We start from the raw sequence: 72,089 nt of genomic DNA on the forward strand, positions 1-72,089 counted from the left end.
TACAAGTCATCGTACTTGATTATCGGTGAAAATATTTAAATATCATTGAGCGAATTCCCTACTCGAAAGAATTGCTTAAAAAAATATCATACCTCACCAATTTTCTAATTTTGAACACGACTTTATCGATAGCCCGAATAGCGTTATACCAGTATAGTTACAATACAAATGTTGAAAATTTTCGGGAAATACATCCCCTGATCAATTAACTATAATAAAAAAAAACCTACTGAGAAATAAGAAAATACATACCCCGTGACGGAATCAAAATCTGCTACGAAACTTAGTCTTCGAAACACTGAAACGTTCACACATTTCAATCTGCTTATGATATATTATTCCCAGTTTGAAAATGTTCACTGACGAATACCATTTCTGAAATAACACGCATCTTATGCAGTAAAATGTTCTACAATATTCTAATGACCTATGCGTTACAGTCTACAGATATTATATAAACCTACCAATAAATACCTAATATAATTTTTATTACACAGAGTTTGTATTTTTAAATGTTGTATTCAAGGATTTATTAGTTTTATTTGTATACCTAACAACAATTACATTTATTCACAAGTCAGTTATCAACTAGAACTCGACTACGAGTAAGACAGCGTTTGGATTGTTCGGACTGGCGTATAATTTATTATTATTATACATTGCGCCTTTGGTAGGCAGTAGTAAACGCATATGCTTCTACATTACTTAGTTAACAGATTTTCGTTTGAGGTGTTCTCTTAAAACCCAAATATTTAATGCCCGTATCCCGTATGCATAGAAGATGTATGTTTCACATTTAACGAAAACTAAAACTATCGTGACGGAACTGAATTACGAAGAACGTATAAAACAAAAATAATCGTCACCAAGTGATAGGGTATAATCTGCTATGTACTTACAAATCATATTAAATAACATTAATCATTATGTATTTTCTTATTTTGTTAGGTAGGTATAAAAACCTACCTTCCTACTTATAAAAGCATTACCTAATCATTGATTTAAAATTTTAAAAATTATTCTACTATAAAAATAAATTAACAGTTGTAGGCAAAGTATTATAATTTAAGGTATTTTTCATAATATCCTAATTTTTGTACACCTATAACAACTACTCTACGTCTAGCGGGTATATAAGTTTGTCTGACAATAAATATTTACATTAGGTTTACCGCGTCCACAGAGTAGTAGGACAAAACTTACGTAATTATTTATTCTTCCGGCGAAACGCGGTCCCTTTGAGTGTATAATATTGTCTAGTGTCAGAGCTGTGCGTCTCCGTCAAGGAAAATGCAGCGCACGTCTTCATATATCCGATCCAAAAGTTCAGTCTGGAAGTATTGAGATTAATGACATTTATAAAAATAAGCACCTAGCTTAATATGCTTAATAGCACCTAACGAAATATGTGAGTACGTATTGGAATCGCTGTTCGTCTCAGACGATTGTCATTTTCCATAGATTAATTATAATTATAACCTAACCGTCCCAATCATAGAAAATATATATATGGTCCTAACCGATGGATGATGAATATTTTTACATTATCTTCAAAAAAACATTTATTTGTTTCTACTAGACGCAAATGCGGTAAATTGAATTCAAATTTATAATATAGATAACGGTTTTTTTACTTGGTAACAATTTATTTATTACTTGGTTTATAAACAAATTCTAATTGATATAAAATAGTAATTATATAAAAATAGTTTTATTGATCCCAATATTTAAAAATAGTGTTTCAAATAAAATAATAAAAAAAATGTAAGAAATACCTATTAATTAATATGTATTACCTAAATAACAAAATAACTAAATAAATTCGTGTTTTTTTTTAAACATTTTCACGTCCCCCCCCTCCCCCTTACGAAATTGTGTCACTCCTCCTTAGAGTGGTGCGCCCCTTAGGTCAAGAGCCCTTGAAATAGTGCATGTTAAAAAATCAGCTATATCCTCCCCCCACCCTTTGACAGAATCATTTGACTCATTTAGCTACTTTATGAATTAAGAACGATACATTGAACGTACAAAACTGTACCTACCTACATAATAGTTATCAACCTATTAACCCATCAATAATATTATATTTTTATTGTGATGTACACTAATCGATTGGTATATACAAAATAACGTTAAGTTATAAATAGGACGTGGATTTAAATGCATTAAAAATAAGAAAAATGCCTTAAAAATACGATTTAATGCACTTATATTACAAAGCTTAATAAAATGGCCAGAAAAATTAAAAGTCCAATTTAAACGAATATAAAATAGAATTTAGATAAGTGTATAGGTAGTGTATTCGTTATATTTTGAGTTTCATTATAGCACATCAGTCGATCAGATGCTATTTAATATTTTAAAATAAAAAAATTCGACAGTAATTCCATATTGGCAAGTGTTGTTTTCTATAACTGAAGACTGAAGTTATAGTATCGAACATAATGGGTACGTAAAAAAATAGAAATATAAGAAAAAAAATTACCTTTATTTAATTGTATTTAATTTTTTTCTAATAAGTTTTTATAAAATTGACTTTATCCCATATAAATGTTCTAATTTCATTTTTCAATTCGTTGACAATATATAAAACGAATTCTTTGCTTGGAAAGCAATGTTTTAGAAAATTCAGAAAATGCAGTTTATATTTAAATATTATAAATAATAATTTCTGATGCATTAATGCGGAAGAGTGAGGGGGTTGTCCACCCCCTATGAAAATAAAAAAATATTTATAATTCATGTTTATACAGATTTTCTATCGAAAAAATAAATTACTTTAATCTCAATATTATTTATTAGTCAACGATATCTTTGATCAGAATCGTTTTTCGTTTGTTCGTTTTGTATTTTAATAATTTATACGTGGATAGGTATATTATTATTACTAATAATTATAGTAGTTGTGTTTGTTTTATTTCATTAATTTATTTAGTACTATACCAATAAATTATATATTAATTAATAATTTTTAAAACATTGTGTTCAAAAAAATAAAAAAAAAATGTGATTGTAATTAGAGTCTTGTAATGTACCTACCTATATTTAAAAAATAAATAAATATAATAATAACCATTGAACTTTTAGGGACATAATAGGTAACCCATTCGTGTATGTAGTATTACACTATTTATATAGGTATATTTATATACCTATACGAGTATATGAGTATATTATTATTAGTATATTATTCATAAGTGCGCACACGTCAGGATAGGCAGTTGACCATTAAACCAAAATATTTATATATTTATATTAAGTACCCTGTATAGAGGTATTCACCTATTAATTATAATTATTCTACAAACAGGGACTGGAAAAACGACGACGGCGTTTATATCTCGCGTATTTTATACATTTCTAGTCCGGAACTAAAATATGCGCCTACAACACTTGGATAGCACATTTTTCGTGACATTAAATATTTGTTTTAAGTCTTAAAAGTAAATTTAAGCCCCAAAAGAATATAAAAACAAACTTACTTTAATTATCGACTCTTTCGGCGGAATCCGTGACGTGTGTGAACTGCGACGCCCATGAGGAAACGCTCCAGAATACAGCCAGAACTTAGAATATTGTGATTTATGAAAAATAAAATTATACGAAACGCAGTAAGTTTTTTGCTCATATCTTCTTTGCTTATTGAAATTTTAGAATTTTTAATCGACTGTGTCTATTGCAACGACTTTAAAATTTGCCATAGATTAAATAAATATTATACTAGGTACGTCAATATGATGAATCCACGGATATAATATAATGCAACTTTTTATATCAAAGAGTTCCGTGTTAAGGACCAATTTGTTTATTGAAATTTGATATGACAATAAACCAAAATAGTTTATAATTTTGAATTTGAATTATAATAATATGATATAGGTATTATTTAAATTATTATTTTCGTTTATCAATTTAATTATTGATTAAGGTGGTGAATAGATATCCGAAGCACAAGAATATTTTTATAAGAGCATATTGTATTTTATGAATTATTAAATAAAAATGTTTATTGTTTGTATTGATACCTACACCATAATAGGGAACTAAAATTTTGTAAATGATGTACAAATGTATTTTTGGTGTTTTAAGGCTGCAGTAAGATCAATTTATGAGAATCCTTGCATTAAATTGTTAGGATTATTTGATATGAATAATTATTTTATTACATATAGGTTTATTACATATTGGTAAGTCGATCAGAAACTATATTTTCACTGAATGTTAATAGTAAAAAGCTATTAAAAAATCTATTATTTGTATTTATTTGTTAATAATTAAGACTTAAATATTAGCAGTAGCAGTAATCTTGTTCCTTTCACAAAATGTTTTTTAATTATTTTTAATTTAATTTACATTTATCCCAAAGTGATCTCTGAATAATCATTCAATGATGAATTTAATAGTTACATTCTCGGTTATATTAATTGGATTATAAATTAAAATAAACTACAGTTTCCAGCTTCTACTACAACATTATTTTATATTTTATTTTATGTTTTTAATTTTTTAAACGCAGTCTGCACCTCGTGTTGGTGATTTTACACGTAATATAATAAAATTGATACTAGTGATGAGTAGGTAAGTACCGTATTGTTTAATCAAATTATTTACACGATTATTAACTAAAAAAATATCTATGAAGTATAAACATCCGCATTTCCATTAACTATAAATTCATAATTGTATGAGCTATACATGTTACATATATTTTTCGAAAAAACTATTTAAAAAAACAAGAATAATTCCTATTTTATGTCACACGGGTTGAACTAGCAACTGACTGCTACGACAACTGTGCAATTTTTTTTAAGCATAATACGTTTTGAAAACGTCCAGAAAAGAGTTTGTTTTAAGACTGTCTGTCTTGATAACAACTAATTTAATTTAGAGTGTATTGTTATATTATATTATAATGAACTTAATAATTATAGTAAAATATATAATTGCAAGACATTTAATACCTATATCTATAGCCATCTAGGGTATAAACTACACTAAAAAAGGTGTAAGTATGCTAATAAAATATATGAGGTGTATAATGTATTTATGTATATAAAAATATAAAATATAAAGATTAATAACATTATATTGTTTTAAATACTTCGCGCAAACCTAAGTTGATACCCGGCGTAGAGTATAACATGCAAAAAGGTGCGTATTAAACTTGGCGTGGTGAAACGAAGACGGTCTCGCGTATTTTATACATTGCGCTATTGGGATTAAACTTATAAATGCTTCTACGTCACCTAGTTAACAGATTGTCCGTGGCAATGAATATTTAATTTAAGTCTAAAAAGTAATTAATGTAAAATAGTAGGTAATAATATGAAAACAAACTTACTCGTAAACATCTACTCTTCCGGTGAAATGTAGCTAGAGTGCCGCCATCGCCGAAGAAACAGCTATCTTCATCCATCTTCATCTAATCACCTCACTCCGATGAACTGAAACTTGAAAATATCGAAATATTTTATGAAAATAACCTGATCAAACGAAATTTGCGAGTTTGTGTTACAACTTATCCGGTTTAACGAACTGTCCGTTTATATTTGTAGCCTATTATTTTTTTGTTCACTGAAATCAAAATATACAATATATTATATTTATAATACAATAGTATTTCTGAAACTATTAGAATTGTTAACCGTCGCCAACGAATTTCGACAATTGACGACTGCCATAGATATTATAAAATATATTATGCCATAGATATTATAAAATATATTATTTATTATGATAAATCCAAAGAACTTATATATTATTATATAAGTACTCAGTATACCTATACGGTATATTTATAAATCGTATGTTCTTTTACAGAAATCTTTGTGATCTGCAGTGCACCTATTCAGGTTTTCTAATTCAATTATAGTTCGCATGCCAAATTTAACTATACAAACTGGTCCGCAAGTTTATAGACATTCTAATACATTCAGTGCCAATAGACAAAGTGTTTGAGAAGTTATATTTTTTTGGTACCTAATTAATTTACAATATGAATTATTATAAGTTACCTATGTAGGTACTTGTCCAAAACTCGACTACCTGCAAATCATTGGTTTTTATGGTATAGCCTTACGAAGTTCACGATTTTCGGTGTTTTACGCACACGTACAACGCTTAAAGTTTACCGAGCTTAAGTATTACAAATTAATTTTTTTTTTAATCTAGGTAAATCAACGTTTTAAAATTGATGATGCAAAAATAATTCTGACACCCACCCATGGTGGTTTTACACAACAAGTCGAGGGATGTTTTGGATTTTAATTGTTCGAGCATGCGCAGTGTGGTACACCGGGTACATATGAAAATACCAAAAATTTCAATAAGTTATAATACATATAACTTAAAAATAAGACTGACCGCCAAGTTCAGACTTCCCTGTCGTTTTCAGTTAAAAACTAATGATTCCCGGCAATTATTTTTTGCAATATCGTTCTTAATTCGTTGTTACTTGTAATATATACATATGCCTATTTTAAAAATATTATTCGTGGGTAATTGAAACGTCTAAAATATATTATCATATACAAATACGATAATAAACAAATAATAATAATTCAACTTAAACGGCTACGGTATTAATGATATTTAATAATATCAATATAAATATAGTATACAATATCCTAGGCTGACAAATCGTCTCCACTTAAAATCGTTTTTCGTATTCTATGATATTATATCATTGAATTCAAATTTAACACTATCCATAACAGTCACCCACTTGTAACCTACTGTTCAGCAGAGTCACTTCCAATTTTTTTTTTGTAGATTCTGAGGTAATCGATGAATGTATTGATTTTACAATGATGTGTGTTTTTTTTTATTTTTTTTGTGTCTGTCATCACCTTTTAGGACAGTAAAAGTGCTTGAATTTTCTTTAACAGTAACTTTTCAGATAGGAAAGTGAATCTAGTTGGTACTATGGGGGGTCAAAAGTAAAATTTTCCCAGTAGTTTTCAAAAGCGACGTGAAAAACAAAGGAAAAACGGGAATTTTTTACGCCAAGTCCGTTTTCGAGAAAATCGTTTTTGGTTTTTGGTGCAACTCTAAAACAAATGACTGAATGCTTATATTAGCATTTTCTATACATCATAACATTTTCCAAATATTTTGACTTATTTTGAGCTGTTTACGGACATTTTCAGTTTCCATTTTATTTTAGTTTTTTTTTCTATAAATATCAATAAAATGTTATTTGTTGGTTAAAAAAGCTTGAAAATTTAATAGAAGGTTCCTAGGTTATTGTTTCAAAGGCAGAAGAAAAAAATTAAAAATCCTTAGTCACGGTTTTTATTTATAAGCATTTAAAGTTCAAATATTGACAAAATACGGAAAAATCACGAAAATTATCAAATTATTTTGAGTTGAGAATTCATAAAAATTTTTCTTTTTCAATCTAAGATTCAAAATTGTAATACAAGATCATCCATAAGTTTACCTACCTATATCAAAAAAAAAATGTCTACAAGAAAGTCAAATTAAATTTTTATGAACGTTTGAAATTCATATTTTTACAACATATGATATTCACTCGATTTCTCATGTAACGATTTTCTTATTTTGTTGTAATTAAAAAACGTATGACTGTAGATACTTAAAAATTTCACTGAATGTTTATATTAGCATTTTCTATACATGATAAAATTTTGAAAATAATTTGATTCTTTTTGAGCTGTTTACGGACATAGTCAGTTTTCAATTATTTTAGTTTTTTTTTCTATAAATATCAATAAAATTTTATTTGTTGGGTAAAAAAAGCGTGAAAATTTAATATAAGGCTGCTGATATATCGTTCTAATAGAAGTTGAAAAATATTAAAAATACATAAACACAATTTTTTTTTATAAGCATTTAAAGTTCAAATGTTGACAACATTTATCAATTTTATAATTTATTAATTATTTTGTAGTTAAAAATGTATAAAATGTTTAACTTTTATGGCTAAGGATTAAAAATTCAAAACAAGGTTCCACGTAAATAGGTTATATATAAATTACTTTATTCACTATAATATCATCAAATATACTTGGTAATATCATAGGCTGACGGACCGTTTTCGCTCAGAATCGTTTTTCTTATACAATGGTATTATATCATTGAATTCAAAATTAACACCATCCATTACAGTGACCCACTTGTAACCTACTGTACAGCAGAGCGACATCCACTTACCCACCTTTTTTCAATTGACCTCCCTTTTTATTTAATTCCTGATAAACGAGGTTTGGATAAGTACCTACCTACATAATAGGTACCTGTCCCACCTATATTAATTAAAAACTATTTTTAACACGACTTATTTACTTATTATTTTTGTCTTTTAGTTTATCTAATTTTGTATGATTAAAATATGTTTCCTTTATACCCAAATGATTTTTAAGTACCTACAAATAATATAGAACTCAATTTTATTTTAACAATAAATACTTTTATTAATACAGTGTTGACTTTGTAGATGGGTAGTAATAAATTAACTGTACATTCAGGACTACATGCATTCAGGTGAATAATTATAAGATTGCAATGATCGATGTAAGATGTAAGATGTTAGATGTAAGATGTAAGATGTATGGTTGATTCATCAATACGATGCTGGGTGGACTTGAGGACTTCCCATGTTCAGCGACCGGCGTCGACCCGCCTTGTGGCACAGCGGAAACTTCGTACAGCTGACTGTTCGACAAAGACACTGTAATATTATTTGAAAAATATTATTTCTACTTAATCGTAATAACTGAGTATAATGAGTTTAATATTATATTATATTACAATAAATATTAAGTACCTATATTATTAGCTTCTAATAATTGGGACCAGTGCCGCAATACTTGGTACATATTGGTGGGTGTGCGACCAAATATATAGGGCCCATGTATAGAGGCAAAACTACAGGGGAGGGGAGAGGGGGGCTATAGCCCCCACCCCCCAACTACGATTCAGACCCCTCCAAAAAATATTCCTTATTTATTTAGATATAAGGCGTTTATAGGTTATTTTAAATTAATAGTTTTGTTAGGTGTGCTGTAGCCCCCCAGAATTTTTAAGAATAGTTGCGACTATGGTCATGTACCAATAGGTCATTAAATACATATTGCTTGTTGTTTTTAGCTATTTATACGTTATATTATGTAGTTAATATAATATACAGTGCTTACAGGTAGGTGAAGAGCATTGAACACATTGCACATTGTATTGATTGTACACAGATAGGTGAGGACTGAGGAGCAAAGTAGTATGCGGCCCTTAAAACCATTTATTTTTTTTCTTGTCCCAATTTAAATGTAATAAATCATCAGCCGTCACAACATAGAAAAATTAGGAAATTCGAGAATATGACATTGGAGGTATAATTCAGCCCCCGGCCATTCGAAATTATTATTTTTATTATTTTGTTATAGTTATAGTTAGGACTTTGTTTTATATTATAATAAATATTAAATAATAATAATTATGATTCTAATGTATTCATTTTTTTTTTAATTTTCATATACATATGAAATACTGGGCCCCACTGAGAAAACTCGTGTGGGGGCCCAAATTCATTAGTTTATATTTTTTGATAAAATAATAAGATAGTAAGATACCACTTTGTAAAACACATTAAAATAATAAAAAGTTCCAAATAGTTCGGCCACTGGCCCTGGGGTCCATTGTTATGATTTAACGGGGGCCCGGGGGTTCTTTGCACCCCTAGCACCCCCAATTGTTGCGGCACTGTATACCTACATTTAAAGTACGTTTTCACGAGAAAAACAATATTAGCAGTAATTACTAATTAGTAGGCATGCTATAATCACGTATAGTGTGGTAGGTAGATAGGTATAGGTACCTCCTACTCTAATAAGTTATCTATAACTTTGGTGCACTATTACCAAATTTTTAATATGCCACCATTCAAAGATACGGTTGGTTTTGCAAAACAGAGTTGAACTAAAACATGATATTTTAGTGTACTTACTAATATAGTAATAGGATTGGCATTTAGCATCATATATTATATATATTAGGTACGCTATCTGTCTTTGCTAAATTATTATTGTACTGGCATTAATTGTGTGTGTTAAATTACATTATATTACATTATATTATTTGCTCATTATTCATTAATAATAATTGGTTAGTATATAGCTCTGAATGCCACCGAAACGTCTCGTTTGCACAAATCGCACTATTTTTCAGGTATTGTAGTTTTTGGACGATAATCGCTGTATTTTTACCATCTAAACTTTCGCCTCCACAAACTATCTAAAAAATGAACCGATTTCACGTATGATGAGTAATGCCAATGTTGACCCTTCGTGTCTACTTACTTTATAGCTGTTTTCTTTAATTATATAATTCTTATCTGTGTAATTGTGTTAAAGGGTTTTATCCCGTATATTTAATAATAAATAATAAATAAATAATTATTCTCGCTATTACAAAACGCCGAGTTTAATTATATTATTGCATGAGCGGCGAGCACCAATCGTCAGATTTATAATAATTATTTCATTGTGCACTAGTCGCAGGGTTACTGTTATTAGCTATTACTTACTATCGACCTTACTATTGTATGAAATATATTAGTGGCGATTTTCATATTTTGTTGTAATTCAAAAACAAACAATTATAGACATTTTAAATTTATATCATATGTTTATTTTATCAATTCCTATACCTACTTGATGACATTTTCAAAATGTATTGACTCGTTTCGATTTGTATACGGACATTTTCGACTTTCAATTGTTTTAGTTTTTTTTTTGTAGGTAAATGTCAATAAAATGTAATTTTTTGGGTCCTAAAGAGTGAAAATGTAATACAATGCTTCTTATATATTGTTATAATAGCAGTTAAAAATACATTTACACTAATTTGTTCACAACAAATGTTCAGGTAATAATATTGAGCAAACATTGAGGTTTGAGTAAAAAACATTAACAATTACAGGAAACTCATTACTTACATATAATATCTATGTAGATTGTAGGTACATAAATACATTTGATTTATTCTATTATTAGGATTCTATTATTATTATACAGAATACGGTATTCAGTAGTATCTGAGAGCGCTAGGTAGTGTCATAATAATATGCTTCAATGTTTTTGGTATATCGGGGGATACTAGCCCTAGATCTGGTTTAGTTTCGAAGGTTTTTAAAATTTTCGTTTTGAATGACGTGTAGATTGTTGTATACTTGTGTGTGCTTCGATGTTTGCAACACCCAGTTTGTTAGGGAGAAAAATAATTTATTTTATTGAGAAACCATCTCAGCCCTCAACCGAGTATCAATGTTTTTTTCGAGTATTTTGAACATTATATTTAGTAAAGGTATTGGCAGCCTTCTGTGATTAATTTTTCTTTTTCGGGTTTTGAGATAGGTATAACAATATCGGGTTTCCAAGTTATTGGAATTTGTTTAGAAATAGATTAACTTCTAGACTAATTATTTGAAATAAGTTGAAAATATAAACAAAAATAAGACAATAGATACGAAAAGTATACAAAAAATAAAAAATTGTTATAAGTATACAAAAAAGATTGACATTAGATTGTGAAAAAGTTAAATAAAACATGAATAATAATAAGTAGAAAAATAATTACTTATACATTTTAAAATATAATCTGCTAATAACTAATACTATATGCTAGCAGCTAAAAATAAAAAATTGCAAACAAGTTGAAAATATAAAAAACTAAGATATAATAAGTAGAAAATATAAATATAAAGATTAAGAAAAAGTTAAATAAAACATGAATAATAGTAGGTAGAAAAATATTTACCTTAAGATACGTTTTAAAATATAATAATGATTAACGTAATAACTAATAATATGCTAACTAAAATTTCAAAATTTCAAAAAAAGATGAAAAGCTCATATGAAATAACTAAAAATATAAACTTCTATGAAGTCGTATCAAATATATTATGATATAACTCTAGGGTGGGCCCCTACAATAAGCCTCGGGGCCCGTGTGCGCTGCACGTGTTTAAGGAAAATCACTGTATACTATTATTAGATATTCCCTCTCAAGCATTAAGTAAAATGTTTATACTTGCATACTTTATTACTTATCTTTGCCTCTGATGTATATTTTTGAGTGCCTAGTACTGCCCATTACGGGCGTGTCGTCTTCTGTCGTGAAACTAGACAATTTCTTGACCAGGAGCAGAGGCTTGGCATGACCACCTTTTCTCCTGGGACCTAGCTGATCGATCACGATTCCTGGGGAGAGCCTCTCCAGCCCTCGTCTCCTGCACTCCTTAAGAGGTAACTCTGTTTAATTTGTGTATTTCATTGTTGTCTTCAGGTAGACTTGGCCTCTACCGACGACGCCAGCCTTGCGTCGAATGTCTGTCTTCCGGTGTGATCTACCGGGACACCGGGGGTCGATCATTTCCCCGGTGGTGAGCTTGTCCGCGACCGCTTATTCGTCCGTCCCGAAGGTATGGCTTATTTCGCGGCTACCCTGTATATCTACAGGACGTTCCCCTATCCGCAATCTGGGGACGCGCCCGATGACTTGCTCCAGCTCACGGGTTAGCATCCGTTTATATTAAACGAATTTTGTTTTTGTCGTTGCATTTTTTAAATTGGGTGTAGAGAGATTTCGCAATGCTAGAAAATCACAAATACCATAAAAAATAATTATAATCACGAATTATTTCACACAATTTAAATAGCTGTTATATCTACTTAACTAACTCAAGACAGTGCCGACGTACCGTAAAATTGTTTGAACAATTGTCTTAAAAAACTAATCTAAATATATTGAATATATGTTTGTAGCGTATGGTATTAATGGTTTAAGGAACCCCCGGTGCCAGTTTTTCAAATTGTCCACATTTCCATATAATTTGAAAATTAAATTTTATATTTTAGTTGCCAGACTTTTCCACTAATCTACTACCCAATTTAGGGGGGTTGATAGGGTGTATTATATCGAAAAAAAAATGACTTTACGGGAATAACTCTCAAGCTTTGTAGAATTGTTGGATGTTGATGACTATATTTTTATCTGAAAGAAAAAGACTTTCTACAGCCCGCATCGATTTCTGATTTTGTATTTTATTTCAAATAATTGTATTAAAAAATTTGTAACAAAATGCTTTTTATCTTGTATTTTTTTTAGACATATTATAAAGTTTGATAATAAAATATTGAAAAACAGAGATCGGTGCGTACTAGAATATTTCCCTATAGCAATTTAAAAAAAAAATTATAAAATTTGGTTGATTCTACAAAGCGGTATCGTTATTCCTGCTGAGTGTATTTTTGAGGACAAAATAGCATCGGCACCGGGCGCCTTAAATCAAAAACGACTAGTTTTCAGAAAGATTAAACAAAATATTGCAAAATCATTCAAAATCGTTGACAATAATGTCTGGACTGATAATTCATTTAATTTAATATTCAATGAACCAACATTTATGTTAATTATTAAGTAGAACTGTAAAATAAATTCTTCATTATTTTTATGTGACTTAAGATAGTTGGATTTTTATTTTATATATAATGACTTACGTTATCAAGGCATTCATTTAAAATTATTGCTAAACTTGACTTAAGATATTAAGACCATTTTAAAATTATTTCTGTCAGATTCTCAATTCTTAACTAAACATACGTGTTTTTTACCCAACATAATGTGACATAAAATGTTTAGACCATAACAAATTTCACTTAAAGTGAATTATAGTTTTGACTTACGTGACCTGTACCAACAAAATATTAATATTTTTGATTTCAATAACACTATAAGTCAAAAATGCCAATTTTTGACTAAGTAATATTTTATACCATATGCCAAAGATATGTCATTGGGTTTATACACAAAAATAAATAAATAAACAAATATTAATAATAATAATCTATACTATAAAAGTGAAATATAAATCTTTGTGACGGGTTAGCTCAGAAAGGGCTTGACTCCTACAATGTGTTGCTCTATCTATACCAGTGCTTCTCAACCTGGGGGGCCTTGAAATATTTTTTTCATTTAAATATTTTCGATTATTTTGTTATTATAACTGACCATATGATTAATCATTATTTATTGCATTGGAAAAGTTTTGGTTAAGATGACAGCAAGAGTATCCTGTAATTTTGAAAGCGGCTTTACTTATATTAATACCTTTTGCGTCGACAAATCTTTGTAAAACTGCATTTTAACAACTTGAAATAATAAAAAACAAACATTGATCATGCATTTCACAACAGTCTTTAGAAGCAAACTTGCGTATTTCAGTTTCAAACATCACACCTGACATAAATATGCTATGCGAAAATATGCAAGCCCAACCGTCACATTAATAATTATCACATTTTATTAGAATTATTATTATTATTAACCTAGTTTGAAACCATATCAAAATTATTACTGAATATTTTTGTATTGCTTAATAGTTATTATACCAATTCTTTTTTGTTTAAATGCGGTCGCACGATGATAGTAAAACAAGAGAGTGTCATCGTGCGAACAGACGATAGTGACTATCAAACTATCACGAAAGCTACTTTGGCACTATCTATTTCACAATAGTAATTATCATCGTGCGGACACTCGACTACCGTACTATCATACTATTGTAGTGTTTGTACATCTTTTTTTTTTATTTATATATCAATTTTCCTCCTACTATCATATTCACTATCACCTTCTTATACTGCAGCTCGTGTGAACACATTTGATAGTGTGATAGTACCTAACTATCGTGTTTTACTATCATCGTGCGACCGCGGCTAAAATAATGTATAAAACTTAGAAAAAAATATATAAAATAATATACGCATTGATACAAAGTTACAAGTCTCAACATATAATATATTTTTTAATACTGACCTACCTACCATATATTGATTTTTTTTTTAACTTAAAAAGCTTATACTTAGGTAGGTACCTAACTAAAAATGTATTATGCCTATTTTTGTGTTATGACTTATGAGCAACTCATAAAAAGTAAGAACCTTGTATTGTATTGAATCATCAAACTTTTTTAGTCACAAATAAAATATTATTATATATACCTTAATAAAAAAAAAACTAAAATAAGTCAAGATTTCTAAATACGTATTTATATTTTATGTATAGCTCAAGAGTTATGTTAAAAATTATATTTTTACGCCCTATATACATTTTTGGTGAAAATAAAGTCTACAGTTATTTATTTTTATTTTTTATTGATATAAAAAGTAAAAATATACTTAAAAAACAATCATTGTAAAGTAAAACTAATACGTACATTCGTCGCTCCGGCTAGAATCTAATTTATTGCTTTTAATTTTTTCAATAATGTGGGTAGGTAGGTATATATGAAATGAGGGATTACCGTAAGTCTTCTGCAGAAAGTATATTCATGATATTCTTCATATTCGTCATTCCACATTTAATACTAATATTTATCGTAGGTACTTATATAGTAGTTATTTCCAAACTAAAAATTAATTCTAACTATTTTTAAATCACGTATTAGAAAAAAATATACATACAAATTAATAATTATTCAACTTTTATTGTAATAAAGTGGCACGAAAAAAATTTATTTAATTTTGTACGAAAAAAATGATTGCTAAGAAATACCCTATAACGGAAACAGTTGTTGGTCCCAAGCGATTCCGTTATACAGAGGTTTTATTGTATTAGATTTCAATAGTTTTGCTCAATTTCTAAAATGTTTACACTTTTTAATTTGAACAATACCACTGATCGTTCTTAATACGTATTTTTTGGTAAACGTGAATTTTATTTATTTTTAGATTATTTTTTTCAATGCCAAGCGCTAAATATCTTTCATAAAAAAAATTATGTAGGTTAGTTCAAATTAATCCTCCTGGGACACCCTTGGTACGAACTGCTTCTGATTGTATAAATATAAAACAACATAACTTGAATAGCAAAATAATAATATTTCTATTATTTTTATTATGATAAACAAAAAACTTAATTTTGATAAAACGTTTTATATTCTTTCATTATATATTTCAAAGAAAATTTTAAATTCACACAACAATACAACATTGAGAGCTAATACAGTAATACCATAGAATAATTAATATAATTATCTACCTGCTGTACCTATACATCATAAAATATAATATTGTTTATTTTTTTATTGATTTTGTGGCTACAGGTACTGATTACAAACATTGGTAGGTACCGAAGTTTATTTATTTAAACTGTTCCTGTATAATATTATAATTTATTGTCTTAATACCCTCCACGAAAACGTTTCTATTATTATGTTACCTAGGTATATATATATAATAATATTATTAAAAACTTAATGTTTGTAATCATTTAATTAATTTTATTTTTAAATCATAAACTTTCATATTGTATAAATTATTAATTTTGTCAAATACTTATATTATGTATTTTTATTTATTTAATATTTTATTAACATTTGTATTTTTCGAATTTTAATTTTATTTTTACATTGGTCTCCTTGATGATTATAAATATTTTTTTTATCTGACATTGGCTATATTCATGTATGTCAATACAGCTAAAATATAAAATACTTTACTTTAATTTACTTTTAGTTTTAAAATGTTCTGATATGCTTATAATATATTATATTATAAATTAAATGTTTTGATTTAACTTGAAGAATTCAAAGTGGCACAACAAAGATTAATTTACAATAGTGGTGGGGAGTGTACGAAAAAAATATACTACCTTGATATTACAATAAAAAATATGCAACCTTACGACTACACACTACGAGTAGAATTCGTTAACAATATTACACTGTTAGACTTTTTGTATAACAGATAATATACTTATATACGTAAACAATGACAAAATGTCTCAACGAATAGTATTTGACTGACTTTCTAAAATCGTTATTTTTTCTTTCAATATCTAATTTAACTATGTACGGAAACATTTGAAGTTAAAAGCTTGAAAAAAAATAGTTAGGTACCAGTATGTATTTTCGATATTGTTTATCTGTTATATGAACAGAATAAAGACCTTATAATATTATTAGGATCTTATATTGAATTTTCAAGCTATTTAATCACAAATAAAATGTTACTAAAAAAAGTAAACAATTTCAAATATTTATAAATATACATAGGTCAAATAAGACCCACAGTATTTTTAAAATTGTAAATAATTTTTTTTCGAAAAATACATGTCTACAATGTTTCATTTTTTTGATATAAAAAAGTATAAAATAAATTTAAACAAAATCACAAATCATTGTAAAACCAATACATTCATCGTTCCTGTATGACAGTCTAATTTATTGGTTTTAACGATGATACTATGTGAATAAATTGCGAGAAATTACCGCAGATGATGGCGCATTCATGATATCCGTAGTTGTAGTTGGTCGTCGTTGTACATCAATATTCAATAGTACTGTGGTTTGTCGTTCAAATCATTTTTGTTTAAATTATAAAAAAAAAAAAATGTATAAACAAATTGAGTTGTTATTTATAATACTGTTGTAAAGTGCCACTAAAATAACTTTTTTTGTACTAGAAAATGATTCGTACGAAAATAAAACAATACTGAAGACGAAAATTCGCAATCGGAAGAACGTATAAACATATTACATACCTATAGAATTTCTCCTGGACAACGAAAACAACGCATTTTAGGTTTGTATAGCCAATTCGTTTTTTTTTTTTTTTTTTTATTGGTCTTGAAATCTATACAATTTCTGCTTCGACAACTTGGTCATTAGCATGCTACTATAAATAATAGATACATAATATTTATAGTGGGTAACAGATCAAAGAATTAAAAAAAAAAAGATACAATAGAAACAGTTTTAGATTAGTTCGTTTGGTAATTTGTACATTGAAAAGGGGTTGACTAGAGTAGCTTGAGTAATTTGGTTGTCTTGAAGAATTCGATGGTGTTGATCTCATTATCAAGATTTGGGCCTAGACTTGCTCCAATTTGGTAGCTTATATTGAGCTCCTCTCTTTGTTGTATGTAAATTCTACATTCTTCGAATGTATGTCCAATTCGTTTTATTTCCTAAAAGAATACAATAATATGCATAAGTTTTTTTTATTATTTATTTATTTATACGCCTCAACTGCTAGGTCATTGAAGTTTATAAAATATACATTACAATTATAGTTTTATACAAAATATTTTAAATATGATAAATGAATGATTTAAATTATTATAATTACATATGTGATATAATCAATGTTAATATGCCATATTTTCTGGATCGTCTCTTTGAGGAGTTGAAGAAGAAATGATTTCATCTCTGGGTTGGGTGCCAATATTTCACATAGATTGTAGCCTGTAGGGGAATAGTGGGGATCATAAGTCTATCCTTTGAATCATTCCGGAGGCATTGGGTTAGTAAGTGTTAGTACTTAGCATACGTCTTCATAGAAAATCTGTTCGATTTCTTAATTTTTTTTTTAATTTTAACTATATGATAACCTATAGTACCTTTATATCTAGTTGTGGGTAAACATTTAAGAGTTCAATTTTAGATTCTGAGCGAAGCGATGAATGTATTGATTTTATAATGATGTGTGTTTTTTTTTATTTTTGTGTCTGTCATAACCTTTTAGGACAGTAAAAATGCTTGGATTTTCTTCAACAGTAACTTTTCTGATAGGAAAGTGATTCTAGATGGTACTTTGGGAGGTCAAAAGTAAACATTTCCCAGTAGTTTTCAAAAGTGACGTGAAAAACAAAAGAAAAATTAAGGAAAAACGAATGAAAAAAAAGAATGACTGTAGATACTTGAAAATTTCACTGAATGTGTATATTAGCATTTTCTATACACGATAACATTTTGAAATTAATTTGACTCTTTTTGAGCTGTTTACGGACATTGTCAGATTTAAATTTGTTTATTTAAATTGCATTAGGAATATCAGGACCCAACATAGTTTTATTATTTTATTCTTCGTGAGTGGTGTTCTCGTGCAAACTTGATCGTCAATTTTTTAATTTCATAGTTTAATGGTTATACACAATATACAATATATTATACTTCATAATATTATATGCATTTAATACGATCAAATAATTTAAAATTTATTTTACAAATATGTTCTACGAATATTGAATCAATAATGTCATATATTGTATAGGTACATAATATCTAGGTACTAATGTAGTGTACACAACTACACCACATATTGTTGCTGTGCACCTGTGTCCATCGATTTTTCCACGTGTAATACAAAAAGGACAAAACTAAGTTTTGGTTCAAAGAATCACGTAAATTATACTTATACTATGCTGGTGCATTTATAAAACGTGACAGAAGTAGATAACTTATAATGAATTGTGGTCATATTATAAACATATTTCAACGTGATAAATTCTAGAGAGACATTACGATGATACGCGTTTTTGCATTGGTTTACCTGCATGCAGTTTGTCGGGTAGGTAATGAACAGATGGCTAAGCTCATTTTCCATTATCGTGTACCTACCTGCAGAGGTTTGAATATAATTTTTTTCGTTCTACACACTTTATATTAAACTTGGAGTTACCGTGGGGGGCTTTGCCCCCCTCCAAGTATATTAATCCATACACATAAACATAGAGTAGTCAATTTATATTTCTATCTTTATCTACAGAGTATACAGACGACATCACAATAAAACAATTTATGTCGGTATATCGATACGATTAATTAATTATCGGATTTTAAAGCAAATGCTTCTTTTTATAATTATGCGATTTTATTTTGGCTTTTCTTGTGTAAATGCTTTTTTATTGTTTTTTCAGTTATTCTAGCTGTGGAATTTGAAATGAGAGTTTTCACTTTAAAAAAATGTTATTTAATTAATAAGAAATGTGAAAACCCGGAATATGGACTAAATGGTTGTATTGGATTATTATAGTTTTTGTTATCGGCTTAATTGTATATCTATGTATAATATAAATATAGATTTTATTGTAGATTATCGATCTACAGATAGTCTACAGGTCGATAGCTTATCGGCTATTGCATAATAATATAGCCTGTAGAACCTACTCTCAGTACTCATATAACATCGTTATCGACCAGTTCAAAATTTAAGTTTTATAGTGTGGTTATTTATAAAAAGGTGGGTAAGTGGATGTCGCTCTGCTGTACATTAGGTTACAAGTAGGTCACTGTAATGGATGGTGTTAAATTTGAATTCAATGATATAATATCATTGTATAAGAAAAACGATTCTGAGTGAAAACGTCCTATGATAGTACCAAGTATATCTGATGATATTATTGTGAATAAAGTAATTTATATATAACCTATTTACGTGGAGCCTTGTTTTCAATTTTCAATCCTAAGCTATAAAAGTTGAACATTTTATAAATTTTTAACTACAAAAAAATTATTAAACTTTGAATTTTGTCAAAATTTGAACTTTAAATGCTTATAAAAAAAATTGTGCCAATGTATTTTTTATATTTTTCAACTGCTATTAGAACGATATATCAGGAGCCTTATATTAAATTTTCACGCTTTTTTACCCAACAAATTAAATTTTATTGATATTTATAGAAAAAAAAAATGGAAATTGACAATGTCCGTAAACAGCTCAAAATAAGTCAAAATATTTGGAAAATTTTATGGTGTACAGGAAATGCAATTATAAACATTCAGTCAACATTTCATGTCCCTACGGTCATTTGTTTTAGAGCTACACCAGAAACCAAAATCGATTTTCTCGAAAACAGATTTTGCGTAAAAATTCCTGTTTTTCCTTAATTTTTCTTTTGTTTTTCACGTCACTTTTCGAAATTTTTACTTTTGACCCTCCAAAGTACCAACTAGATACATTTTCCTATCAGAAAAGTTACTTTTGAAGAAAATCCAAGCACTTTTACTGTCCTCAAAGGTGATGACAGACACAAAAATAAAAATAAAATAAAATAAAAAACACACATCATTGTAAAATCAATACATTCATCGTTCCACTCAGAATCTAAAATGCAAAAAGTTATTTTTTTAAAAAAATTAGTCCTAGAATTTGGTGAAGAATTTTTTCAAACAGATGAATCGATTTTATATTCTAAACTTTGTGAAATAAAAGTGTTATTATTCAGTTTTATAACTAATTCGTGTTAATTTTTGGTCATGCTTTTTAAAAAATAAATATGCTTCATTTTTGCTTTTTAAAAACAATTTTGTGCTTTTTTTGTTATTTATTATGGTTTAAAATCCGAGCCGTAATTATTATACATAATTTTACAGTAAACGTACTGAACTATAATATACATACAGTACATACATAAAATCTCCGAAAAAAATCCCCGATTCTAGGAAAAATGATCCCCAGACTATAATATTACTCACAAATCATGACCACATCAAATATATCGATCAAATGTTTTTTAAAAGCTAATTAGTGTAATTACCACATTGTTAGTATTTAATTACAAATATACACAAGGTTTAGAAATACTTATCATTCAAAAAATTGAAATAAATAGTAAATAATTTTCAAACATTAACAGTAATATTATTTTGTTTTATATCACGATTTGAAACAACATAAAATGTTGGTTCATTAAATATTGTTTGATTATTATTTGTATTATTTAACATATCGATCATTCGAAATATTTTTATTTTTATTTTATAATATTTTAAATATTGTAGGTATCTATGAGTAAAACTTGTAAAAACGATTCAGAAAAAATTTTAAAAAAAGTTACTAGTCATTAAACACTTTTTAATTTCATATTCCACACTTCGTATTTCGTACTACACACAATTTTAGTCCCTGCCTACCTATATATATATATATATATATATTACTAGCTGATCCCTAGCACTTCATTGCCCGTTAAATGTATCAACACTATATGACTCAAACTTTGTTCAATTCGTTATTTATTATTCGGTGTATGGTGTTCAAAATTGATCTTAAAAAAAAATTTACAGTAGAAACACACATTACGAAGTTCAAACTAAAATGTCCCGAAACTTAAACAAAAAAAACTTTTCAAAATATTTAGTTCATTAAAGAATTATTCAAAGGGTACCAGATTGTCAATGTTAAAAATTTGGGTAGAGGGAAAATCATAAAAAAAAAAAATTGAAGGGAGGTGTGGCGCCCGCAGGCAAATAGATTTTAGAAAACAAAAAAAAAAATTTGGAAAAAAATTTAGAAAAAACTATTCAAAATATTTTGTTCATTAAACAATTTTCAAGTCAATACAAACTAGAGTTACAGTACTAATAAAAAAAATTGAAGGGAGGTGTGGGCGCCTACAGGCAAATAGATTTTAGAATACAAAAAAAAAAATTGGAAAAAAATTTACAGTAGAAACACACATTCCGAAGTTCAAACTAAAATGTCCCGAAACTTAAACAGAAAAAACTTTTCAAAATATTTAGTTCATTAAAGAATTATTCAAAGGGTACCAGATTGTCAATGTTTAAAAAATTTGGCTTGAGTTAAAACCATAAAAAAAAAATTGAAGGAAGGTGTTGGCGCTCGCAGGCAAATAGATTTTAGAATTTAGAAATTGGAAAAATTGGAAAAAAATTTAGAAAAAACTATTCAAAATATTTAGTTCATTAAAGAAGGATTAATCGTGGGCACCAAGTTATCAATTTTCAAGTCAATACAAACTAGCGTTACAGTACTACAAAACAAAAAAATTGAAGGGAGGTGTGGGCGCCCGCAGGCAAATAGATTTTAGAAATCAAAAAAAAAAATTGGAAAAAAATTTACAGTAGAAACACATATTACGAAGTTCAAACTAAAATGTCCCGAAACTTAAACAGAAAAAACTTTTCAAAATATTTAGTTCATTAAAGAATTATTCAAAGGGTACCAGATTGTCAATGTTTAAAAAATTTGGCTTGAGTTAAAACCATAAAAAAAAAATTGAAGGGAGGTGTTGGCGCCCGCAGGCAAATAGATTTTAGAAATTGGAAAAATTGGAAAAAAATTTAGAAAAAACTATTCAAAATATTTAGTTCAATAAAGAAGGATTAATCGTGGGGCACCAAGTTATCAATTTTCAAGTCAATAAAAACTAGAGTTACAGTACTACAAAAAAAAAAATTGAAGGGAGGTGTGGGCGCCCGCAGGCAAATAGATTTTAGAAATCAAAAAAAAAAATTGGAAAAAAAATTACAGTAGATACACACATTACGAAGTTCAAACTAAAATGTCCCGAAACTTAAATCGAAAAAACTATTTAAAATATTTAGTTCATTAGAGAATTATTCAAAGGGTACCAGATTGTCAATGTTTAAAAAATTTGGCTTGAGTTAAAACCATAAAAAAAAAATTGAAGGGAGGTGTTGGCGCTCACAGGCAAATAGATTTTAGAATTTAGAAATTGGAAAAATTGGAAAAAAATTTAGAAAAAACTATTCAAAATATTTAGTTCATTAAAGAAGGATTATTCGTGGGGCACCATATTTTCAATTTTCAAGTCAATACAAACTAGAGTTACAATACTAAAAAAAAAAATTGAAGAGAGGTGTTGGCGCCCGCAGGCAAATAGATTTGAGAAAACATAAAAAAAAATTGGAAAAAAATTTACAGTAGAAACACACATTACGAAGTTCAAACTAAAATGTCCCGAAACTTACACAGAAAAAACTTTTCAAAATATTTAGTTCATTAAAGAATTATTCAAAGGGTACCAGATTGTCAATGTAAAAATTTGGGTAGAGTGAAAATCATAAAAAAAAAATTGAAGGGAGGTGTGGCGCCCGCAGGCAAATAGATTTTAGAAATCAAAAAAAAAAAATTACAGTAGATACACACATTACGAAGTTCAAACTAAAATGTCCTGAAACTTAAACCGAAAAAACTATTCAAAATATTTAGTTCATTAAAGAATTATTCAAAGGGTACCAGATTGTCAATGTTAAAAATTTGGGTAGACTGAAAATCATATAAAAAAAATTGAAGGGAAGTGTGGCGCCCACAGGCAAATAGATTTTAGAAAACAAAAAAAAAAATTTGGAAAAAAATTTAGAAAAAACTATTCAAAATATTTTGTTTATTAAACAATTTTCAAGTCAATTCAAACTAGAGTTACAGTACTAAAAAAAAAAAAATTGAAAGGAGGTGTGGGCGCCCGCAGGCAAATAGATTTTAGAAATAAAAAAAAAAAAAAAATTACAGTAGATACACTCATTACGAAGTTCAAACTAAAATGTCCTGAAACTTAAACCGAAAAAACTATTTAAAATATTTAGTTCATTAGAGAATCATTCAAAGGGTACCAGATTGTCAATGTATAAAAAATTTGACTTAAGTTAAAATCATAAAAAAAAATTGAAGGGAGGTGTGGCGCCCGCAGGCAAATAGATTTTAGAAAACAAAAAAAAAAATTTGGAAAAAAATTTAGAAAAAACTATTCAAAATATTTTGTTCATTAAACAATTTTCAAGTCAATACAAACTAGAGTTACAGTACTAATAAAAAAAATTGAAGGGAGGTGTGGGCGCCTACAGGCAAATAGATTTTAGAATACAAAAAAAAAAATTGGAAAAAAATTTACAGTAGAAACACACATAACGAAGTTCAAACTAAAATGTCCCGAAACTTAAACAGAAAAAACTATTCAAAATATTTAGTTCATTAAAGGATTATTCAAAGGGTACCAGATTGTCAATGTTTAAAAAATTTGGATTGAGTTAAAACCATAAAAAAAAAATTGAAGGAAGGTGTTGGCGCTCGCAGGCAAATAGATTTTAGAATTTAGAAATTGGAAAAATTGGAAAAAAATTTAGAAAAAACTATTCAAAATATTTAGTTCATTAAAGAAGGATTAATCGTGGGGCACCAAGTTATCAATTTTCAAGTCAATACAAACTAGCGTTACAGTACTACAAAACATAAAAATTGAAGGGAGGTGTAGGCGCCCGCAGGCAAATAGATTTTAGAAATCAAAAAAAAAAATTGGAAAAAAATTGACAGTAGAAACACATATTACGAAGTTCAAACTAAAATGTCCCGAAACTTAAACAGAAAAAACTTTTCAAAATATTTAGTTCATTAAAGAATTATTCAAAGGGTACCAGATTGTCAATGTTTAAAAAATTTGGCTTGAGTTAAAACCATAAAAAAAAAATTGAAGGGAGGTGTTGGCGCCCGCAGGCAAATAGATTTTAGAAATTGGAAAAATTGGAAAAAAATTTAGAAAAAACTATTCAAAATATTTAGTTCATTAAAGAAGGATTAATCGTGGGGCACCAAGTTATCAATTTTCAAGTCAATAAAAACTAGAGTTACAGTACTACAAAAAAAAAAATTGAAGGGAGGTGTGGGCGCCCGCAGGCAAATAGATTTTAGAAATCAAAAAAAAAAAATTACAGTAGATACACACATTACGAAGTTCAAACTAAAATGTCCCGAAACTTAAATCGAAAAAACTATTTAAAATATTTAGTTCATTAGAGAATTATTCAAAGGGTACCAGATTGTCAATGTTTAAAAAATTTGGCTTGAGTTAAAACCATAAAAAAAAAATTGAAGGGAGGTGTTGGCGCTCACAGGCAAATAGATTTTAGAATTTAGAAATTGGAAAAATTGGAAAAAAATTTAGAAAAAACTATTCAAAATATTTAGTTCATTAAAGAAGGATTATTCGTGGGGCACCATATTTTCAATTTTCAAGTCAATACAAACTAGAGTTACAATACTAAAAAAAAAATTTGAAGAGAGGTGTTGGCGCCTGCAGGCAAATAGATTTTAGAAAACATAAAAAAAAATTGGAAAAAAATTTACAGTAGAAACACACATTACGAAGTTCAAACTAAAATGTCCGGAAACTTACACAGAAAAAACTTTTCAAAATATTTAGTTCATTAAAGAATTATTCAAAGGGTACCAGATTGTCAATGTCAAAATTTGGGTAGAGTGAAAATCATAAAAAAAAAATTGAAGGGAGGTGTGGCGCCCGCAGGCAAATAGATTTTAGAAATCAAAAAAAAAAAATTACAGTAGATACACACATTACGAAGTTCAAACTAAAATGTCCTGAAACTTAAACCGAAAAAACTATTCAAAATATTTAGTTCATTAAAGAATTATTCAAAGGGTACCAGATTGTCAATGTTAAAAATTTGGGTAGACTGAAAATCATATAAAAAAAATTGAAGGGAAGTGTGGCGCCCACAGGCAAATAGATTTTAGAAAACAAAAAAAAAAATTTGGAAAAAAATTTAGAAAAAACTATTCAAAATATTTTGTTCATTAAACAATTTTCAAGTCAATTCAAACTAGAGTTACAGTACTAAAAAAAAAAAAATTGAAAGGAGGTGTGGGCGCCCGCAGGCAAATAGATTTTAGAATACAAAAAAAAAAATTGGAAAAAAATTTACAGTAGAAACACACATAACGAAGTTCAAACTAAAATGTCCCGAAACTTCAACAGAAAAAACTATTCAAAATATTTAGTTCATTAAAGAATTATTCAAAGGGTACCAGATTGTCAATGTTTACAAAATTTGGATTGAGTTAAAACCATAAAAAAAAAATTGAAGGAAGGTGTTGGCGCTCGCAGGCAAATAGATTTTAGAATTTAGAAATTGGAAAAATTGGAAAAAAATTTAGAAAAAACGATTCAAAATATTTAGTTCATTAAAGAAGGATTAATCGTGGGGCACCAAGTTATCAATTTTCAAGTCAATACAATCTAGAGTTACCGTACTACAAAAAAAAAAAATTGAAGGGAGGTGTGGGCGCCCGCAGGCAAATAGATTTTAGAAAACAAAAAAAAAAATTGGAAAAAAATTTACAGTAGAAACACACATTACGAAGTTCAAACTAAAATGTCCCGAAACTTAAACAGAAAAAACTATTCAAAATATTTAGTTCATTAAAGAATTATTCAAAGGGTACCAGATTGTCAATGTTTAAAAAATTTGGGTAGAGGGAAAATCATAAAAAAAAAATTGAAGGGAGGTGTGGCGCCTGCAGGCAAATAGATTTTAGAAAACAAAAAAAAAAATTTGGAAAAAAATTTAGAAAAAACTATTCAAAATATTTTGTTCATTAAATAATTTTTAAGTCAATACAAACTAGAGTTACAGTACTACAAAAAAAAAAAATTGAAGGGAGGTGTGGGCGCCCGCAGGCAAATAGATTTTAGAAAACAAAAAAAAAAATTGGAAAAAAATGTACAGTAGAAACACACATAACGAAGTTCAAACTAAAATGTCCCGAAACTTAAACAGGAAAAACTATTTAAAATATTTAGTTCATTAGAGAATCATTCAAAGGGTACCAGATTGTCAATGTATAAAAAATTTGGGTAGAGTGAAAATCATAAAAAAAAAATTGAAGGGAGGTGTTGGCGCCCGCAGGCATATAGATTTTAGAAAACAAAAAAAAAATTTGGAAAAAAATTTAGAAAAAACTATTCAAAATATTTAGTACATTAAAGAAGGATTATTCGTGGGGCACCAAGTTTTCAATTTTCAAGTCAATACAAACTAGAGTTACAGTACTAAAAAAAAAAAATTGAACGGATGTGTTGGCGCCCGCAGGCAAATAGATTTTAGAAAACATAAAAAAAAATTGGAAAAAAATTTACAGTAGAAACACACATTCCGAAGTAATTGTTAAAAAACATTTTAAATGTTTAAAAAATTTGGCTACAATGAAAATCATAAAAAAAAATTGAAGAGAGGTGTTGGTGCCCGCAGGCAAATGAATTTTAGAAAACAAAAAATAAAAATGTGGAAAAAATTTTACTTTAGGAACACGCTTTAGGAGTACACGGGTACTCAGCGTACTCCCAGGTATAGCCGGTTAATCTTAAAAATATTTATAGATAAAAATCTACTAGAGTTCAATGAATTGAAAAAAAAATTGTTTGAGAAATCTGTGTGAAATAACACTTAACAAAAAAATACGCTGGAAGCTAAATACTGCAATACATATTAACTACAATCCAAAAACTATGTATTGTTTACATTATAATAATACGAACAGTTATTATGATCAGAGGTGTATCACCGTAATACATGTATAAGAAAATGTATAAAAACGAATGTAATTTATAAAGGATGCAAAAAAATTAAATGAGAAAAAGGTCCTGCACGGACTCTACTATTAGATTGTAATTTATGAAGGACATAAAATAATGTTTAATTTAAAATAATATTGTGTTTGGCTGGGTCTACAGTCAATATTAAATTACAAACTATAAAGTCTAAATGCAAATAAAAACATAGTTTTAGTCTTTGTAAATATGTGCGGAAAAAAATTAGATTTAGTACAATGTAAAAAAATGTGGAAAGGAAACCCTGAGAATTCTTTGAAAATAGGATATTAAAACACAAAACTATATATTAAAAAATTAAAACTATTGATTTTATACATTTTCTATTTACAATAGGTAAAGTAAGCATTGAAAACCTTATTAAATCCTAATAAAATTATATTTTGTTATATTTTAAAATACTTTTATAATTTGTTGTGTTAAAAAAATCATTTTTTAATGTTGGCTGTATTTAAGTTTTTAATAACTATACTGGTACAACTCTAGCTGACAGTCTTTAAGACCGTGTTAAAAACTATGATAATTAGTTAACGTCTAATTTACTGTCCTATCCTAACCTAACCTAACATAACCAAATTAATAATATTTAAATATTTTCTTTCATTGTTATGTTTATAATATCGAATACCATTATAGTTTGTAGGAAAAGATCATCGCAAAGCTCATGACCAGTGATTGTAGTCGTCTATCATCGCACCATAGCTTCAACTAACCATAGGTTTACCTAACTAACCTTCTTAGGACTTATTAGGACACTTTGAATAAAAAGATCCTGAGTTTCAGGTTGCCGAACTTAAGTGTTTGATTATCAAGTTGATCCTTTGTTTGTTGACACCTTAATCCATGCTATGGATGAAGCCCATAGATATGGATAGTCCACGCCTATTTTAAATACATTTCAGGCCGCGTTCCCGGAGGGAAGGCAATTGCGGCTCCTTTATATTGATAGTCGATACTCGACTTGGCCTCAATTGTTCCCCTCGAAGATCAGACCGCTGATAAGACTATTATGTCCTATCCATTATGTTATATCTTTATTATCTATGATGGAGCCATACCCAGCTCACTCGTGTAAACAATTTGAAGCACATAAAAGCGATCAACGAATCTCTATCCATCTTGTAATGATAAAAAACAGAGTGCCCAATTTTAAGTGGAGCACTCTAGTTTTCATCATTACCAGCTATCCATTGACCGCCGCCCAGAAATACGGATTCCCCGACGGAACGCAACCGCCGCCTGTAACTACAGATGGCGCTATCCGAACGCGCTCCACCCGCGGGAAAAACTGAGATTTCCTTATGAAAATAACAAATTACAAGGACAAAAAGTACATATTCATAATCAGTGCATTTCAAACTATAAGATGGATACTATCGAACACTTCAAACCTGTAGCTGCATCACAAAACACAGAGAAGTGTCACACGATATTCCAATCGGGACCGGCAAGCATTGTACTACATAAATACAGGCCGCTGACCGCCGTATCATCATTGCAAACCCTACCCACTATCATGGGTAGGCCAACAATTTTAAATAACCACCCTCACCAACTTTCGTCCTACTAGTAGAGGCAAAACCCTGGTATAGTTAACGGCATAACCTTCAAAGCAAAGCAAAGCGTATCATCGTCATTCTCCCCGCTGAGAAAAAGCGAATAGTGAGCCGGACGGTATTTTAATACCGCCACGAACGGACATTCTACAGTTTGTCCCGGCATATACCCTCCACCACCGCCGCAGTGAGTCGCGAGGTATATATTGTCGTTACGCGTCCACCGTTACTGAGCGCCGCCGTCCGAGCCGAGTCAGCCAGTTCCATCCGACCAACGTACGACCACCAACGGAACAGATTGTAAAACGTCCAACACCGTTTGCCGTTTTTTTTTTATCAGCATACAGACATCCGAGCCAAGTCACACTGCTGAAGCCGCCCAGCTGTTCACGCCGGTAATAATTATATTACCGTGCTACTGATCCCGTCATAATGAACACCCGACCAAAAACCGTGAGTTTTATGTTCACGCCTTCCCCCCCCCCACCCATGTTTTATGTGATCCTTTATTAAACTATTTTATCTGTACACTCGTAAGAGTATAATTAATTAATTCAAAATAAATACTGTACAACAAATTATTAAAATTGTGTCTGTATGAAAAATAATAAGTTTTTGAGAATAAACGCAACAACAATTCAACCAAAAACACCCTGCGTTTAATTTTCATTACAATCTCATATCTCAACCTTCATATTCTCTATGCAAAAAGTAAATTTAAGACAAATTTGTAAATCAATGCACAGTCTCTCTATTGTACTAATATTTGTGATTTCACAAAGTAATCCTAACCTACTGAGGCAATCTTGAGGCATTTCCTTTTAGGAAATTAATTAAATCTTCAAACATAACTCTTAATTCAAGAGTTTGTAACTAATACAATCATAATATAATATGAGTATAGTACATTTCGTAATATTTTTTTATAATATTTACTGTTAATGAAATATTAAGTTTGTATTTCTAATATAATATATGTTATGGTATTTATGGACGACACTTGCACCATGGCCCCTCGATATACTAATGTGGCGACCCGGCACATCTCTTTTAGATAAATGATTAAATACTCAATCAAGTCTTCCCAATTTACTAAACATTTATGTTTTGTAGATGATTTGAAGAAAAATTTAAAATTGAAGAGAGACTGTGTGAATTAACAAAATTTGTGGTATGAAATGTTTATTTGAACACCTGTTATAATGTATTATATTGAACTTAAGTTAATTTTTTATAATGTACTATAGTAAACATTTGATCATTTATTACAATATACGTATATTATACATAGATTTCAAGTATGATTTTTTTAATTTTTTTTTTTGATAGTTACCTACCTACTACAATACAAGACACTTTATTTTTATATTTTGAATCAATATATATTTTGGATTATTTAGATCTATATAAACTAAATTTCAGACCCATAGTATTTAAAGTTTGTATGATCAAAGTCGTGAAACCAAATTTTATCAGACTCTACTAGAATGTTGTAGTTAAATTAAACTATAATAAGTATGTGGTATAACCTTCTATGATAATTTGTTATGAATAAAATATTTTAAGTAATAGCTCAAATTTAGCACTTTTATGGTACTTAATACATTTTCCTAATATTTTAACAGAAATTATGGAGCTAAAAATATAGAAATACCTATATCACGGTCCATAGTTGATAGTTTTGTTTCATTTATAATAATAATGCTTTTTAATATACATTTTCATAAATTAATATTTATTACAGTTGGATTTTATGATTTGTTTGAACTATTAGTACGTATTTTTTTGGGGAGATCCCTATTATTACAACACCGTTACCAATATGCGTTTTTTTCTGGTTAGTTAATATAATTGCATGTTTTCATGATTTCTTCGTATTTATGCTTATTTTCTTAAAATGTTTTTATATTTTCGGTTCATCCGTTACCTACCTACATACCTACCTACCAAGTGTGTAAATAAAGAATTTTTTGTGTAAACCAATTTGAATTATTATTTATTAATTTAAAAAAATTTAAATAAAAACGTTTTCATTAAGTATTTTTTTGAATATTTTTGAATATTTCAGTGCCTTCAGTATTTATATTTGCCTGTTTTTAGTGCATACATGCAGGCAAATATTTAACACTTTTTCATTGCATTAAATTCACATCCCTGCTAATTACTTTTGTCCAATCATATTACCTACCACAATTAATGTTAAATGTCAAATTGTCAACAATCAACTGCTTCTTCAACTTGATAACACTTAAGAGGATCAGTGGCGTATTTACGGGGGGGGGATATGGGGGATAGATCCCCCTTGGCCTTTTTTTTTTTTAGTCTGTTCCCATAAACCTTAATATACCTACTAGTATGCAAACCGCAACTGTAATTATCTGTAATCAGTAATCACAAATCACAACTAACGATGTATGAAATCTGATATTATTATAATTAATGAGGAGTGAATATAGGCAAAATTATACACAATCTCAGTGGAACAAATGATAACGTTTGTCCCTGATTTGTATCCACAGTGTCATGTATTCTATTATTAGATCATAAACAAATGTACGATATTTTGATAATATGATCTAATATACCTAACCTATAGTAGGTAATATTCTACATTGTAATTACACAGTAATTGTTTATGATAATCATTAATCTATGCATACTATTCGGTGTTCTGTTTATACTTCATTGCTCAAATGATAATAAATTGAGTATTAAAACAACTATTTAAGAAATATTATATTAATTCGTGATTGAAAGTGATATTTTATGGTCAAATTTACTTTTATTTATATACGGTATTTTATTTTTCAATATAATTTACCTACTTTTTTCAATGACATCAAAAAAGAATACCTTGTTATCATTTTTCACAAGCAATAAACAAATTCGAAGAGAAAATGAAAATAACGAGACTGAAGTAAGTGCTAATTTTTGTGAAATTTGAAATGTAAATTCAAGTTTTTGTGATATTTAGGTGAACTCACCAGTACGAAAAATTACAGAAGTAAACAAGTCTGCATGTACCACAAATTCTTTAGAAAGTTTTAGTGAGGCATCGAATTCACGATTACAGCAAGTAATTAATTATTTCATTGAATATATAAAAAGTTAATTGTTCAAATTTCAAATTTGTTTACTTTGTTATTCTTAAAAAAAAACTAAATTAGTTATGCTTATATAGGTTTATATGCTTTTATGATCAGTGGTCACAGCTTATAAATTTATAACTCACTTAAATAGATCTCTTAAATTATTTAGGCATTATATTATTTATATTATATATTATTATATATTTATTAGCTTCAAATAGCATGTTTTACTTGACATATGGAAACAAATACAATTTAATAATTTGGCTTAAAAATTGTTTAATATATTCTAGTTATTATTGTGGCATTAATATAATAATATGTTTCAATTATTTATTAAAGGATGATTTTATTTGTGAAAATAATCAAACGCTCGGCAATGCTAATGACATAGGTTATTTTGTAGAATGTTTATCTTTAACAGATGCTGATAAAAAGCTTGTAAGTTACATACTAGTTGATAAATTATTTCAATACTTAACACATTAATATTTATTGAATTAGTATTTTTTTTAAATTATGCATATTTATTTTTATTTAATGTCTATATTTTAAATTTAATTTTATAATATTTATTAAAACTAATTAGTTTGTTATTAGAATGGTACAAATTGAAGAAAATAGAAGGAAAATAGGACCAATTATTGAGTGTATAATTCTATGTGGTAAAGAAGAGTTGGCTTTGAGAGGACATAGAGATTTTGGTGATATCTTAGTAGATGGTAAGCATAAATATAGAAACTAAAAACTAAATTGTATAAACTTTTACCATTTAATAATAATAATACTTAAGTATAATTAAACTGAATTATCAATGTCATATAACTATTGGACAATAATGCTCCAGTCATGCTAATTATGGAATTACAATTATTATTGTAAAAAACATGTTATTATTGTTTGCAACTTTTAACTTTTATTTTTTAGATGATTCAAGGCAAGGCCATTTCCGTGGTATTCTCAAGTACAGAGCAAAAGGAGATGAATTTTTGCGTAATGTTCTTGAGGGTTCAGGGAAACGTAATAAATATACGAGTCCAATTATACAAAATGAAATAATTCAGTCATGTAACACAATTTTACTAAGGAAACTAGTTAATGTGATTAATAAATCTAAATGTTTCTCTGTTCTGGCTGATGAAACAACCGACATATCGACTAAAGAGCAACTCAGTATATGTGTTTGATATATTGATAAAAACAATAAGTTGCATGAGAACTTTTTACGATTTTTTGAAATTGATAGCTTGACTGGTTATGACTTGGCTAACTCAATATTAAATGGTAATTGTAAATAACACATTTATGATTTATTTATATTATTTAATTACATTTTTTTGTTGGTAGGCTTAAACAGATGTGGAATTGATTGCAATTATTTATATGGCCAAGGCTATGATGGGGCCAGTAATATGGCTGGTCGATTTAAAGGAGTACAGACTATTGTGAAATCTAAATACCCCAACGCTATATAATATGTACATTGTGCAGCACATTCGTTGAATTTAGCTGTTTCAACAGCTAGTGGCATAAAACCTATCAGAAATTGTTTGGGGGTGATCGAAAAAGTATATAATTTTTTCAATACCCCTAAAAGAAATTCTGTTCTTTTAAATACCATTGAGAATTCAAATAATGCACCCCAAGTAAAACAACTCAAACGGCTTTGTGCTACTCGTTGGATTCAACGTTATGATTCTGTAAATGATTTTTCTGAACTATTTTCATTTGTTCTCAATGCGTTAGACATTATATCTGATTGGAAAGAATCAACAGATGCTGAAATGCTTCAGAAAGTGTTAAAAGATTCAGAGTTTATGATTTCTTTGATTGTTATAAAGGTTCAGATAATATCTATTTTATATACATTTAGGTACATATATTGTATTATTTTTAAATTTTGTTTTAGGTATTATTTTCTTATGGACTTCCGCTGTGTAAACAATTGCAAAAAGTTCAAATTGATTTGAAAAAGACAATACTCATAGTAGAAAATGTAATAGCTACTTTAAAATGTATCAGAGAAAATAATGAAATAGAATTCAAAATTATCTATAATAATGTCAAAGTAATCTTTTACTTTAATATACTGTTTAATATTTAAAATAATATTTATGATGTACCTACATCATAAATATACCCCCAAATATTTATTAATATATTACAGAAAATGGCAGATGATGTTGGAATTGAATTGCTAGAGAAAAGAATTTCTTCTAAACAAACACATAGAGCTAATCCAAATTTACAAAATCATTCTACCGAACAATACTATCGTGTAACAGTATTTTTACCATATATTGATTACTTTATATCACAACTTACTGAGCGTTTTATAAATCATAAAAGTATTTTTGAAGGTATAAACTAGTTATTACATATTTTATATTATATTTTCAAAAAAAAATCTCTATTGACATTATATTATTATAAATTATAATATAAGTACAAATACTGAATAGCTATATAAATAACTAATTTGCCAAAGTATTTTATTATTTGATATTTACTGTTATAGGGTTCGATTGCATTTTTAAAACCCAGCCATTGCCACTAGAGATAAATGACCGAGAACAATTTAATAAGCTTGTGAACATATATTCACCCGTTGTAGATAAATTCAATAGCATAGCCGAATTCAATATATGGAAAACAAAACTATTTACAGATAATATCATTCTTAGTTCAGGATTACAGGCATTAGAAATTTGTGATAAAGAATTTTATCCCAACATTTACATGTTGATAAAAATATTTTGTACGCTTCCAGTGTCAACAACAACTCCTGAATGATCATTCTCTAATTTAAAAAGAATTAAAACTTATCTCAGGAATAGTATGAATGAAGTAAATTTGCAGATTTTAAATTATGATATATTATTGAAAGTATTTATAAAATTGTGTATTTCATTGTTATTATAGACTAGACTGAATGGATTGGCTCTATTAGCATGCCATACAGAAACAAAGATTGCACCAGATGAAGTCATTGATGAATTGTCTCTGAAAAATAGAAGACTGGAGTTTGTTTTGTAAAATCACTGCAAATAAATGGCTATATGTGCCTATGTGTTATATATACCTATGTAGATAATAGATATCAATGATCAATATAATTATATGATATTTTACATTTTTACAGAACAAATTATTAATTAGCTAAATATTTTATAAATTTATTTCATTGTGTTGATTATTATAAATCTATATTAAGCTATTAATATATTTTTTATTCATTAGATTATTATGTTAAACTTAAAATGCTATTCATTGATTAATATTGTCTTTTAAAATACCTATACTTGATTAGTGATTAAAAATTAGGGATTAGCAAAAACAAAAAGTCTTGCATGACTGGTTTCTTTGAAAATGTATTTCTAATTTCTATATCCCCTCCCCTCAAGAAAATCCTAAATACGCCACTGAAGAGGATGTCAGATTTTTAGCGCACCATTTATTTCTCTCTCTGACCCACGCACAATCATTTTAGTGTTTTCTTAATCGTACATTTGGTATGCTACGCGTGGGTCAAAGATGGAAAACAAATAGTGCGCTGACATCCCAACCAGCAACAAGTTTACACGAGTGAGCTGGGTATGGTTCCATCATAGATAATAAAGATATGGATAGGACATAATGGTCTTATCATCGGTCTTCGAGGGGAACAATTGAGGCCAAATAAAGTATACCTATATCGAGTATCGACTATCAATATAAAGGAGCCTCAATTGCCTTCCCCTCCGGGAACGCGGCCTGAAATGTATTTAACATAGGCGTGGACTATCCATGGTGTCAACAATCAAAGGATCAACTTGATAATCAAACAATTAAGTTTGGCAACCTGCAACTCAGGATCTTTTTATTCAAAGTGTCCTAATGAGTCATAAGAAGGTTAGTTAAATAAACCTATGGTTAGTTGAAGCTATGGTGATGATAGACGACTACCATCACTGGTCGTGAGCTTTGTGATGATCTTTTCCTACTAACCATCAAGGTATTCGATATTGTAAACATAACAATGAAAGAAAATATTTATCAACTGATTACGTTACGTATTACCTACGTATTGTTAACATAACTATTCTACCTTTACACTTTTTCTTCCCCCGTCTCTCACAGCTATATACAGGTTCAGCCACTCTCATTCCACTCCTCCATATGATCGGTATTCTGTCTATCCATCTCTTCTTCAGTCTTCTCGCCCCTCATTTCCCCCCTAAATTAACTTCTATAGCCACTCTCACTATCTCTTATCATACAGTGACCGAACCACCTAAACCTATTCTCTCTTGTTTTCACTACAATATGTACACTACCCTTAATTAATTAATTTCTTATTCTATCCTCTTTTGTACCTTAACACCTAACTTATTATTCTCATATCTGCTACCCTCACTCCACTTACCTACCCTAACCTTACATTTCTTTTTCATCTTTCCCTTTCATACACCAAACATTCTGAAATCCTGTTGACCCATTTCCTTATCTTCGCCATATCACACACTTCCTAATTCCTATTCACTCAGACTCTAGTTACCTACAAGTCATCGTACATGATTCTCGGTGAAAATATTTAAATATCATTGAGCGAATTCCCTACTCGAAATAATTACTTAAAAAAATAACATACCTCGCCAATTTTCTAATTTTTAACACGACTCTATTGATAGCCGGAATAGTGTTATACCAGTATAATTACAATACAAATATTGAAAAATTTCGGGCAATACATCCCCTGATCAATTAACTATAATAAAAAAAAACCTACTGAGAAATAAGAAAATACATACCCCGTGACGGAATCAAAACTGCTACGGAACTTAGTCTTCGAAGCACTGAAACGTTCACACATTTCAAGCTGCTTATGATATAATATTATTCCCAGTTTGAAAATTTTCACTGACGAATACCATTTCTGAAATAACACGCATCTTATGCAGTAAAATGTTCAACAATATTCTAATGACCTATTCGTTACAGTCTACAGATATTATATAAACCTACCAATAAATACCTAATATTAATTTTTATTACACAGAGTTTGTATTTTTAAATGTTGTATTCAAGGATTTATAATTTTTATTTTTATACCTAACAAAAATTACATTTATTCACAAGTCAGTTATCAACTAGAACTCGACTACGAGTAAGACAGCGTTTGGATTGTTTGGACTGGCGAATAATTTATTATTATTATACATTGCGCCTTTGGTAGGTAGTAAACGTATATGCTTCTACGTTACTGAGTTAACAGATTTTCCGTGACAATAAAAATTTAATTCAAGTCTAAAAAGTAAGTAAATGTAAGCCCCAAAATAATATGAAAATAAACTAACACAACAATCGCTTAAAAATTAATTTAATTCAAATAATGAGATGAACCTTATTAGGCCATTTAAATTTTCCAGAACAAGCCCCCAGTTGGTCGCATGCCAATTTTAACCATAACTAGACCATAAGTTTATAGACATTCTATAATGCATTATCCTGCCGGTGGCCCTAGACACTGTTGGGGAAATAATATTTCTTTAGTAATTAAATTACGATACGAATTATAAGTTACGTAGGTACTTGTCCAATACTCGACTACCAGAATTTAAATTAAAGAATGTGATATACCTAGGTAACCTATCGATCGATTCTAAAACAGAAACTTAACCTAGGTACAAATAATATCATAATATCAAATAGTGAAATGTGAAAATTTGAAGAATATTTCCTATAGGTATATCCCGTAAAACCCCCAAAATAAAACGTACGTTTGAGGTGTTCTCTTAAAACCCAAATGTTTAATACCCGTATCCGTATGCGTCGAAAATGTATGTTTCACATTTAACGAAAACTAAAACTATCGTGACGGAACGGAATTACGAAGAACGTATAAGACAAAAATAATCGTCACCAAGTGGTAGGTATAATCTGCTATGTACTTACAATTCATATTAAATAACATTAATCATTATGTATTTTCTTATTTTATTAGGTATAGGTATAAAAACCTACCTTCCTACTTATAAAACCATTGCCTAATCATTGATTTCAAATTTTAAAAATTATTCTACTATAACAATAAATTAACAGTTGTAGGCAAAGTATTATAATTTAAGGTATTTTTCATAATATCTTAATTTTTGTACACCTATAACAACTGGATTTTAAAAACTACTCTACGCCTAGCGAGTATATAAGTTTGTCTGACAATAAATATTTACATTAAGTCTACCTCGTCAACAGAGTAGAAGAACAAAACTTACGTAATTATTTATTATTCCGAACGCGTTCCCTTCGAGTGTATAATATTGTCTAGTGTCAGAGCTGTGCATCTCCGCCAAGGAAAATGCATATCTCCGATCCAAAAGTTCAGTCTGGATGTATTGAGATTAATGACATTTATAAAAATAGGCACCTAGCTTAATAACCAGAATGGAACGAAATATGTGAGTACGTATTGGAATCGCTGTTCGTCTCAGACGATTGTCATTTGCCATAGATTATTTATAATTATAACCTCACCGTCCTAATCATAGCAAATATATATATGGTCCTAACCGATGGATGATGGATATTTTTACATTATCTTCAAAAAAACATTTATTTGTTTCTATGCGGTAAATTGAATTCAAATTTACAATATAGATAACGGTTTTTTTACTTGGTTTATTAACAAATTCTAATTGATATAAAATAATAATTAAATAAAAATAGTTTTATTGATCCCAATACTTAAAAATAATGTTTCAAATAAAATAATAAAAAGAATTTAAGAAATATTTTAAAATAAAAAACTTCGACAGTAATTCCATATTGGCAAGTGTTGTTTTCTATAGCTGAAAACTGAATAGTTATAGTATCAAACATAATGGGTACGTACAAAATAGAAATATAAGTAAAATAAATTACCTTTATTTAATTGTATTTAATTTTTTTTTAATAAGTTTTTATAAAATTGACTTCAACCCATATAAATGTTCTAATTTTATTTTTCAATTCGTTGATAATATATGAAACGAATTTTTTGCTTGGAAAGCAATGGCATAGAAAATTCAGAAAATGCAGTTTATATTTAAATCCGTGGCCTAATTATAAATAATAATTTCTGATGGATTGATGCTGAAGATTAAGGGGGTGGACAATCAGTCGTACCGAAATCGAACATCTTAAACACTTAATATAAACAATTTTTCACACACGCGTCATGGTATGAAAATAAAAAATATTTATAATTCATATTTATATCGATTTTCTATCGATTTATGCCGATCTTCTATATTAATAATAATTATAAATATATAGCAATAACAAATCATTTTTGAATAGCGGCCCACCGGAAAGTTCCCTGCAGTATCCCGCCGGCTCAGTCCACCCCTGGTTCATATTGTAACCAAATAATCTATTATAAACACAGTTACTTTTTACAGATATTATAAGTTAAAATTTGGACGAAATTACATATTAAAACCAAGAATAACGATTTTAGTTATTTTGTTGTAATTTAAAAATAGTAGGTATTCGCGGATTTATGAAACTTTTAGAGTATATTATTATAATATATATACACGATGACACTTTCAAATGTAATTTTTTAGGCAAAAATGACTTTATCCTACTAAATTGTATGTACTAATGCCTAATAATAAAATAAATTACTTTAATCTCAATATTATTTATTAGTTAACGATGTCTTTGCTCAGAATCGTTTTTCGTTTGTTCGTTTTGTATTTTAATAATTTATCCATGGATATATTATTATTACTAATAATTATAGTAGGTGTGTTTGTTCTATTTCATTAATTTATTTAATACTATACCAATAAATGTATACGTCCCTAATCCCTATGATATAGAATATAGATATTAGGTGAACAATAGAAGTTAAGTATGTGACACTAAATTAATAGTTACCTATAACTTATAACGTTGTATTTGGAAAAAAAATTATCAGTTATTAATTAAAATTGTATCTTATGACTATTATCAGTTATAAGCTATAACATATATTTCTATAAATTAAACCAAAACATATATATATTAAGTACCTTATATAGGTAAGCTCCTATTAATTATAATTATTCTACGAACAGGGACTGGAAAAACGACGACGACGTTTATATCTCGCGTATTTTATACATTTCTAACTAAAATATGCGCATACAACACTTGGATAGCACATTTTTCGTGACATTAAATATTTATTTTAAGTCTTAAAAGTAAATTTAAGCCCCAAAAGAATATAAAAACAAACTTACTTTAATTATCGACTCTTTCGGCGGAATCCGTGACGTGTGTGAACTGTGACACCCATGAGGAAACGCTCCAGATTACGGAACTTAGAATATTGTAATTTATGAAAAATAAAATTATACGAAACGCAGTAAGTTTTTTGCTCGAATTTTCGTTGCTTATTGAAATTTTAGAATTTTTAATCGACTGTGTCTTCTGCAACGACTTGGAGATTTGCCATAGATAAATAAATAAATGATATAGATATTATACTAGGTACGTCAATATGATGAATCCACGGATATAATATAATGCAACTTTTTATATCAAAGAGTTCCGTGTTAAGGACCAATTTGTTTATTGAAATTTGATATGACAATAAAACCAAAATAGTTTATAATTTTGAATTTGAATTATAATAATATGATATAGGTATTATTTAAATTATTATTTTAGTTTATCAATTTAATTATTGATTAAGGTGGTGAATAGATATCAGAAGCACAAGAATTTTTTTATGAGAGTATATTGTATTTTATGAATTATTAAATAAAAATGTGATTACTGGATTTTAGAGTTAACATAAAGCCAAACGTATACAGTAAATTCATCAAATACCATAATACCAACTAGATTTCTGAAATTCTAAGTATATAATTTTAGATTCTGAGCGGATCGATGACTGTATTAATTTTATAATGATGTGTTCTTAATTTTTTTTAAATTTTTTAATTATTTGTATTTATTTGTTAATAATAATTAAAACTTAAATATTAGCAGTAATCTTGTTCCTTTCACAAAATGTTTTTTAATTATTTTTAATTTAATTTACATTTATACGTTTGGCATTTATCCCAAAGTGATCTCTTAATTCAATTATGAATTTAATAGTTACATTCTCGGTTACATTAATTGGATTATAAATTAGAATAAACTAAAGTTTCCAGCTTCTACTAAAACATTATTTTATATTTTATTTTATGTTATTAATTTTTTAAATGCAGTCTGCACCTTGTGTTGGTGATTTTACACGTAATATAAAAAAATGTATACTAGTGATGAGTAGGTTAGGTTAACAACCTGATTGTTTAATCAAATTATTTACACGATTTCAATAAAAAAATATCTATGAAGTAAAACATCCGCATTTCTATTAACTATAAATTCATAATTGTATGAACTATACATGTTACATATATTTTTCGAAAAAATTATTTGTGTATTGTTATATTATATTATAATGAAATTAATAATTATAGTAAAATATATAATTGCAAGACATTTAATACCTATATCTATAGCCATCTATAGGGTATAAACTACACTAAAAAAGCTGTAAGTATGCTAAAAAAATATATGGGGTGTATAATGTATTTATGTATATAAAAATATAAAATATAAAGATTAATAATATTATATTGTTTTAAATATATCGCGCAAACCTAAAGTGATACCCGGCGTATAGTATAACAAGCAAAAAGTTGCGTATTAAACTTAACTAACCTATAACGAAGACGGTCTCGCGTATTTTATACATTGCGCTTTTGGGATTAAACTTATAAATGCTTCTACGTAATCCAGTTAACAGATTGTCCGTGGCAATAAATATTTAATTTAAGCCTAAAAAGTAAATGTAAAATAGTAATAATATGAAAACAAACTTACGCGTAAGCATCGACTCTTCCGGTGAAACCTGGCTAGGGTGCCGCCGTCACCAAAGAAACTATCTTTATCCATCTTCATCTCGCTCTGAACTGAAACTTGAAAGTATCAAAATATTTTATGAAAATAACCTGAATACCTGATCATAACGAAATGTGTGAGTTTGTGTGAGAACTTACATTATAATGTATACGGCTCATAACTGTCGGTCTATATCGATGGCTTATTACTTATTTGTTCACTGAAATTATTAAAATTGTTTATCGTCGCCGACGAATGTCGACAATTGACGATTGCCATAGATATTATAAAATATATTATTTACTATGATAAATCCATAGAACTTTATATTATACTAAGTATCTATACAGTCTATTGATAAATATTAAATCGAATGTACTTTTACAGAAAGTACTTTGTGATCAGCAATGTACCTATTCTGGTTATCTATTTCAGTTATAGTTTACATGCCAAATGACTACCGGGATTTAAATAAAAAAATGTGATTTATAGGTAATCTATTGGCTATTGATCTATTATAAAATAGAAATTTAACCTATACCAATAATATCACGTTTTAACAAAATCAATTTTAGTTTTTGGTGTAACTTTAAGTCAAATGATCGTAGATAGCTAAGGTACATGCAATTTCCCCTGATTGTTTATAATAGCATTTTCTATACACCACCAAAATATTTTGACTTGTTTTGGCTGTTTGCGGGCATTTTCAGTTTCCATTTTTTTTAGTTTTATTTTCTATAAATGTCAATAAAGTTTTAGTAGTGGGGTCAAAAAGCATGAACATTTAATAAAAGGCTCCTGATATATTGTTACAATAACAGGTGAAATTTTTTAAAATAAATAGGCACAATTTATGAACTTTAAAATTGAAAAATGATATTTCAACTTTTGTAGCTAAGGTTTGAAATTTGAAAACAAAGTTCCACGTAAATAGATTATTCTGTAACCAAAAAATCTAAAAAATTTTTTTAGAAAAAACACAGTTTTTCTTATACCTAGTTATTTTATATTTTTATAATCAAATTGGACGAAATCAGATATTTAAACAAAGAAGAACGATTGTAGTTCGTGCTATACCTATTTTAAAAATATTATTCGTGGGTAATTGAAACGACTAAAATATATTATTATACACAAATATGACAATAAACAAATAATAATAATTCAACTTAACCGTATCTATTCATACGTTGCAGATCACAAAGATTTCTGTAAAAGAACACACAATTTATCAATTGACCATATAGGTACTGAGTATTATATAAGTTTAATGGATTTATCATAATATACCTAATATATTTTGTATCATCTATGATAATCGCCAATAATTATCGACATTAGTCGGAAACGATTAACAATTCTTTGATAATTTCGGTGAACAAAAAAAATAAAATGAGCCAACAATAGACGGACAGTTTGTTAAGCAGTAGGAATATATAATATTAAAATATAAGTTTATACCACGAACTCGCACATTTGAGTGCGTTCAGGTTATTTTCATAAAATAGATACTTTCAAATTTCAGTTCAGAGTACTTTTTAAACTTGAATTATATATTTATTGCCACGGACAATCTTTTTACTGGATGACGTATCGTCATCTGGTATGTGGTGATGGAATCACTAGAAAAAATTATGTAAATAAAAATTTAAAAAACAACAAAATACCTAGGTACTCAATTTGAAGCTTCTAACGCAAAGACCATACTGTGGCATCCACTCACTTCCGTCGCAAGATACCTAGATTGCATTGCTATACACAATATATGAATTATGTAGGTATCCTAGCTGGGCCCTATCTAGTTGATGTTATGAACTGTGAATTATTGCTTGTCAATGAATGGTTTTATAGAATGATACACAGAGTTTAAAATCACGATAATTATTATATGATAAAAATAAAATAAATCAAACATTTAATAATTTTAATATATTTTTCTTAATCAATTATATAACATACATTTTATCTATGTCATTATAGGACCATCAAGAACAGGTTTATCCACAAATTTCACGGACAAATCTTGAGATGTACCTTCAAGTTCTAATATCACTAGTGTATTGGCATAAGGTGATGGTTTTAAAAAAGGAGCTGGCACATAAAGTGTAACTTGAGGTCCACCAAGTGGCCAATACCGACCAAGGTTTACATTGTTTAAAAACACTACACCCTGTAAATATCGAATATTATTTTTTAAATTGTAAATATGTGGATAAAAGTCGACTTAACAGTATTAACTTGTAAGAACACACCTTTGTCCAGCCTGAAGTGTCCAAATAAGTGTCTAAACATTTTGTATAGTTAACTGTTAATGTAAACTGTGTTTTATAAAATGCTGGTAATTTAACACTGTTGACGTTTTCAACTGATTTGATTGAAGAAATCCATGATGTACCATTCAAAGGATATGCAGTCATTTTCCAAGGGCTTAATATTTTATTTCCGAGAATCACTTGATCAAAAATTCCCTAGAAAATATAATTAGTATTATTTTACATACAATATTTTAATTCAGTAATTATACTCAGTTGGTAGTTAAAATAAATATAATACAATCTAATTCAGTGATTGTAAATATTACCACTTTTGTTTCTAAAAAGGTAATGTAACCACTCGCCAGTCTGTACACAATTTATCAAATATTAACTTCTATAGTAACTGGTAAGCATTATATTATACTATAATACTATAGTATACTATTATAAATTATACTATTTCAGTCTCAGACCATGAATAAAATAATTTATTGTCAGCTATTATTACCTTCCTATCTTCAATTAAGTCTCCAAAATTCATCCTTCCCTGATTCTCAATTAAAATGCTTAGGTTTTGAACAGTACGGTTAATGTTTAAGCTTATTGTAGTATTAGCTTTCAACCGATTCATAGTACCCACTTGTACCTAAAAAAAAATTTGAACACTCATGTTTCTAAAACTATAACTGCAATGTAACTCTACTTGATCCAGGTAAATGATTGCTCGATCTCTAACCGTGTTCACAGTTAGGTTTACTGGATTTTCAACATTTTTTTGATCATCTGTTAATGTTGTTTCATACATTACAAAACCAGTGTTAATATCTAAGTCCTCAAACGGTAAAGGAACATCACTGATCACTGGTTTAATACGTTGAGCAACCTTTTCAAATATGCTAACCAAAGGTCTTAAATAGAATTTTCCATCTGAAACTTAAACAGAAAAAACTATTCAAAATATTTAGTTCATTAAAGAATGATTATTCATGGGGCACCAAATTATCAATTTTCAAGTCAATACAAAATATTCAACTAAAGTTACAGTACTAAAAATGTTTAAAAAATTCGGCTAGAGTTAAAATCATAAAAAAAAAATTGAAGGGAGGTGTTGGCGCCCGCAGGCAAATTGATTTTAGAAAACAAAAATAAAAGTTTGGAAAAAATTTGACAGTAGAAACACACATTACGAAGTTCAAACTAAAATGCCCCGAAACTTAAACAGAAAAAACTATTCAAAATATTTAGTTCATTAAAGAATGATTATTCATGGGGCACCAAATTATCAATTTTCAAGTCAATACAAATTATTCAACTAGAGTTACAGTACTAAAAAAAAAAATTGAAGAGAGGTGTTGGCGCTGTAGTAAACCCAAAAGCCATTATACTATTTTAAATAAAATAAGTAAAATAATAAATTATACATAGTATAATATTTATGAGTAGAAACGTAGGTATTAATATAATCCTAAATAACATAATCCTAAAGGGCTAAGTAGATTGCGCACATCTGTTGGTCACTATGTAGCGTACTGTAAAAGAGGGCCTAACAATTGGGAATTATTTGATGACACTATCAAAAAGTCAAAAGCAGTCAATCAAAATACAGTTGTATTGTGTGAGCTTCTGATTTATACAGTATAATAAAATAAATTATCAAAGCATTTGTATACCATAAAATGTACAAATAAAACATTTTGATTAACTGAATTCAAATTGTATAGGTACTACATTAAAATAACTTGACAATAAATTGTTATCTATTTAAAAAAATTCCAACCTCCAAGTGTAACCAATTTTAAAAAATAAAATTTAATAAGATTGTTTACGAAATTTCTATTAAACGTTTGAAAAACTCTGTGTAAAGTTCTAATAAATACTTAAATATAATACTGCAGAAGTGTAATGAGTGGGGAATAAAATACTTCATACCTGTACTTATACAATAGGTGCCTATACCAATGGAGGTAGGAGGTATTTTATGATTCAACCAGCTTCAGCTGCCTGAGAAGAGGCCGAAAACTTATTAAATTGGGATAATAAAGCAAAATTATATGTTGATTTTGATTCAACGTGGATGCGTCTGAGTAAAACTTAAGTTAAATTAATTAAAATATCAAATGGGGAACTTTATTTCAAAATTTTCTTAACCAGAAATTACGTTTCGAAAACCTTTAATTTAAAAATATAAACTTAGTGCAACTCGAATTTAACTTTGTACACAGTTTTGTATTATTACCAAAATTAAAATCTTAGATTTAAAAAGAAAAATTTTTACGAATTCTCAACTCAAAATAATTTGCTAACTTTCGTGATTTTTGAACTTTAAATGCTTATAAAAAAAACGCGCGAAATAGTCGAACGTGGTTTGTTCGCGAACCAGACACGTGCGAATTTCCGGGTATATCGTGCAAATTCGTGCTAATCACGTGCTACATTTTGGTATATCGAGTTTGTTAATATTTTTAATTTTTCACGTTGGGTGGTGCTGGTGAGACGTCTCTCCAGCACCGCACATCATTTTTTGTCATAGAGTTGTATACTTTGTCATGCAAATTTTGGCGATAGTCATGCAAATTCATGCTAATTACATGCTAATTTCCTGTAAAAAAAAATTGTAAAATTTTTGAATGGTTGGTGCTGGAGAGACGTTCGTCTTAAAAATTCTGGGGGGCTACAGCACACCTAACAAAACTATTAATTTAAAATAACCTATAAACGCCTTATATCTAAATAAATAAGGAATATTTTTTGGAGGGGTCTGAATCGTAGTTGGGGGGTGGGGGCTATAGCCCCCCTCTCCCCTCCCCTGTAGTTTTGCCTCTATACATGGGCCCTATATATTTGGTCGCACACCCACCAATATGTACCAAGTTGCGGCACTGTAGGTATACAACATTGGAACACCTCCTGAATTTCAATGAGATGGGTATACATCAAAGTCTGGAAATTATGGATCACGGCAAAGTAAATCCGTCGAGTAAATTATGATTTATGAACTATAAGTACACGGACTGAATATCTATCCGATATAATATTATCTCAGACAATTCTCAGTCCGTTGTCCGTGTCCGTGTCACGATTTAAGAAAATATAAAATATATAGATATATATTATGTATGTGATAATATGATTGTGCTAAACTGATATCGGTTATCACACATTCGTGATAACCAGATAACAGATTATTCTTGCGCTAAGTCGCCGACTGCCGGCTTCACTGGAATTGTCCATTTATTCGCGCATTAACGGCTTCATTGTACAAGTAGAAGGCGAAAAGTAAGTACTCGAAAACTTTGATATTCGATCCCGGCCGTCGACGATCCACGTCGTGGTTTCAGGTAACCTACCTATTATAATATTTATAGTCTCGTCAGGCATTTGCCATGTTCCACAGAATATTTCGATTGAGCAGTTCGGTCGGCCAAACTACAGTTTTCCGATCTATCGTCGTCAAACACCATCATCGTGACATGCACTGTCGCAAAATCGTGTACGAAGAGTACGGCGATCCCATGAAAGTCGTGAGTCTCGTAGAGCAAACGCTACCCAACAAACTCGACGACGATCAGGTACCTATGGGCTGTGATGCTACTGACAGTCTTTACACAAACAACTTAATAATATATTTTCTTGTTTATTCCTAAGGTCTTGGTGAAAATGATTGTTGCTCCCGTCAATCCTGCCGACATTAATACTATTCAAGGTGTGTATCCCGTGAAACCGCCGTTGCCTGCTACTGGGGGCTATGAAGGAATTGGAGACGTACTGGCAGTAGGATCGTGCGTTAAAAATCTCTGCCCTGGCGATCGAGTTATACCTGACGGTGCTATGGGTACTTGGTGTACAACTGGCGTGTTCGATTCTAAACTTCTTAGAAAAGTTAGTAGTATAATATTATAACATAACATATTAACATATTATAAAATATGTTTATTTTGATTGACTTGTAATGTTGCAAAAATAAACACAACGAAAATCATCATATCATTTAAGGTGGTTCATAAAACATGCTCATCCACATTTTTCCTTTAAAAATGAATTTATTTAAATTATTATTTTTAGAATTTTTAAATATACTTAGGTATTTTATAATTATTGGGATTTTTAGTACTACTTAAGGAGTGTCCTATACTGACCCAAACTTTTGTTTTTCAAATGAGTTGTTGTAATTAGTAAGCAAAATTGTTTAGCGGATAATTTTTCTGAAAATGTTGACGTATAAAATCAAAATTTGAACAAGTATGTAGTTTGAGTTATTTAACTTTATATACTATAGATAATGGGTTTGGAAGATATGGCGGTTATAGAAATTTAAAAATGTTAGTAATTTTATCAATATTTATAATTTATAAAAGTGGTCCAATTACCTATCTATAAATTTTAATAAATACTAGATATTACATAATATATTTTCTATTCGTGTAAAACCATTTTTAAGAACTACTATCTGTGTCGGTCTGGCACACCAAAGGCCCATGGATCAGTTTCTTTAAGGAGTCCTAACCTATAATGAAATACAAAATTTACTTAACATTTTGGTGAAAAAATGCTCACCGCCTTTTTTCCTTTAAAAATACATTTATTCAAATTCTGATTTTTAGAATTTTTAAGTATACCTAAAGACCTAAATTACTTATATTTTTTGTACTACTATTAAAGAGAGTCATGTGGCGATACAAACTTCTATTTTTTCAAATGAGAATCTCCTTTTTTACTGCAAATTATTTAGCAGATGATGTTCTTGTTAATGTAGATGTATCTAAATCATAATTCTAATAAGTATTTGCTGAATTATTAAAATGTTTATACTAAGAATAATAATCCTTAAATATGGTTTTACAATAAAAAGTTATACCTAATATTAGATGTAGTAGTGTAGTACCTATTCACTATTCACTAAACCTACTAAATAATTTTTACAAATTATTTATCATGATAGATCAATGGTAATTAGTACTAATTACTAACATTTTCAAATCATCTAAGCTCCCAAATCTACTTAGCCAATTTCCTTATACGTATAAACCTTAGTATACAAAGTTATATAACTCAAAAACTACTTGTTCAAATTTTTATCTAGGTGCCACAAAATTCTCAATAAAAAATATATGCTGAATAATTAAAAGTAAAAGAAGAGGATTCCTATTTGAAAAACAGAAATTTGTATTGTAACACATCGTTCTTAAATGGTATAAATAATCTTAAGTATTCAAAAATCTTAAAGTGTATTTAAAAATTCTAAAAATGTTAATATAATATGCATAGTTTAAGTAAAAAAATACAGTGAGCATGCTTAAAATATCACTCTGTATAATATTAACGCAAAGCCTGATGAGGGGAATCATTCATTTAAAATAAACAATGAAATTATTGAAATATTAGAAATGGCAAAATAATAAATAATAATTATTAATTACACAGAAACAAAATTACGAAAACCAAAAGTATATTTATAATAATTAAATAATTTACAGTAAAAATGATGGTCCTCATCTGCAAAACAGAAGTTTGTATTGCCGCAAGACACTCCTTAAGCGTACTACAAAAAATCTCAACAATTTAAAAATATTGCCTTTAAAATATATTTAAAAATTTTAAAAATGAGATTTTAATAAATTCATTATTAAATAATAAAAATAGGGGTGAGCATGCTTGGTAAATCACCCTATATTCGAGTATTTATGAAATACAACAATATTCTAAATACATTTTCGGGTGCATTATGATACGTATGTCCTACTATGATTCTTAATTATATTATTTTGTTTCAGGTAAGTAAAGAAACCAATGTGTATGCATTAAGTGGTATTTCTTCTAATCCGTGTACCGCGTATAGAATGTTACATGATTTTGTTTCACTAAACAAAAATGATGTTATTATACAAAATGGAGCAAACAGTGCATGTGGTCAGAACATTATTCAATTGGCTAACATTTTTGGCTATACAACTGTAAATATTATACGCAATCGACCTGAACCAGACTTGGAAAATTTGAAAAATCATCTTAAGTGTCTAGGTGCGTCATACATACTTACTGAAGAAGAATTAAGGTAAAATAGTAATTATTATATTTCAGTTTGTATTTTTGCCTTTATGTTGTCTATCCAATATATTAACATATACATTTTTATTATTTAGGACTACGGATTTGTTTAGAAGTGGAGTTTTACCCAAACCACGTTTAGGAATAAACAATATTGGTGGTAAAAGTTCCACAGAAGTTTTACGTACATTGAACAACGGTGGTGTGATGGTGACTTATGGTGGTATGTCGAGAGAACCAGTCATTGTTCCAACCGCTTCTTTTATATTTAAAGACATTCAACTCAGAGGTTTTTGGATGACTAGATGGCGTAAAGAAAATGTTAACACTGAGCAATACAACCAAATGTATGATGAACTTTTGCAATTTATGAAAGATGGCAAGTTAGTTGCTCCAGCTTACAAAACGTTACCATTAAACTCATTCAAAGAAGCGTTAAAAAATACTATATCATCCAAGGGCTTCATTGGTCATAAATACTTTTTAAATTTACAAACATAATTTCTGCTACTGATACATATAAGATTACATTAATATATACTTGTATGTTTCAATAATATACTCTTAAAGTTTTAACTAAATTGTATATTATACTAGTGTATATATTATTTATATATATTTCTAAAATTAATCTCTGTTATAATTTAATGTTAATTAATTTTTAAATAAATTTGTTTTGAATTAAATTAAATAAATTAAGGCCTTGGTTCACTTTTAAAAATATCTTGCTGTTATGTTAAAATAATCAATAGTAGTACCTACCAAATCTTTTAAATTAATTAATTATTATTTTTATCCTAAAACAATTTCTGATAAAATACTTAATAGATATTATGTAGTATTATAATTTATAAGTTGTAGTGTTTTCCTCAGTATGCAAATTAACTAAAATGGAGTATTACATTACACACATTGTGTAGCCTGTTTAAGTGTTTACTAGAAATATATTTTTAATTAAATCTTATTAGATACTAAATATCAATATGTAGACCCTAAACAGACAACCAGCCATTTCTTATGGATCGTATATCTATATTATATAGCATAGGCGCAACTAAGGATACATTATAGGGGTGCTAAAATTATTTATACTTTACAAGTTACAACCTATTATAAATTTCAAAATCATTAATAACAAAGTTTAGTTATAATTTCAACTTTAGAAAAACTACGTTCACATGATACAGCAAACAAAACTTATTGAAATAAATTGTAACTAAAATTTGAAATAAATTAATTATGTTAGGAAACACTCTTTTTGAATTCTCTTTTTTTAATAAAAATATAAAATAAAATATCATATAAATTAAGGAAATTGTTCATTTGTCACATGATGTTTGGTGTTATATTACAGTGGCTAGAAGGTGCTGAATTAGAGATTACCCCACAACACCCTCTTTGTTGCGCCTATGTTATATAGTCAATATATTGGTTTTTATACAATACAATTCCTGTGTGGTGGGGGCATGAGTGTCAAGTAAATGTTCTCTCTATATATATTAAAAAGTTTTATTTTTATTATTTAGTAAGGTAAATTTATATAAATAATAAATAGGTATTATATTATATATTTAAAGACATTTCAAAGTGAAAACAGACGTGTAGTTAGTTTAACTGCTGTAATTTATAAGTACCTAAACCTTTAGGAATCAGACCAATCTCAGGTGTTTCAAAAAATAAATAGGTATTCATAAGTTCACCATTTAAACATTGATGTACGTCAAGTAGAATTTATTCTATACCACATTACCACTCTCTGTATTTCTTAATACAATTTCTCAATGTTTATCCAGAATGGCCTAATTTTATTGCTATCGAAAACTGTAAGTAACTAGGTACTTACAGCCTACAGGTCGTATTAAGTATGTGGTACACTGGTACTTATATGTATACGCAATGGTTTGTTATCCGTTTTATCCTGTAGTATCTACCAAAATGACTACTATCTATAGAATATATATATATTATATTTAGATAATGACTATAGTCCTGAGTGATTCATCATCGTCTAGCCGGAACCGCTGAAGCTATGAGTATGGAATTTGGTCAGTAGTTTTGTTTTGTGATGTAAACACCCACTATAAGAAAGAATTTTTCAAAATACGCATTTTTAAGAGGTTCTCAAACAGCAATTTTGAGATTGACGGTGGAATTAAAAATTTTATTTGATTATAAATGGTTGCTATATTAGTTGCAGATTATAATAGCAAAGAGTGTTTTATTTGTACCTACATTAAGGGTTGCCAAGGAATTTGAGATTGACGGTAGAAATTGAAACTATTGTATTAGTTTATAAATGATTGCAATTAGTTGCAGATTATAATAGTAATCTGTAATAGTAGAAATTAGTGTTTTATTTGTATATAAATGGTTGCCACTTTCCATAACAAGTACTAATTAATTACCTACAGATAAAGTACATTGCTTCGGCTGCACGTACCGTTACCGCCGTAACAACGCATTTCACGCGTACACTATTATTCGTTAACTTTTTGTGTGCATGAGTGGTTCCCGGGATGATCTAGATTCACAATTGGACCCGGTAGGTCCAACCCGGGGAGGTGCTCGTACCTACAGAGATTTTGAGATTTACGATGAAAATGTTGTTTATAAATGGTTGCTATTGGTTATTTGGTTTCAATTTATTGGCGCGATAAGCCTGTTGGCGCATAGGAACTTCTATGCATTTTAGTTTACAAAATTATTATACAGTTATATAGGTACCACGCGGAGTCCGCGATCTACCACAGATAGATTGCCTACCTAATAATATACTGCTCGCATAATCACAAACGAATCTAATATAATATACATTATACATTACACCTTAAAATACAGCGCTTCCGCAGTGAGTTATACCCAAAAAGAGTTGAACAATCACAATTTTTTCGGGGGCAACGCCGGCTTAAGGTCAGCTATAGTAATACTATATAAAATGCCTGCCGTCGGTGTACAGGTAAGCACAGTCATCGAATTTAGATGCGTAGACGCGTAGTACTTAAAAATTATAACACGCCATCGGTCACAAAAATTAAATAGTTTTATACATTTATAATACCTATAATTAAATGTTAAACAATTAACATTGTAAGTCCCTACTACTATTACAATCAATGCGTTTAATATAATAGAATATGGCTGCGTACAATACGATATCGATAATTATATTAATAACATGCCTATATAGCTACCACCATGTTTGTGTTACGTTAACCAGAATGTCGGCCTGTGGTGCGAAAAAACGGAAGGAGGCCATCCACCTCGAATATAAATTCGCACAGAGAGGATGTTCCCACCGTATGGGCGTAGATACGCGTAAAACAAAATAATAATTATAATGTAAGTATTATACCTATTACAATATTATTATTATAGTATACGTATACACCGCGATGACGGAGAGCGCGCACACAATATTATATTATATTATATACACTGCACGCGTCTCTTATATTATAATATACGTTCTACCTTTAAGACAATATAATAACAATATAATACATACAGGGTGTTTACCATATAGTCCACTGTTTCGATGACGTTTATTTTTTCCAATCGAGTTTGAAAACCATCACTGCAGCGACGAAGACTGCAGCTATAGCTCCATATGCTTTTGATCGTGTATTTTATTGAACGTTTGAAGTGTAGGCACCTACCTGTTGGAATTATTGGTAAAATATATTAGTGGTGCATGCAAAGTATATAACATGAGCTCAAAAATATAAATATTGTGATTTTTTTTTCCGTGTCATAGAAATACGAATCTGATAAAAATCGATTTATGTAAAGTCACGAAAAGACCCGTATAGCTGGTTTCTATAATTGAGAGGGTGTAGTGCAACACCCACTTGGCGATTGGCCACAATATATTGTGTGTTCGGGATTTTCAAATAACGTACAAAACATAATATACCCACCTAAAAAAGATTCCTAGCTATAATACTCCTTCGATAGAAACCAATTCCGTGTTGTTAGCTTTATAAATATTAGAGTGAATAGCTCTTAATAATTATAGGTTATTAATAGATTAGGTATCTATTATACAATTTAAAAAACCTGATTATCTATAAGTGAGTTATGTATGATTATGTTAAAATATTTCAAACATGTATTCAACTTGTTAAAAAAAAATAACCACCGTAAAAACGCAACGCAAACAAACAAAGATACCCATTTACCCACTTAATGTTTTTACCCAACAACACAAAATGTTATCTACTGAATTCAAAAACGTTCCATTTCGGTACCTATACAGACATATACAGTCTATACATGCTAGGCGTAAATAGTGTTTGAAATTTTTTTTTTTGGGGGGGGGGGGGGGGGCTCAGGTCTATACTTGATATTCTTGTGATGCTTTTAAATTATAGTAGTGAAATCATTAGTTTATGGGGGGGGGCTATAGAAATTCTAGGGGGGACTAGGACCCTCTATCGCTGCGCCTATGCAAGTATGCAGACATGTACGATTGCGTATATTGAACGGAGACAATGGGTTGTGTAATTATCCTCTACTGCTCCTCTTAAATAGCGATAAACGGACAATTTATCAAAGTAAATATTACTTCAACAATTTCGACTTTCGAGTGAGTACAGCTCTCAATATCAATCGACTGCAGCTGTTATAGGCGATCGATTTGTATATGCGATTAAAACGCAAACACTCATAGGTCATGCGTGCACCCTGTATACACGAACGGTAGTACGCGACCATTGTAGGTACTTTTATACAGGTTGCGGAGGATATAATACCGTATAGGTATAATATGTATATAACGCATGCATTATACTTACGTAATATTTATAATTATATTGTGTTTACGAAAAATTATACGATAATATGAATAATATAACGTACACACGGCGAGTGTGCCTGCTGCGGTTTCCATCGGTGTTTTTTTTTAATATGCGTTTTTGCCCATTCGTCGTCGTCGTCGTCGCCGCAGTTCACGTCGGCTCGCACACGCGGAAATAACGGACGCAAGAGTCGTCTTTTCGTTTTCACGTCTCGACCGCGCGAAAAACAATTACTTACACAAAGACGGCCGCGTACACGTATAACACGGTTCAGGTATAAGTTTTGCGGTACCAAATACGCCGCGTACAGTCGAGCCGCCGTCGTCGTCGTTGCCGTTTGCATATCGATGATCGATCACGCAGCCTGCACGTCGACGGATCGCCGCGAAATTTAGAATCGAAAATAAAAGGTATGTACTTATACTTACTTACTTACAATGTTGCGAAAATGTACGCAGCGCGGAGTTGTATGATTATTATACAGGGTGCACAGCGCGTAGACCTCACACTGCATATTAAGGTGTATAATGTGACGACGGTAGGTAAATGATAATATACGATGGCGGCGAATGCATAAGGAAATAGGAATAAATCAGTTATTATAATAGCGCGCCGACTGAATGTCAAACGAATCCCGTTCGATCGGAGCGTACACGTGCCGCGCGCCGACACCCTCGCTCGCATATTTTATCGGATGGATTAGAAGATACACGCGCGTGATGGGTGGTTTGAGTTTGGGCGAATTTTTAAAAAATGCAATGTATTTGGGCACTTTAGCATAATGCGTTTGGGCGAGTGATTTTAAAACATTGTAATGTGTTTGGGCGATCTTTTTTAATATCCTTGGGATTCTGTATTTTATCAATCCATTTTCTCTCTCATTTTGAGACCTGAGTTGTTCATGAATTCCATGGGTATGATTAAAAGTGGATTGTTTTTTTTTTTGTGTGCGAATTGAAATTATTGAAAATCAAGTTAAAATATTATTAAAATTAAAATAATATGTAAGTTAAATAATATAAGTGTGTGTAATTCAAAATTGAAATGATGTGCCATATTTAGATTGATATGAAATTCCCAATAGATTTTATAATAAATTATTTTTATCTTAATCTTTACAAACTTACAATTTTATATTTTATATTGTATCATTTCGCTCAAACACATTATAAGAAACTCGCCCAAACACATTACTTTTATTTTGTGGGTAAAAAGGTAATTCGCCCAAACGCATGACGCCCGCGCGTGATATCGCATTGATTGTACATTTCGTATTATTGGTATTTAATATTGGCGGGGCTAATAACCGATGGTAAAACGTCGGAAACTCGGACGTCCTGTTGTTCGTATACACTGTTATAGTAATATTATCACTTTGTACACCTACGCCAATAATGTCTATAGGAGCGTATTATTATAATAATAATATGGGAGAGTGCGTGGCCGTGTGCGTCATAATAGCATATTATAATATACTGCACGTATGGACAAGTGTTTTAAGACTTTTAACCTGCGACAGGTTTGATACACATGATAATAATATAACATTACACGAAACTATAACTATAACTCCACCGGTGTGCAATTTTTTTTTGTGGCAAATCCTATATACTATATATATATATTAATACAATATATATAGGTTCGTATAACCACAAATATAGGAAATAGGGATAAATTAAGTTACAGCCCGCTGACAGAATGTCCAATACGAATTTGCTCGAGTAGAGTACGAGTGCCATATATACTGACACCCCCGCGCCAGGGGCGTCATTTGGGGGGGGGGGGGGGCAGGGTGTTCGACGGCACCACTATAACAACACAGAGTAAATAATTGGTCCTCCATTAATGCCCCTATGCGCCGATATGATTACAGTTTAAATTGTTTAAAATTAATAAAATATTCATGCATGTAATGTACATTTATTTTTTTATCAGCTTTATCATAAAATTCATCCCTGTTTGATAACCGTGTGAAGCGCGTTTCATTATATGAGTTAGTTCGCGCCAGCCTGCTGGTATCAGCTATAGTGGTGTATAAGCATAGCTGCATAATAATGTATTAGAACCCTTAGATATCCACTGATTTAAATTTAAAAATAATTAATAATGTTTTATTTTGTATGAATATTGAATAGTGTTTAGTTTTTTAAATACATTTATTAAAAAAAATTCCTTTATACCGCATTTGTTTTTTATTTCTCCAAATAGTAGTAAAATAGCTTCTGTTGGCCGCTAGTTGCTACTTGTTTTAGTTGCTTATAAGCTTTTAATACATTGAACTGCTAGCTATTGGAAAATTACAATACACATTAGTTGATATGAGTAATTTTAATTAGGATCATAAAAGGCAGTACCGGATCTACAAATTATGCAACCCAGGGCACAACATAATATTAGCACCCCTAAAAATCACCAATAAAAAATGCATGAGTCCTAAAGTGTGTCAAAGTACGGATTATTATTATAGGCGATTTAAATTTAAAATATTCATACAATTAATCAAGATATTATACCTACATATATTTAATATTAATTATACATTATGGAAATGTTTATTTTCAATAAAAAACAAATAATTTGGAAATCAAACCTATATTTAATAAATCCCTATTTAATAATTATTTTTCTTGATTTTTTTGACGCGAAATCGTTAATGATATCTTCATATCTTCATTATCTTCTATATTATAATCTATAGATTTAGCAACTTGGTGCTCAATGGATATAATTGACAGGTCATTTAATCTTGTTTGCTTTGTAGTTTATCTTAGATATGATTTAATTAGTTTCAGTTTACTAAAACTACGTTCACACGATGCCGATGTTACGGGTAATGTCAAAAATATTTGATAAGCTGTGAATATGTTATGATAAGCTTCTTGAAGACCATTTTTAAGAATAAAATTTAAAATTTCACGTGAACGAGCATTCATTAATATATTATCCAATTGAATTGCATGTTGAGTAAAACTATCCAATTCTAAAATTAATTAATTTTTTTCAATATCTTTTTCATATTTTATACAAAAGTCCATAGCATGTTTTTTTAAATGAATTGTTGGCATACTAAATAAAAACTTTCCATCTAAAAAAGAAAAATCTTTTGCAGCTTCATCAATTGAGTCAAATCTTTCTTTTAAACCGTTAAATACTTGTGTAATTAAAAAAAAAAATTTTAATGTAATAAAAATGATGAGTTTAAAATTTGAAATTTGCGCCCCTCTATGATAAGCGCCCGGGGCATGGGCCCCGGATGGCCCCCTCTAGATCCGGTACTGATAAAAGGGAAGGAGATAATATTAACATACTTTAAACGGCATGGTTATTATTGTTTATATATTAAATTTGTACTGGTTAAATGTTAAAACTGGCCTGCCTAAAATCTTGCACACCCGGTAAAATACTGAAATGACGCCTCTGCCCCGCGTGCCTATATTATAATATACACGCGTAAATGCATAATACCATTGATTATAAATACTATAGTATTAGTGTTAAATATTAATATCAATGGTAATACGACGGACGTCGGACGTCCTGTGGTATATATTGTATATAACTACTTCGATATTTATTTAGTAATGATCACTGTACTTACGTCAATATTGTCTAGGAGTATATATTAATATTATAGGAGAGTGCGTGCCGTGAATTACAATATCATACACGTAGACAAGTGTTTTAATAGACTTTGAACCGGTGAAAGGTACTGTAATATTGAATATTCATAAATCATAATATATCGGTATACCGTATCGTCACTCGCGGAGTTGATTACATCTGTCAATGGGTCAAACCTCAATTTTCAAGCAAACTCAAACTTGAATCTTATTCGAACTTTCAAAAGTAGCTTTCAAAAAAGGTATTTGTGGCGGAGTTAACATGCGTCTCATAAATAAATAAAATAAAATTCACCGTGATCTCGTGGTCGTAGGCACCAATTTAATATAATTTATTATTATAATCTATAATACTACATACAGTGGTGCAACAATATATAGGTAATGAATAGGGTTCGGTTTTGAAGGCAAATGCGTTTTTTTTTTGATAACAATAGAAAAAATATTATTTTAATCAAACTAGTTAAATTAGCTTAAATCAATTAAATTTTTTAGTACATTTTGTAATCACCTTTGATATAAATGAAATGCTTTATTTATATGCTTTTTTTATTTATTAAATTTCCTTCAAATCCGAACCCTAGTAATTAATAATATTATTATTGTTACATTATTATTTCGCACCACATTGGATGAGCGAATAGTATTGCAGTCATGCCTATTGGACTTCGAACTATACGGACGTTGGATTTCAAAATGTGTTGCTCATAATAATAATATAGTATAAACATTTTCACGTATTTTATTATTGCAGATAGGCCACACACATATTATAATATTTCAATACAGGTTGTGTACGGAGTGTTGTATAGGTACTAGTATAATGTTTCAGAGCTTGGAAAATTGGACCAATCAGGAAATTGATTTTTCCCGATGTCGATCATATAATAATTATAATAACCAGGAGTTCTAAAATATGTTAACTTTGATAGTTTACAGTTACAGAAATCAAATTTATATTATATTTTGGTCTAAAATATTTACTCGTATAGTGTTTAGGAAGCTGTTGAGTGACCAGAGTGTTTTACTTATGTATGAGTAAATAATTATGCAATGCTTGTGGCCTGTGGAAAGAAATCATATTATGTTTACGTTCGACGAACGAAAATAAACGAACGATTTTTAAATATTGAATCAATTTTCGATCGATCAGAACGATTAGTAGGTTTATGATATATTGTAGGGTGATTTTAGCTGTGCTTGTTTTGTAGTGCTTTAAAAGACGTCAATACTTCTCGTCTGTGTCGATATGAATAATATTATCGAATATTGATATTTAATAATTATTTAAAACTGGTGTTAACCGATAAAATAATCGCTCTGTTATTAGATATATGTAGTTTAATATTTTATCGCAACTTTGAATACGATGTATGACAAGGTTGTGTAAAATTCCTCACCACCTGTTGACTTGTTAAACGACAAGATAATATAAATAATATCGTCCTTGTTGTTTAAAAGCATGAGGTATTACACGTGGCGCGTTTTTTTTTATTGTGGTATCCCCGGTAGGCCTAATCCACATCGTAAGCTAAAACGCACGAACGCCGATCGACTAGAATAATAATTGTTTTAATAATTGGTTTTGCGAAAACTGTACTTCACGCGAATAAGATACATTATTTTAAAATATGATAAAATTAAGTAAATACCCAATGTAGGTTTTAACTTATAATTTTTAATTTTCACGGCATTCGCTTAATTCCAGCTTACTTGTGTTGAATTTAAGTGCGTTATAGCCTCTAGAAAGAGACAAGTGGGGCGCTGCAGGTGTTGGGGGGGGGGGGGGATTTTTAGTTGTCACATGGTATTATATAAATCCAGGTAGTCAAAACGAGTAAAAATGTTTCGGGTTTCGTATATTAGAAACCGGGTAAAAAATGTTGTGCACGGGTTAGGGGTTTTGCGTTCAAAACCGGACAAAATTGTTTGCAGGTTTCGCGTCCAAAACCGGGTACAATTATTTGCGGGTAGGGCGGATATGAGGTACAAAAGTGGGTCAAATTGCGCGCGGGTTATGGGTTTTGCGTTCAAAACCGGGTAAAATTGTTTGCGGGTTTCGCGTCCGAAACCGGGTACAATGTGTTGTTAGGGGCTAAGGTATGGGGTGCACAGGCAGGTTAAGTTGGGCGCGGGTTATGGGTTATGGGTTTTGCGTTCAAAACCGGATGAAATTGTTTGCGGGTTTTGCGTCCAAAACCGGGTACAATTATTTGCGGGTAGGGCGGATTTGAGGTACAAAAGCGGGTCAAATTGCGCGCGGGTTATGGGTTTTGCGTTCAAAACCGGGTAAAATTGTTTGCGGGTTTCGCGTCCGAAACCGGGTACAATTTGTTATTAGGGGGCTAAGGTATGGGGTGCACATGTGGAGTTGGGTGCGGGTTATGGGTTATAGGTTTTGCGTTCAAAACCGGATAAAATTGTTTGCGGGTTTCGCGTCCGAAACCGGGTACAATTGTTAGCGGCTTAGGGTATGGGGTGCACAGGCGGGTTAAGCTGCGCGCGGCTTATGGGTTATGGGTTTTGCGTTCAAAACCGGGTTAAATTGTTTGTGGATTTCGCGTCCGAAATCGGGTACAATTATTTGCGGGTACGAGTAAAGGGGTATAAAAGCTGGTCGAATTGGGTTTGGGATTTGAGAATGGGTACAATTTATGGTGGGTTACCCGTTTTTACTCCCTGAATTTATAATGACCATGTGAAGGGACTGGGAATAGTAAGTTAATCAAACGTATTGATATTATAATAACAGTATAATTTTTAATTATTTAAAGGATGATAGCTAAATACTTATTTAAATTCAACACTGTCCTAACTCCTAATACTATATCTATAATTATTACTGGACGATGCCCGGGCAAAAGGGAATAAGTCCATTTTTACTATTTTTTTTTATTGAATATTCTTATAGATTATTATATTATTATATTATTATTACCACATCCATTGGCATTAAAAATTAAACAAATTTTAGGTTCATTTTTTTATAAAACCTATGAGAAAAAAGGAATAAATTATAAGTCATTGTACAAATAGGAACAGTTTTTTTTTTAATTTTATCAAAACAGTGTTTTTGTACTTATTCCCTTTTGCCCGGGCACCGTCCAACTATATAACTATAACTATATTATTATTATTATGTCTATGATTTTATTTAACATCCACATGATTACTAAAGTCCTATTTCTATGTCACCAACCACTAACACTAACTTCCAACTAAATTCTCTATTCATCGACATCCATTTAAACCTGCGTACAAGACTCCTCACAATATATATAATAGTAGTTCAAAAGTAGTGGACAGGGTAGCTTAGCAAAACCAGCGAGTGCAGTGCATGGTGGGTGTAAGTGGGTTTATGTGTTTATGTGTATTGTGTTTAGTGTTACTGTGTGAAGTTTCTGGTAGTATAAAATATATATGTTGCTGTATAATAATATTGGTAATTTTAATAAAAAAAAACATAAATTAATCACAGCATATGGTCACATGGATTATAACGAAAAAATATTAATAAATTATAAATAAAAATATACGGGACTCGGCCCATAGATGAACTCTGCAATTAGATAAGTATATAGTCTTTTTTGGCTTTATAATTAATAAAATACGTAAATAACAATTAAAAGTTAAAGGCAATAGCGTTTTGGCTCTATAAAATTATGACGTTATATTAAAGTAATAATACAAATTCGCAATGATATAATAATATTATATAGTGATTAATTAAATTAGATTAGACAGCTATTTGAGCTGCTGCAGCGTAATTATTAAGTTGAAGTTATAGGTAATGAGAGCGTTTTTAAGTCTATGATAATATTGAGGAGTATACACATTATAAAAATGCAATGAACACAGTTGCGTTTTGCACACATGATACGTAATATACTAATATGGATATAGTGGACTTGTATTATAATATATTAGCGGCAATTAGGGTGAAACATAAAATAATAATATTAATACAAAACGTACACAGAGATTAGCGCTTATACAATACTAAAAATGCAATAAATAATTTTAGCTCACTCAAAGGAGAAATTAAAAATACAAATCACGCTGTTCAATTAATTTTAACGCCGATACAAAATATTATTATAAAAAAAATATAAACACAACAACATATTTTAAATAATAATAAAAAAATTGCCGTAAAAAGTCAGATAATAATGTTTGTGTGTGAGGCCAGCCGGCGACAGTCTGTGATGTGTTTGACAGGGAGATGAAGACGTTAGGCACGACAATATTAAATTAAATACAATAATTCTGTACCTGAGAGGCTAAAGGGTCCAAGTCCACTTTTATCAAAATTGAGGTTATGGTTTTTTCTTATGTGAAATTTTGACGCGCGTCATTTTAGCTATCTTCATTTTAGTCCAATAACGAATATTTACCGAGATATTGGGAAATAACAAAAAGAACTAAGTCCAAATATTTATTTTGATTTATGAATTATGATCCAAGTCCATGATTAGGACTTGGATCATTTTGCAAAATTCTTGTAAGGACTTGGACCCAATTGATAACATTCTATTTTTGGACTTGGCTCTTCTTGCTAGGATTTGCTGTGACTTAGATCTAATTGATAACGTTATTATTATCATCATCATTTATTTTATTTTATTGTTTTATGAAGAGAACCAAAGTTGTTACTTGTTACTTGTTAGTAAATTAGCATATTAATTCGAATGTTATAAAATATAATGACGTGATACACAAGGTGTAGAATATAATATTATAAAAATTATATAAAATATATACTAAATAATATGAACAGAGGGAGAAAACTTGTAAGCCTTGCAAATGGCAATTCAACACTTGCAAATTCTAACAAAGGTTAGTCCAAATAATATTATAATTATTAATTATTATAATTACATAGTATTATGGATTTAAAATTATATTAAAATATGTAATATAATAGGTATCATAGATATTATGATATAAGTTATATTATATTTTAGTTTATATTGTATTCTAATATTGTATGTAGTTAGGTACCTAGTTAATAATAACCTAACCTGGATTATAATATCAAACCAAGATGGTTATGCATTTTTATTTATTATGTTTTGATTAATAAAGATTTGTTTTTAAAATATGTTTTGTTCTTATTTTGAATTTTATCAACACTGTTTAATTAAATTTTGTTTATTGGTCTAATAAGACCTTTTATAGGGATAAAATATTTTTATATTTAACTGGAATACAATATAACTTTACTAATACCTTAATAAAATTCATAAAAATTGTAAATTATTCAATATTGTACTATAATATTTTTATCTATATTAAAATTTAGTATTTACTACACTCAATGATATAATATTTTCAAAATAATCAAAATTAACATGGAGATTAATAGAGTCCAAGTCCACTGTGTGATTGAGCAAAATGATCTAAGTCCAAAATATTTCATTTAAATCGTAAAATAAACAATTATAGGTAAGTTATAATTAAAAGAAAAAATATTCATCTTATTGAGAATATTACAGCTTATTATTTAAAACAAACCTTGTTGGTATAATCATTAAATTGAATTTACACCAGCCATTTAAGTAAAATAAAAATAGTTGAAAAACGGTTTTTTGGCTCTCCTGAAAATGTACAATAATGGACTTAGACCCTTTAGCCTCTCAGGTACAGAATTATTTTACTCATTACGAATAATACTGGAACGATGTGCCGCGAACAATTTTCGTTCTCATCTAAAACCAAATCGCTGAAAACCTCTGGCCGCTGAATTATCATCCATCACTCTCACAGGTCTCCCTCTAAGCCAGGGGTCGGCAATTAGTTTCTGGGGGGGTCCGGAGGATTTGAAAAAAAAAACTTTGTAGGTCCAGAAAACCTTTTGTTCATCATGCTAATAATCTAAATACAGAGAAAAATGATGAAAAATAAATCAGCATTAAAATAAAATAGTTTTGGCGTCCAATTATTTCTCTTCGGCGGTCCCCCGCCAGTTACCGACCCTTGCTCTAAGCGTTAGCTAATTTATCTAATAAGTGTAAATCTATACCTACTTATATATTATTCTATGCTACTACAAAAAAAAATACTAAACAAATATAATATTATATAATATATACATGTATTTACAAAATATAAAAAATTGTCTTACTTACTTGGTTTATATAGGTACCAAGTTTAATTTGGCTGAGCTGAAATAATTTCTTACTATCACGTCAACTCATTGACTTTTCCATATTGTTCAATAGCTATAAACATCGAGGTACGTACTTACGTCGTTTAACTATTTCGGATCTGTGCTCTGATAAATAGTAGTTTTTGTTCATTTAAAATTGCATTCATTGTTGATGTGTGCACCTATATGTATCTAAAACGGTATAATGGTTTAAATATTGAAAATAAAAAGAACAATTAATTTTTGACGAACTTAAAGAAAGTAAGGAAAGTTAAAAAGAATTTTGGAAAACTTAAAAAAATTACAAATTAAAACGGCAATCGGAAAAAATTAATATTATTCGCAAACTGTGACGCATATAATTTAAATGTTTTTTTGAACGAAACTGAAATATAAACATTAATAAGAAATAAACAAACTGAATAGGTTGGTTTCGTGTATCGATTATAAGGAAATTAATAATAGTCATATTATATGGCCAGCATAGTATTTTTTTTCATAATATAAAATATAAATAAATAATAATTATTTATAAACGTTTTATATTATTATGTTTATAGCCAATTCACGATAATAACAATTATCAATTATACTTACAATTATAAAAATATTGTGTTAATTATTTTAATCGTTTCATATCTAGTAATTAGTAAATGAACTAACATTTACGTCTAATTGAGATTAATTAATTCCTCAAAATTAAATTAAAATGATTTAATAATATCTGCAAACCTACGGAAACAAAAAAAATACTTAAAATTTTATAATTATTCAAAAAATTCTAGTATGTTTGTTGGAAAATTCAATAATTTTAATCGAAACTTTGACTGGTTGCCATTTGGTCAATTTTGATTTTAGAGGTATAGTAAAAAGAACCAAATCGACTTAAAAAATTCGGTCTATCCGAATTTGGTATTCGAAACACCTGTTGCCATTTAAAAAAATGCAAGTTGTATTGCGCATGCACACACGGAAAGATCTAAAAATGTAAAAATCATCAAGAAATGTGTATTTATGTATTCCCTATCCCCTCCCGAAAACCACATATTAATCCGATGTCACTGGACAGAATTATTTAGTGTTACCTTTAAAAGGAATCACACTATATAAATTAATATTATTAAAAACTTAATGTTTGTAATCATTTAATTAATTTTATTTTTAAATCATAAACTTTCAGATTGTATAAATTATTAATTTTGTCAAATACTTATATTATGTATTTTTATTTATTTTATATTTTATTAACATTTGTATTTTTCGAATTTTAATTTTATTTTTACATTGGTCTCCTTGATGATCATAAATATTTTTTATATCTGACATTGGCTATATTCATGTATGTCAATACAGCTAAAATATAAAATACTTTACTTTAATTTACTTTTAGTTTTAAAATGTTCTGATATGCTTATAATATATTATATTATAAATTAAATGTTTTGATTTAACTTGAAGAATTCAAAGTGGCACAACAAAGATTAACTTACAATAGTGGTGGGGAGATGTATGAAAAAAAATATACTACCTTGATATTACAATAAAAAATATGCAACCTTATGACTACACACTACGAGTAGCATTCGTTAACAATATTACACTGTTAGACTTTTTGTATAACAGATAATATACTTATATACGTAAACAATGACAAAATGTCCCAACGAATAATATTTGACTGACTTTCTAAAATCGTTATTTTTTCTTTCATATCTAATTTAACTATGTACGTAAACATTTGAAGTTAAACGCTTGAAAAAAAATAGTTAGGTACCAGTATGTATTTTCGATATTGTTTATCTGTTATATGAACAGATTAAAGACCTTGTAAAATTATTAGGATCTTATATTGAATTTTCAAGCTATTTAATCACAAATAAAATGTTACTAAAATAAGTAAATAATTTCAAATATTTATAAATATACCTAGGTAGATTATCCTAGGTATACCTAGGTCAAATAAGATCCACAATATTTTTAAAATTGTAAATAGTTTTTATTCGAAAAATACATGTCTACAATGTTTCATTTTTTTGATATAAAAAAGTATAAAATAGATTTAAAAAAACCACAAATCATTGTAAAACCAATACATTCATCGTTCCTATATGAAAGTCTAATTTATTGGTTTTAACGATGATACTATGTGAATAAATTGCGAGAAATTACCGCAGATGATGGCGCATTCATGATATCCGTAGTTGTAGTTGGTCGTCGTTGTACATCAATATTCAATAGTACCGTGGTTTGTCGTTCAAATCATTTTTGTTTAAATTATAAAAAAAAAATGAATGAACAAATTGAGTTGTTATTTATAATACTGTTGTAAAGTGCCACTAAAATAACTTTTTTTGTACTAGAAAATGATTCGTACGAAAATAAAACAATACTGAAGACGAAAATTCGCAATCGGAAGAACGTATAAACATATTACATAGAAATTTAGAATTTCTCCTGGACAACGAAAACAATGCATATTAGGTTTGTATAGCCAATTCGTTTTATTTCCTAAAAGAATACAATAATATGCATAAGTGTTTTTTATTATTTATTTATACGCCTCAACTGCTAGGTCATTGAAGTTTATAAAATATACATTACAATTATAGTTTTATACAAAATATTTTAAATATGATACATGAATGATTTAAATTATTATAATTACATATGTGATATAATCAATGTTAATACGTCATATTTTCTGGATCGTCTCTTTGAGGAGTTGAAGAAGAAATGATTTCATCTCTGGGTTGGGTGCCAATATTTCACATAGATTGTAGCCTGTAGGGGAATAGTGGGGATCATAAGTCTATCCTTTGAATCATTCCGGAGGCATTGGGTTAGTAAGTGTTAGTACTTAGCATACGTCTTCATAGAAAATCTGTTCGATTTCTTAATTTTTTTTTTAATTTTAACTATATGATAACCTATAGTACCTTTATATCTAGTTGTGGGTAAACATTAATTTTAAGAGTTCAATTTTAGATTCTGAGCGAAGCGATGAATGTATTGATTTTATAATGATGTGTGTTTTTTTTTATTTTTGTGTCTGTCATAACCTTTTAGGACAGTAAAAATGCTTGGATTTTCTTCAACAGTAACTTTTCTGATAGGAAAGTGATTCTAGATGGTACTTTGGGAGGTCAAAAGTAAACATTTCCCAGTAGTTTTCAAAAGTGACTTGAAAAACAAAAGAAAAATAAGGAAAAACGAATGAAAAAAACGAATGACTGTAGATAATTGAAAATTTCACTGAATGTGTATATTAACATTTTCTATACACGATAAAATTTTGAAAATATTTGACTCTTTTTGAGCTGTTTACGGACATTGTCAGATTTAAATTTGTTTAGTTTTTTTTTTCTATAAATATCAATACAATTTTATTTTTGGGAAAAAAGCGTGAATATATAAGGCTCCTGATATATCGTTATAATAGCAGTTGAAAAATATTAAAAATACGTAGGCACAATTTTCTTTTATAAGCATTTAAAGTTCAAATTTCGACAAAATTTATCAAATTTATAATTTAATAATTATTTTGTAGTTAAAAATTTATAAAATGTTCAAATTGTATAGCTAAGGATTGAAAAATGAAAAGAAGGCTCCACGTAAATAGGTTATATATAAATTACTTTATTCACAGTAATATCATCAAATATACTTGGTAATATCATAGGCTGACTGACCGTTTTCACTCAGAATCGTTTTTCTTATACAATGATATAATATCATTGAATTCAAATTTAACACCATTCATTACAGTGACCCACTTGTAACCTACTGTACAGCAGAGCCATATCCACTTACCCACCTTTTTTTAAATTATTTTTTTATTATTGTTTTTAATACCTGGTGCTAGACTTTAGTGGTAATAAAAATACGTAATGTTAAGTAGTTAAGTTGGATTTAAATTTTAAAATTTATTTTTACTGCCTATATACAAACATTGGAGTCGAAGTAAGTTATTTTAACTGGTCTTGTATAATATTATAATTATTCAAAATAGAAATATTATTGGCTTAATTCCTGATTCGGTTCTGTATTAGACTCGAGTCCTAACTTATAAGAAGGGAAATATGTAACGGTAAAACGTGTGGCTTTCTTATAATAAATGCTGCCAGAGAAAAGGGATGATCGTAAAAAGTCTTTACCTAACCTTAGATAAAGTCACCGCTGCCATTCTCTGGTCGGCAAAACCGTGTCGTCCTTTCAGCCAGTACATACGCGCTCCTGCATTAATCTCAGTAACAACCTCCCAATACCGAATCCAGCTACAACTAACAAATGGTCTGCCTTTTGACGAGTAGCGATCGGTTTGTTTTATTATAACGACTCATGTATTTGGAGTACTTATTTTGTGTCACCTTATCCTGCTACAGCATAGTCCATAGCCCATACAGCATAAAAATATTTCCTATTTATGGTAAAAATATTTTCAGGAAAATAATATAGTTGTCAAAATATTTTAAAAAAAAGTTGCGTAAATAATTAGGAAATATTTTAGTTACCTATATTCTTTGGCCAAGAAGTTCATATTTTCGAAAATATTTTTTAAACAATATTTACGATCATATATTTTGATATATTTTGATCATAATATATTTTCATGGAAACTTTATAAAAATATTTATTCAACATTTTTAAGCAATACTACAATATTTTGTATCACTCCTACATTAAAGAGCAACACTTCTCTTGTATTTGTATTGTTTAACACTTGGTCAGTTTCTGAATGAGGAATAAACTAGACTTGGCCGCAATGTAGATACCACTACTTACTATGATTCGCTGTCTTTTTTGAGAAGAAATCTAAACCTTTTACTTTTTTTTGAATCTTCTTCTCCCCATCACCCTCGTAAGTCATAAGTGAGCATATTCGATAATGATGTTTTATTCCTCATTCAGAAACTGACCAAGTGTTAAACAATACAAATAAAAGAGAAGTGTTGCTCTTTAATGTAGGAGTGCATTGAGGTTATGAATTAAAAAATAGCAGACTTGGCCACAATGTAGATTTCACTACTTTGATAGGCCGACTTTTTTGGGAGGGAGTTTGGAACTTGGCCTTTTTTCACTGTTATGTTTTTGTTGGGGATTATACTTACGAATAATTCAATAGACCTCGAAGAAATAATGTTGTACTTGTGGTTGTACGAACTACGCTGCAGAGAAACGGCCACTGTCTTTAGTTGGTATACAAAAGTCGAAGGCGACCAATGTGTCCAGACGTTTACAGCAAAATAAATTGAAAAATAATCTGATGGGTACTTGTGTGTTTAAACTTTAAACACATGATCAATTATTTAGTCATAATAATAAACCCAAATAATTTCATTACGATTACGACCGTCGCCGTTTCAATTAGTACCTATAATAGACGTATATTGTATAATACGGGTTGAAAATAATCTTATCTTTTCGTCGAACGGTCGAACATTCAAACATTTTCGCCGATAAATTGATTTATATTTACTCGCTAACGGTATTACCGTCAATCAGTTTATATTAAATCGATATTTAATATTCTCAGTCGTCTTATTATTGAGAAAAACTCAACGATTTTGGCTTATTCTTATTTAGCGGCCGCATATTTCTCATGCGTTACGCGCATTGCAAGTTATAACTAGAAACAAGCAAGTCGAAGTTTCAAGAATAGGCTCCCGCCAGAGATTTAATTTATTAAATTTCGTATTTTCAGATACCAAAAATAATGAGTAACACATTTGAATGTCATTAATCTTTTTTTTCATTTTTTTTGAGAGTAAAAATAATATAACATATAAAATTGCCGTCCCCTACAAGTTGCCGCCCTAGGCTCGAGCCTCACGAGCCTAGGGGTAACATCCGCCACTGAATCAATGATTATTATTAATGTAACATATAAATCATAGTGACCATTACAATTTCTTTTAACTCAAGACATCACTTACCGTTTATAAGTAATTTCGATAGTAGGTATATGACTTATGACTATATGCACCCCCCTAGGGTCTGAATCGTAATTTTCGTATTATAAATATCATACGCCAAATGCTGATTTATTTTTTAATTCGTTATCTTATTTTTTGATAATGCGCATTTAATTAATTTTATCGTTGTCATTTTACTCTAAAATTGCTACCCTCTGTACTATTCCATATTTTGTATGTCTTTACATAAAACTGCAGTTATTCTAGTGCCGTTTGGCGTTGCGATCTAATAAATATAAATAAATATTTATGGTTGTTTCATAGTTCATTTTTAACCACTAAGTTATGTAAGTATACATTTACATCGATTACCTACTACCGGAAACACGAGTTGATACATATTATGCATCGGCACCGCACAGCCCATTATTGTTAACCAACCTGATCCCGCCATCACGCGATATTTGTATTGGAATATTAAAGAAGGGAATAAACGAAAACCCCCTACTTTTGTTTGTAGCTATACCATTTGTCCACGTAATTATATAATAAAAAATGTAATACCCGCATATGGTGTAATAATGATCAAAACAATTTCTCAATTCTGGATGTCTGAATTGGTCATATTTAGTGTATATTGAATATTCATGATGTACATCTATAATATATTAGGTATATTAGGTACTTCTACAATTCTACATTCGCGTATGGGAAAAAGCTCAATGACTTCTCGTAAAACTCGCATTCGCTTGTGTATATAGCAATTAGCGGTGTATCTATAAGTTATGCATATATTATA

At 29.2% G+C, this 72,089-nt stretch overlaps 2 protein-coding genes, 1 long non-coding RNA gene and 1 pseudogene across 3 annotated transcripts; 3 read left to right on the forward strand and 1 right to left on the reverse strand.

Annotated features, from left to right (window-relative positions):
- Positions 1-33,205: 33,205 nt before the first annotated feature.
- LOC132946064 (uncharacterized) lies at positions 33,206-34,090 on the forward strand. Its single transcript, XR_009664644.1, has 3 exons — positions 33,206-33,330; positions 33,536-33,892; positions 33,956-34,090. It is a non-coding gene; the product is annotated as an uncharacterized LOC132946064 (long non-coding RNA).
- Positions 34,091-34,537: 447 nt separating this feature from the next.
- Positions 34,538-35,833, forward strand: LOC132947955 (52 kDa repressor of the inhibitor of the protein kinase-like; annotated as a pseudogene).
- Positions 35,834-44,439: 8,606 nt separating this feature from the next.
- Positions 44,440-47,700, reverse strand: LOC132947700 (beta-galactosidase-like). The gene is made up of 5 exons (XM_061017958.1): positions 47,634-47,700; positions 45,470-45,699; positions 45,275-45,412; positions 44,764-44,979; positions 44,440-44,681 (listed from the first exon to the last, which is right to left on the reverse strand). The coding sequence occupies exons 1-5, from the start codon at positions 47,698-47,700 to the stop codon at positions 44,478-44,480; spliced, it is 855 nt and encodes a 284-aa protein (XP_060873941.1). The 3' UTR covers positions 44,440-44,477.
- A 218-nt stretch (positions 47,701-47,918) lies between these two features.
- On the forward strand, positions 47,919-51,543 carry LOC132946490 (enoyl-[acyl-carrier-protein] reductase, mitochondrial). Its single transcript, XM_061016511.1, has 5 exons — positions 47,919-48,042; positions 48,141-48,335; positions 48,412-48,645; positions 50,538-50,818; positions 50,907-51,543. Exons 2-5 carry the CDS (start codon positions 48,150-48,152, stop codon positions 51,310-51,312), a joined length of 1,107 nt encoding a protein of 368 aa, XP_060872494.1. The 5' UTR covers positions 47,919-48,042; positions 48,141-48,149; the 3' UTR covers positions 51,313-51,543.
- The last annotated feature ends 20,546 nt before the right edge of the window (positions 51,544-72,089 follow it).

The sequence above is a fragment of the Metopolophium dirhodum genome, chromosome 6, assembly GCF_019925205.1.
Source record: "Metopolophium dirhodum isolate CAU chromosome 6, ASM1992520v1, whole genome shotgun sequence".
Taxonomy (NCBI): Eukaryota; Metazoa; Arthropoda; class Insecta; order Hemiptera; family Aphididae; genus Metopolophium; species Metopolophium dirhodum.

Bases quoted from the DNA above. Each gene is read 5' to 3' on its own strand.
- LOC132946490 (XM_061016511.1), top strand. From the start codon at position 48,150: ATGTTCCACAGAATATTTCGATTGAGCAGTTCGGTCGGCCAAACTACA. The intron at 48,646-50,537 runs GTTAGTAGTATA...ATTTTGTTTCAG, and splicing joins ATTCTAAACTTCTTAGAAAA to GTAAGTAAAGAAACCAATGT. The intron at 50,819-50,906 runs GTAAAATAGTAA...TTTATTATTTAG, and splicing joins CTTACTGAAGAAGAATTAAG to GACTACGGATTTGTTTAGAA.
- LOC132947700 (XM_061017958.1), bottom strand. From the start codon at position 47,700: ATGTATACCCATCTCATTGAAATTCAGGAGGTGTTCCAATGTTGTATA. The intron at 45,700-47,633 runs GTACATATTGGT...TTTCTGTTTAAG, and splicing joins ACCTACAGTGCCGCAACTTG to TTTCAGATGGAAAATTCTAT. The intron at 45,413-45,469 runs GTAGAGTTACAT...ATTTTTTTTTAG, and splicing joins CAATCATTTACCTGGATCAA to GTACAAGTGGGTACTATGAA.